The 56370-nt window shown below is 33.5% G+C and overlaps 3 protein-coding genes and 1 pseudogene across 3 annotated transcripts; 1 reads left to right on the top strand and 3 right to left on the bottom strand.

The window, feature by feature from the left end:
* Positions 1-832: 832 nt before the first annotated feature.
* LOC133179417 (microspherule protein 1-like) lies at positions 833-16324 on the bottom strand. Its single transcript, XM_061314179.1, has 13 exons — positions 16175-16324; positions 15672-16000; positions 14996-15043; positions 14205-14285; positions 12729-12838; positions 11510-11618; positions 11143-11281; positions 7006-7081; positions 6836-6864; positions 3479-3571; positions 2611-2693; positions 1854-2069; positions 833-1273 (listed from the first exon to the last, which is right to left on the bottom strand). The coding sequence occupies exons 1-13, from the start codon at positions 16254-16256 to the stop codon at positions 1187-1189; spliced, it is 1482 nt and encodes a 493-aa protein (XP_061170163.1). The 5' UTR covers positions 16257-16324; the 3' UTR covers positions 833-1186.
* A 799-nt stretch (positions 16325-17123) lies between these two features.
* LOC133179064 (V-type proton ATPase catalytic subunit A) lies at positions 17124-27787 on the top strand. Its single transcript, XM_061313774.1, has 15 exons — positions 17124-17186; positions 20477-20570; positions 21627-21755; positions 22239-22328; positions 22599-22723; positions 23135-23272; positions 23524-23675; positions 24224-24386; positions 24562-24670; positions 24809-25046; positions 25310-25517; positions 25880-25939; positions 26055-26149; positions 26380-26551; positions 26955-27787. The coding sequence occupies exons 1-15, from the start codon at positions 17184-17186 to the stop codon at positions 27045-27047; spliced, it is 1869 nt and encodes a 622-aa protein (XP_061169758.1). The 5' UTR covers positions 17124-17183; the 3' UTR covers positions 27048-27787.
* Positions 27788-30931: 3144 nt separating this feature from the next.
* On the bottom strand, positions 30932-36399 carry LOC133179065 (polyprenol reductase-like). Its single transcript, XM_061313775.1, has 5 exons — positions 36209-36399; positions 35842-35987; positions 33350-33550; positions 32445-32564; positions 30932-31954 (listed from the first exon to the last, which is right to left on the bottom strand). Exons 1-5 carry the CDS (start codon positions 36382-36384, stop codon positions 31653-31655), a joined length of 945 nt encoding a protein of 314 aa, XP_061169759.1. The 5' UTR covers positions 36385-36399; the 3' UTR covers positions 30932-31652.
* A 15486-nt stretch (positions 36400-51885) lies between these two features.
* LOC133179418 (polyprenol reductase-like) lies at positions 51886-54308 on the bottom strand (annotated as a pseudogene).
* Between the last annotated feature and the right edge of the window lie 2062 nt (positions 54309-56370).

The following is a 56370-nucleotide window of genomic DNA, read 5'->3' on the forward strand; positions in this document are numbered from 1 at the left end:
AATATTAACAAATCGTCATTTGATATTAGAGTTACTGCCCTTACTTTTTCACATAAAAGGCAGTTGCTTTAAAATTTTACCATACTTTTTTGAACTTTTTATGAAAATTTCATAGCAAGAAATAACATCGCGTTTTTAAAAAATCTAATCCAAAAAAGTGTGAAAATTCAATTAAAAAATAAATAGAAAAATAACATATATTTATAAACAATTTAATAATGCTTTAAATTTATTAATACATATTGTTCAACTCGATGGTTGGTCAGGACGGACGGAAAGACGGCGGGTAACACTTATTTTTGGACATGAATGTCCCCCGCACTTAAGGTAATTTTGTATCCCATTCTATGGGAATAAAATGCACAATGTAAAGGAGAGACGAGAGTGTTGGAAGTCATGAATGTGAAAATCCATGTGTCTACGCCTTTGCAATACTTCAAAATATATCGGTATATATATGGATGAACAATCCATTTGTTGAATCGGTATGCATTTAGTTTCTAAAATTTATCATCACACAGCATTGTGCAGTGTGATACCTAGTCTACCTAATAAAAAGAATATGTGACGTCAAAAACTGGAGCAAAAACAAAAGAAAGTCCAATGCTTTTTGGGCCTTTCTACATCCCATAAATTTATACAGAACTTACTGAAAATGCTTGGGTAGCCAAAATGAAGAAAGGAACCAAAAATGAGCCCTTCAGTAAATTTTGAAGTAATAAATGTGTGAAAATCAAGAAAAACAAATGGATCAATATTTGTGCCTTTCTGTCCTTTGTACAGAAGTGCTAAAACTTGCATTTATGGAACTACAAATAAAACTAATGGGACAGTTACTTTGACAATATTTATTTCCTTTATAAATTCACTATAATTTACACACATTTAACAGAGAAAACTACAACAAAACACACATATCCAATGTCAAGTTTACACATGCACACTTCTCCCTTTTTATAATCTCATAGAGATAATATACATGAACTAAACGCATCCTTACAAAGAGTCATTTTAATTCCTCGTGACTGTTCAAACTTTGGCATAAATGACACTCAGTCTCATAAAATATGCTATAAAGTATGGTCACCATTCTCACAATGCCAGTTTACTTAGCAAATTCACAGTCTATTTCCTACAAGAAAATTTCCACCAGATTTGCATTTCAAACACCCAGAAATTCCTGGCCTCAGGTTGGTACAAGCTTTTGAGATTCTGTCCGTATCACATTGATAAGGTCTTGGTTAATCAGGAAAATAAAGCGCAGGCAAGAGATCTGAAATATTACAGGGAACACTATATTAGATTCTTTCATTAAATCATAATTTTCCCATCTTTTTCAGAAAACATTGCTAAGTACTCTATTGTCATCTCACATTGGCTTAATTTGAGGAAAAGTTTGTACTGACTACTGAAATATGTTTTGACTGTATCCATCCGAATAAGCTGATGCCTTTTTAGTGCCAATCTTGTTAATTTTACCAACTACATGTACTGTGAATTTAACAGATCGGTAAATATTTACAGAAATAGAATTTCTGTTATCTTGTTGGAAGACTGTGAATCTAAGGATGTGTTGTTATTTAGAAAAAAATCCTTTAATTATACATCAGTGTGTTTTAATATAAACTGCTCTATCAGTTGCAGCTTAGTTACTTAAAATGCAGATTAAAATGTATTCCCATTTCCATTTTTTTTTTTAAAAAAAGATGCTGTGTGTGTTTATTTCTCTAATGTGGGGACTTTACTTAATCCTCTTTGCTATGTTCCACTGCATTTATATATATTTTTTTATACTTTATTTGTGAAACAGAGAGAAAATAAAACACAGAACTAAGAAATCAAGAAGCACGTACCTCTACAACTGAATTATTGTTTAACTTTTGTTTGTTACCAGCCAATATGGCTTTGCCATCAACATAAAAAGGACGTTTTCCCTCGTTTGCGATGAAGAAATCACCATTACTTCGGAGTTTGATGATTCCTTGTCGACGGGAAATTTTCCATGCTGGACCCTCCAAAGATAGATCTACATCTATCTGATTGTCTTTAGTGGCTCTTCCTAATGTAATCTAGAATTAAAACAATTCATCATTAAAAACCAGAAGAACTGGCAAACACCCTCACAGTAGAATGTAAAATCATATTTGTAAATTTTATATATGTAAATCTTCAACTATAATACAGTCTTTTCTCTATCAAAATTGACATGTATATTTCTGTATGTCCATTGCTGTAATAAATTTCAACACTTATTCTTTTAGACTAGAATTTTAGACTAGAAACTGAATAAAGGTGAGAGTTATTATTTATTTCAAATATCTACCTACATATTTACAATAAGAAGACATACATGTAGTACAAAAATTGGTAGCTATTTTTCCTTTATGTGCCCACTTAATAATTTATCTACTTTTCCCAACATACTCCTATTAAATCTCCTTGTCTAGATAAAAACTGACATGTTCTTTACATGGAAGTTACCTCCAAATTTATCTAATACATGTATCTCTAGCTGCAAGATTCATATTCTTCACAAATCTTATTATATCATCATGTGTCATATGTAAAATGTTTGTTTTGTATGTAGATCCTACAAAATGTCTTGCATACCTCCTTTGATCTCATTAAGTAGCGGACAAGTCTTCCCCTCAGTACAGCCAATGTCTGGTTGTCAAAGTCTTGTGGACTGATTCCTGCAGGTTACAAATTACAGTAAACAACAATGTAATGTCATAAACATGTAGTAATGTTACCATTACTGTTTAATTCCCATTAATATGTGCATATATATGTGGTGCCATGGTTAAAATGTAAACCCTGCTCAATATCCTCATTTCACTTTCTTTTGGTTCCTAACATTTTAATTTTCATTTTAAACAACTTTTTTAAAGGTTTTGACTACAAAATTCAACAAATATGAAACCTGAATACATACCATATTTATGAATTGGATTTACTAATTAAAAAACACAAACATATAACCAGTATATTTTTACAAAAGATATGGACAATAATGGTCCTAGGTATAGAATATATTGACAGTACATGAAATGAATTTTCCTATAATGATCATAGATATATTGAATATATTGACAGTACATGAAATGAATTTTCCTATAATGATCATAGATATTGAATATATTGACAGTACATGAAATGAATTTTCCTACAATGATCACAGATATTGAATATATTGACAGTACATGAAATGAATTTTCCTATAATGATCACAGATATTGAATATATTGACAGTACATGAAATGAATTTTCCTACAATGATCACAGATATTGAATATATTGACAGTACATGAAATGAATTTTCCTACAATGATCATAGATATTGAATATATTGACAGTACATGAAATGAATTTTCCTATAATGATCATAGATATTGAATATATTTACAGTACATGAAATGAATTTTCCTACAATGATCATAGATATTGAATATATTGACAGTACATGAAATGAGCTTACCTGTAACACTGTCCACCAATACCTGCCATTTTGGAAGTTCCTGTTCTAAGTGACGAATCTCATTCTTGTTCCTTCTGTCAGCCACAGACAATTCTACAAAAAAATCACACTATTATTATATTTGTACATTCCTAACATTTCAAAGTTGGTCATCAATTAAATTATTCAACAAATGATAAACAATGCATATCTATAAAAGTGGTGGTGGTTACATATAAATACCATTCAGTACTTTTCCAATGTCAATTATAAAATCCAAATCTGTGTTTACTACTCATGTGTACCAAATATTGCTACTTTTACTCATCTAATATAATGAACAATGATATCATGTCAATTTCACCAAACCTAAACTTTAACATCTCTAAGTCACAGACTACACTACATACTAGATGTTTTAGCACATAAAAATCTATTTTAAAGAAAGTTCACTTTGGGCCATTTTTTGGCCCTGTAAATTTCTGAAAAATCAAAACTGCTTAGTTTTAGCTGAAAATATGTTAGATTTCACTCGTACCCCTGGTGACTGCATATCTATTTAAAATGATGTAATTTTCTCAATATTCCATGTATTATGACATCATGATTTGCGTCATTATCCTAAAATCCTGAATATTTCTTCAAATTGGTAAAAAATTTAAGGTGTTTTTCATTATTATGCATAGACCCCAACCCCTGATCCAAAATGTTCAATTATTTTATGAAAGAACTACAGCTAAACTTCGAAATCTCGAACACGGATATCTCGAATACCCCGGATATGTCGAAGTAAGGCCGCGGTCCCGACGAAATTTGCTTAATAAATGATTAAAATAAACCCCTCTATGTCGAACACGGTAATGTCGAATACCCCGGTTATCTCGAAGTAAAATTGTGTACCCATTCATTAAAATCACATGCATTTTCTCGAAGTCAGGATAATTTTCTGCTTTGATGATCAAGTCCGTTAGGTAAACTGAATGCTCTATTGATAACACCCACCTGTCTGTCATGCTCGGGTTACCTGTGTTCCTGTGATCAACAGATAATAGCGCGATAATTATATGAAGGGTATGTATGGCTTACCTTGATTGTAATTATGCAAGCCAAAGGTTGTGTGTATTAGTCTAATGCATACCCGTGGATGACACGTTAATTGTTTTGTGGCTTGGGTACATATATCTTGATAATCGCTATTTAATGCTATGCGAAATATGCGGGCATACATAGTTTATGGATATGAAAGTGAAAATTATAAACATCGAAGTAAAACAAAATTCTCAAATTCAATGCAGTTAGAATTTATTTTCCCTATATGAGCGTGCAGAATTTACAATCGTCCGTACACACCATCATGTGAGCGTGTGTCGCAGTGAAAAACTTGTGCTGTAGTGCCCTGTGATTCAGTGTCGTTCTGTTGTTAGACAAAAGTGCGTGATTCTTCTTTTGCATTTGATTTTTATTATGGTAAAATGATTTTCTTTTAACTGATTTTACATGTGTGAACATGTTTTTCCAATAAAAGAAAATGTATATTTCGTTATTCTGACAGCGACCGGTTTTAAATTTACAATGCATAGACGATATCCGGTTATGTATACATGGGAAACGATGGGCGCACTTGTTTCAGACATCCGGGCGATGACCCGGTTCACTTTTATCACATGACATACTGACCCGGTTAGTGTCGCTGAAACGAGTGAAAATTCAGCCGAAAAATGGCTGCTACTGTTATGGGTGCTGTTTCTGCAATATATAATTTTCTCTGAACGGACGAGGACAACGATTTAGTGGATATATTTGCATTTTAGTATTTTCTAGATCAATCCAATGCACAATCTCTTAATTTGTAGTACAGGGCCTCGTTACAAACAAAACTGAAAAGTAACTTTAAAATTATAAAAAGGAAGTGTTGGTCGTGCAAATATAAACGAACATTTCGTAAAAGTTACTTATGACCTCAGTACTGTATGTTTATTAAAATTGAAACCACTGCAAATGATAAAAAACGAATATTTCATCATCAAAGAAATTTCTACCTCCGTTTTCCGCCATATTGCTTTTCATCTGGCCGCTCGAATTTTTTCGGGCGATCCGGGCTACTTTCTGACCGCCCGGCGGCTTAAAAATATTTGAAACAAGTTACTTGCCCGCTTCCGGAAGTATCTGCCGGCTTGACCCGGCTTATGAAACAAGTGCGCCCGATGCTAGCGGTTGACTTTGCCGTGTTGGTAGAAGGATTATACTTCTGTGCATATTATACAAGCCTTTTATTTTGTGAATTATAATGAGGGTGTAATTTTTTTTTTTTTTGATTGCTTAAAACATGTACAGGTATATTAAAGAAATTGTATACAAAATTTCGAACAAAAACGGAACCTGACATGTTTTTACTATTAAGTACAAGTTTATTTGAAGTTCATTTGAATTATAACCCTCGATATGTCGAACCCCCGGATATCTCGAAGTTCATCAACGGTCCCGTCAACTTCGAGATAACGAAGTTTAACTGTATTTCAGATTTTAATCCATGTTTAATTTTTTGGATCGAGGGTCATATTTTAATTTCTTGCTGAATGTACTCAAATACACCCATTTTCTTCAAAATTCAAGAACATTTCAACTTCACAAAGCATATTTTTCAATATCCTGGACTCTCAGAGGAACCTTTTTTTTAAAAATAGGAAATGAAAGCACTAATTTTCTACTTTACACTGATGTTTTGAAATGGGACATTGGGACTTGGTCAGTTAATTAGTATATGGATGAGGCCATTTTATGGATAAAGTGTACGTAGCTCTTTGAATACCTTCTTTATTTTCATCATATTTGAATTCAATACACAAATAAGAGACCAATGTGCCACAATGCTCACCTGAGTATTCTTCCTCAGCAGATTTTATTTCCCTCTATATTCCTATGGAAAAATTTGATCATCTATTGTGTCCCCACCCTACCCCCGAGACCATGATTTGAACAAATTTTAATCTACACTACATGAGGATGCTTCCATATAAACTAATCATGCCTTTGCTCCTATTGAGAAGAAGAGTTATATAAGATTTTTTCCTATATATTCCTACATAAAACATTGATTGCCCCTCCCTACCCCTGTGGTCATGATTTGAACAAAATCAAATCTACACTATATAAAGGAGCTTTCATATAAGTTTCAACTTTTCTGGCCCATTTCTTCTTGAGAAAAAAATGTTAAATTTTCACTATTTTTTTTTATTATTTACCCTTGAAATGGGATATGGTCCTTCATTTGAACAAAGTTTACAGAAGGATGACACCAAACAAAATTTGATCAGTAATGCTCAATTGAGCTTTCAGCTCAGGTGAGCTAAAAATTTATACATAATAAATATAATTTACCTTGCTCTAGGATGTCATCTTTTGGATCTCTGCAATATTAAGAAAAAAATTGCAAATATTGTATAAAATGTGAAGTTCTGCATACAAATGTTTATAGTGGATTTGCAGACTGTAATATAAAAGTTATATTGTAGTAAAATATAAATTTTTGTAAACTTAATACATCTTACTTGAGATCATCATCATTCATCATCTCCTCAGCATCAGAAAAATTAAGAACATGGTCCCCACGAGGAATTGGTTGAACTGTCAATAAAATTATAATTAGGGAATAAATACTAGTATCTTCTCATTTGTTATTTGCATCCCTTAATGCAGATTTAACAGTCGACATTTCCCATTGTAATTTAAAAAAAAAATAATCTTAAAACAATTTCTATGGCCAATTCCAGGATTCTGAATTCAATTACATGTAGGCTTGAAAATCATTTATACTGTATCAATCTGTTAAAATGAAAAAAAAAAAAAAACAACAAAAACAGAAATCAATAAAAATAATTATGTATCTTAGTGTAGTCTACTTATGTCCCAAGTTATACTGAAGTCAGACCAAAACTGTAGGAAAAGTAGCATTTTGAAAGTATTTCACAGAAATTTCTATTTTTAGAAACCAGGGCAACACTGCTAAAAAAAATCAACAAAGGCCCATGGACCACATCGCTCACCTGAGTAACTTTGGCCATACTGTTATTTACCAGATTTCTCCCTTGTAATACCTATTGTGGCCCAGCCCTACCCCCGGGGGTCATGATTTGAACATGATTTGAACAATTTTCAATTTACACTACCCCAGGATGCTTCCACATAAGTTTCAGCTTTTCTGGTCCAGTGGTTCTTGAGAAGAAGATTTTTAAAGATTTTTCCTATATATTTCAATGTAAAACTTGGATTCCCTATTGTGGCCCCGCCCTACCCCCGGGGGTCATGATTTGAACAATTTAGAATCTACACTACTTGAGGATGCTTCCACATAAGTTTTAGCTTTTCTGGTCCAGTGGTTCTTAAGAAGAAGATTTTTTAAAGATTTTTCCTATATATTTCAATGTAAAACTTGGATTCCCTATTACGGCCCCACCCTACCCCCGGGGTCCTGATTTGAACAATTTAAAATCTACATAACCCCAGGATGCTTCCACATAAGTTTTAGCTTTTATGGCCCAGTAGTTCTTGAGAAGAAGATTTTTAAAGATGTTTCTTATATATTTCAATGTAAAACTTGGATTCCCTATTGTGGCCCCGCCCTAACCCCGGGGGTCTATGATTTGAACAATTTAGAATCTTTACTACCCCAGGATGCTTCCACATAAGTTTAGCTTTTCTTGAGAAGAAGATTTTTTAATGACCCCACCCTATTTTTGTCTTTTCTTAATTATCTCCCCTTGTAAGGGGAAGGGGACTTGGCCCTTTATTTTAACAATTTAAATTCCCCTTCAGCCAAGAATACTTTGTACCAAGTTTGGTTAAAATTGGCCCAGTAATTCTTGAGAAGAAGTTGAAAATGTGAAAAGTTTACAGACGGATGGACGGACGGACAGATGGACAGACGACGGACAACAGGTGATCAGAAAAGCTCACTTGAGCTTTCAGCTCAGGTGAGCTAAAAACCTATGCACAGAATTATGTATCTTAGTGTAGTCTACTTGTATGCCAAGTTATATTGAAATAAGACAACAAGAGGCCCATGGGCCACATCGCTCACCTGAGCACATTGGCTAGGCAAAAGCACAAATCAGTTCAGTATTGAAAAGATTACCGGGGGGGGGGGGGGGGGGACTTGAATTTTAAACTACCTGATGATGCTTCCATGTCAATATAATAAATGGCTTTGTTGTACTTGAGAAGATTTTTAAAAAATTTTCCCATATATTCCTTTGTAAAAATTTGATCCCCCATTGTGGCTCCTCCCTATCCCAGGGGTCATCATTTGAACTTAAATCTACACTACCTGAGGATGCTTCCATATCAATATGACTAAACATAGCTTTCCTGTTCTTGAGAAGACATATTTTTTCTATATGTTCTTATGTAAAACTTTCGATTCCCCAATGGGCCCCACCCAACCCCTGGGGGTCATCATTTGAACAAAATTAAATTCACACTACCTGAGGATGCTTCCATATCAAAATGACTAATCATGGTTTGCAGTTCTTCAGAAGAAGATATTTTCCTATAAATTTCTATTTAAGACTTTGATCCTCCATTGTGGCCCCATCCTACCCACGGGGGTCATGATTTGAACAAAATAGAATCTACACTACCTGAGGATGCTTCCACATAAATATGATCAATCAGGGCTTTGCTGTTCCTGAGAAGAAGATTTTTAAAATTTTTCCTATACATTTCTATGTAAAACTTTGATCCTCCATTGTGGCCCCACCCTACCCCCAGGGGTCATGATTTGAATAAATTTAAATCTACACCACCTGTGGATGCTCCCATATAAATATGAACAATCTGGGCTTTGCTATTCCTGAGAAAAAGATTTTTCCTATATATTTCTATGTACAACTTTGACAGTCCATTGCAGCCCCGCCCTACCCCCCAGGGTCATGATTTGAACAAACTTGAATCTACACTACCTGAGGATGCTTCCATATAAATATGACTCATCATGGCTTTGCTGTTCTTGAGAAGAAGATTTTTAAAGATTTTTCCTATATATTTCTATGTAAAACTTTGATCCTCCATTGTGGCCCCGCCCTACCCCCGGGGGTCATGGTTTGAACAAACTTGAATCTACACTACCTGAAGATGCTTCCATATAAATATTACTCATCATGGCTTTGCTGTTCTTCAGAAGAAGATTTTTAAAGATTTTTCCTATAAATTTCTATGTAAAACTTTGATCCTCCACTGTGGCCCCGCCCTACCCCCAGGGGTAGTGATTTTAACAAACTTGAATCTACACTACCTGAAGATGCTCCCATATAAATATGACTCATCATGACTTTGCTGTTCTTGAGAAGAAGATTGTTAAAGATTTTTCCTATATATTTCTATGTAAAATTTTGATCCCCCATTGTGGCCCCACCTACCCCCAGGGGTCATGATTTGAACAAACTTGAATCTACATTACCTGAGGATGCTTCCAAGTGAGTTTCATCTTTCCTGGCCCTATGGTTCTTGAGAAGAAGATTTTTAAATGATGCCATTATTTTTTCACTAATTCCTAATTATCTCTCCTTGAAAGAGGGCGTGGCCCTTCATTTGAACAAACTTGAATCCCCTACACCCAAGGATACTTTGTGGCAAGTTTGGTTGAAATTGGCCCAGTGGTTCTTGAGAAGAAGTCGAAAATGTGAAAAGTTTACAGACAGACAGACAGACGGACAGACAGACGGACACCGGACAAAATGTGATCAGAAAAGCTCACTTGAGCTTTCAGCTCAGGTGAGCTAAAAACTGTAGAAGGATTAGCATTTGGAAAATATTTCACAAAAATTTCTTTTTTTTAGTAAATATGGCAACACTGTTCATCAAAATCAAAAGGCCAATGCACTAAATTATGTATCTTAGTGTAGTCTACTTGTGTTCCAAGTTATATTGAAATCAGACCAAAACTGTAGGAGGTGTAGCATTTTAAAGGAATTTCATAGAAATTTCTACTTTTAGTAACCATGGCAACACTGTTCATTAAAATCAAAAACCAATGCATAAAATTATGCATCTTAGTGTATTCTACTTGCGTACCAAGTTATATGGAAATCAAACCAAAACTGTAGGAGGAGTACCATTTTGAAAATTGTTTACAGACAGACATAAAGACAGACAGTCGGACGACAGACTCCTTACTATCGCATAAGCTCTTCCGGTCTCTGACCAGTAGAGCAAAAAATCGAGCAATGTAGAAAGACTTTCTGAACAACCTCCCATAATTATGATACTAAATAAGGTTCTATACTCTCATAACATGTACAATGTCTGACTCGTGTATGTTCCATTACAGATAGATTTGACACAGTCATACAACATGTACATGTATTTGAAAGATAAATTACACAATTATACCATGTGACAAATGTATGTGACACATTTTATTCACAAGACAGATGCAGTAAAATATGGAAACAGCAAACATGCTTATAATGCATTTAACCTTACAGCGAAAGTGGGTTTCATTCACCATAGATTTAAAAAAGTTTACAGACATAATGATTCATGTACATAAAGAATTGAAATTGTTTGTCCCTTGCACTTTACTATAAGCATATTTTGACACAATAATATTGTGTAAGATACATGAATGTATGTAGCACTTTGATATCATAAAATTAAGTTACATTGTGAAGCACAATTGCACACAGTACCTGACTGGTCTGGCAGGAGATGATACTGTTTTAGCAGCAGCCAGTGATTGTGTAAAGCCTTCGCTGTCCGCAGCGGATAAAATGTGTCCGGATTCTGCTCTAAGAGATCCTGGAAGGTTTCCAAACTTGGTTGACTTGACTGAAAAAAATAATTTGATAAAAATTTCATGTATGATTTCATATTCTCCTGCTCTTTTCAATGATATCAAAAACATTAAACTTTCATTAAATGGTTAATATTTTAGCAAACTATTCTCAGAACTTTTCAACTGTTCCTTCTATATTTCTTTTTGTCAGCACATGGAAGAAACATTTTCATTTTTTTAGATTGTTGATAACATATGTGTCTGACAGATACAACACATACAGATGCAATTGTTCCCAATAATGACTCCTCTTCTTTACTATAGAGAGCTTTGGACTGAACCTCTGCAATCACATCTGGGTGAATCTGATTCATGGCCTGCACTGCTAACCTGGTTAACACAGAAATTTTGTTACACTTCTGTTATAAGGACGGTCAGGACACATACACAAAAAAAAAATAATAATAAAAAATTTAAAAAAAAAACAACAACAAAGAAAAAAACAAGATGTGTTTGTGAAACACTGATGCCCCCCCCCCCCCCCCCCTGTATGCAACATTTAGCAAAGGATAAACTTTTTCAAATGCAAATCAAATATGTTGGTACCCAAAGTAAGTTCTTGTCCCCAGGAATATACCTTTGAAATATGAAAGCCCTAGTAGCAACCATTGAAAAGATATGAAAAAGGTTAAATATTTTCAAAGGTAAGTCACACATCAAGGTCAAATGGTCCAAAATTAATGGTGCCCAAGGAAAGGCCTTCTTACAAGAAATACACATGTGAAATATGAAAGCTCTAGCACCAACTGTTCAAAAGATATGGCCAAGTTCAAAGTTTATCAAAAGTAGGTCAAATTCCAAAGTCAAGGTTAAAAGGTCAAAATTGTTGATATCCAAAGTAAGGTCTTGTCAAAGGGATTACATATGTGAAGTATGAAAGCTGTAGCACCAACTGTTCAAAAGTTATCGCCAAGGTTAAATTTTTCCAAAAGTAGGTCAAACTCCAAGGTCAAGATCAAAAGGTCAAAGTTGTTGGTATCCAAACAAAGGTCTTGTCACAAGAATTACACATGTGAAGTATGAAAGCCCTCGCACCAACTGTTCAAAAGTTATGGCCAAGGTTAAAGTTGGGTAAAATTTTGTAAATCTGGGTCAAACTCCAAGGTCAAGGTCAAAAGGTCAAATATGATGGTACCCAAAGAAAGGTCTTTTCACAATGAATACACATGTGTGAAATATGAAAGTCATAGCTCCAACCAATCAAAAGTTATGGGTAAGGTTAAAGTTGACAACAGACAGACAGACAAACAGGACTAAAACAATATACCCTCGGGATCTTTCGATCCAGGGGCATAAAAACACCCCATTTTATCTAAATAAATGAAGCTTCAATGTATCATACATGTATTGTAAAAAGTACCTCGAATAGCAATACTCTCCTAAAATAAATTTGATATAAACTCTCCTATAAGATAGATCCTATATTTATCTTGTACTTACTTCGAGATTATAGGGTCATACAGCAAAGCATACCATCTTTCTTGAATTTCTTTAAGAGTAAATCGACAGGAAAACTTCACACCTAAGTGCACAGCTGTCAAATCATTTGTCTGCAGACAGAAAAATATTCTAATCATGTGAATAAGTTTTAAAATCTTAAATGTTTCAAGCCAGATTTACTGCCCTCAATGACAGCTATAATACTTTTAATAAATTGTTTTGAATTTTTGGTGAGATCTTTGTTAAAAAATTCTATTTTTTAAATTCCCACTTGGCAAGAGAAGGTTCCAAAGGTAGTGTAGATTCAAATTTTGATAATGTGAGACCATCACTGCTAGATTATTAAGTACTGAGGAATGTAGTGTATAAGGTGTATATATCGTAGTGTCACGTGTAAAGGCCGCAATCTTGTAATAGACGAACCCCCAAAAGAAGGGGGGAAAATCCTGAGAAAAATGCAGTTCCTTTAGATAAAATGCACCCCCAAAATGCAAATATGGATGTATCTCTTATTTTCACAGCACAACTAATTCAAAGAAAAAGTTTAAAAAGTTAAATATTCATATCATTTCAAAAACAAAAGTAGGATACAACTTTTAATTTTCTTGGCAAATTCAGTTTACATATAAGCTTTATTTACTTGTATTTAAGTTTAGTTTGTATTTAAATTGTTACTTGATTGGTATATATTAAAAGCTAAGTCCCTCATTTTTTTCTATAACTCCAAGCATGTTATGATATTGTGCTGACAATGCATTCCAAGCACGTCTGTGTCTATGTAAACAAATCATCCCAAGTGCAATTAGTGTCACACTATGTATATAAGTGATACCAGGTAATTAAAAAGGTGTGTAAAACATTTATTGTTAAAGAAACTTTACTGATTACGAGTGTATTGTTTAAAATGGCAGTTGTTTCGAAACCAACTGGCTGGAAATTGTTATATTAAATATATAAACAAATTTGACCTACATTAGGGTCAAGTGGAGTTAAATTTGGTGGTGATGATATACAAATTAGAAAAAGATAAATATGGGTTTTTTTTAATATACACATATATATTTAATTTTAAATAATATCATTTTAATGGATGTATCTATTTTTATTTCTGTTTGTTGATTTATTTACCGGCGATCTATGTCATACGTGACTATCACTTAAGAACTGGGGAATATGTAATAAAGTTATGATGTGATAACAGTGAAAATCACTCCTAAGAGTTAAGAAAAATGTCCAGAAAAAAGGGGCTGAATTTAGTTCCTATGTAATGCATGCACCCAACTTTTGAACAATTTTCTGACACAAAAAAGTGTGTCCAATACATGTCACTTTAAGGTATATATATGTCTTTAAAAATGAAGACATAAAAAAATGATGGATAAATGGGGATAATAGCAATATACCCAAAATATTTTTTGTAGAAAGAATGGGCACAATAGTATAGTACATCTTCTTATATTTTTGTTTAAAATTTACCTGCTGTACAGCTGTTATTAGTGCTAAATCATCTTGTGCCTTCCATCTTCCAAGATCTTTTGCTGAAGCAGGTGCAGGTGGCTAAAAAAATTGTGTATGTACATATAGCAAGGGTAGATGAACCATAATGTATAATGTGTCATGAATTATATATATATATATATATATATATATATATATATATATATATATATATATATATATACATATGGCCAAACAAACAAATTGTTTGTTTACTGTTACACGCTGAAATAAAATAGGGTCCGTAGGTATGAATTTTTTTTTTTTTTAATTCTATTTACTTTTTTAATACACAAATTCACATGAATTGGTTGAATACTATTGTATGGTGCTTTACTTTTGTTTGGGCTTGCCATATTGGCGATAGACAATATCTTTCTTGCCAACTGCCTTACATTACAGATACCACACAATGGTAAAACTGTTTTGTACTTCTTCTTTAATTCCATGTTTCACTTGACCGATTAAGATGCGTGTAAAAGTTAAACTGACCGGCGAGTGACTTTAGATTTTTATGACAAAAAAAAAAAATTTGGGTCGGCAATTAAATACAGGGTCGGTCGGGTAACTGTAAACAAACATATTTTTTTTATTACGCCTATATATATATATATATTCACTTATTAATTTATTTAAACTTGTGACCTGGGGCAAGTTGTGACATTATCTACTATCTACTCATCTTCAGGTTTTAGTCCATAAAGGACAAGTAGATGAGTACCATTATTTTTTTCACCAAGTTAAGATCATTATAAATAAAATGTTGATACCTTTTGTTTCTTTGACCTTTTTGTTGCTGAAGTGACTGACTTAGAAACCTGAAAGAAATAAACTTAATTATGCACATGTGCAGAATGGAATGTGTAACATGCTACAATACTAACAACACAAACGTAATGAGACAAAAGATTTCTTTTTTCTCATTCTCAATCAGGAAATAGCTTGTAAAAGAGGGAAATCTTTGTGCTGTAAATGATTAGTTAATAAGTAGTTTTTGTGGGGGAATTTTTTGTTTTCATTTCTATGAAAAATACTTAAAATCTACAGTAGAGGTTCAGTATCACATAAAAGAAAACAGACTATATAAAGGAACTCATTAATACAAAGAGATAGACAATTATGTCAGAGGAGCCATATTTTGAATGGAGATTTCTGTGAATGTTTTTATATTGGGATTTACATGCCTAAACAGTAAGCAATGTGAAAAAATAGTGACAGAGAGTTAATTAAACAACTAAATGACTTAACAGAAGCGAATGACATTGTTTCCTAGGAGAATAATTCTTGCTATAGTTGGCCGAAGTTGGGGTTGAATTTCCAGACGTGAATTATGAAGGACTGTCCCGAGATTCGGTGTAGGCGTCACACCAAATATCTAATCGAGCCAAATCTCCATTGAGATTGCAAATACATATGTACATGTTCTGATACATTTTTCATATTCACCTTTTTCTTTTCAGGTGGGGGAACAGGAGGTTGTTCTTTTTCAACAGGTTCTATTTTCTCTAGCACTTGTGTCACTGTAGGAAGTTTTGCTACCCTTCCTCGTTCTGTTTTAATTAAACTGCTCTCTACTAATTCATCATCAAACTTCTTGCGTTTGATAGATCTGGATGAAGTTCTTCTGGGTTCATGGCCTATAATTTGTGTTGGTATAATCTGGGTGATTCTTTGTTTTGGAGTTCCTTCAACAGATATAACTCCATGACTGTGAGCTGGTGGTGGTGATGATACAGGTACATGTACAGAAGTTGCTGGCAATTCGTCTTTGACTTCTTAGTGACAAAATGTGATTAAAAAAATCAAGATTATATCACATGAAATGATAAATATTATATTCTGTATTGTACGATGTAATAATAAAACCAACTTCCATCGGCTTATCACTACCTCCTCCCTCACAGAGCATGTAATAAAATTCATAGTAAAATGAGTTAGCCAAATTCTACCTTTCTTGACCACAGGAGAATTTTCCAAAATATTTTCACTTGTATGTGGAAGAATGGGTACTTCATTTGTTGTCTGTGACATCTTGGAACACTTTGTTACACGGTGTTCTCTATAAAATTGAGAAAATTAATCGGAAAAATATACACAGACACATTCTACCGCCATATTTGAGAGATCTAAGCATTAGAATAAATTTTTAGGAATTTATTTTCCCGGATTGGTTAGAAGGTGCACTTGATTTGTGAAATTGTGGATATCCAGAATTTATATTTCTGATATCTCGAGTGGAAACATTTTTATATTGCAAATTATAACGTAAAATGTTGTGAAAACTGTCTTTGTACTGGGCCGTGGGAACCCCCTCCCACTCCGAATCCGGGTGGTTTTGCCTGTTCGCGCTGAGTGGTTTCGCACCGTTTCCCTGTTCGCCTTGAGTGGATTCGCCCCGCGTGGTTTTCTTCAATCATACAGTGTACTTGAGGTTTAATTAAAAAATCACGAAACACAAAAAACAAAAAAAAAAAAAAAAAAAAAAAAAAAAAAAAAAAACAAACAACTTAATTCATCTGCGTTAAAATATAAACAAAGCTTATTTACGGTTGTGTCTCTTAAAGTATCCGATACCTTTTTTTTTTTGCTTGTCACTGATTCTTTTTTGTTCTGTTGTGCCCTGTCGAAACAATCATTTTAGTTTAGCGTTGCATTTATACTAACCAGGTAAACCTATATAATCTGATAATGTCATGGCCTCGGCACTTGAAGTCAATGTCATTGTTTAAAAAATCCTCCAGGGACGTATATGTTATATTTATTTATTGATTGATTTCAACATACAATCACGTAAAGCATAATAAATATATTCATTCAACAAATAAAATAAAATAAGAAAGAATATTTAAAAATAAATTGAGAGACAGAAGTTGAGAGCAAGTGGGGAGAAATTGAATGGAATCAAGTACAACCGGAAGTGTATAAAATCACATGATAATTTACTGACAAACTTCCACAATGGTAAGTGCCTATCTACACAATTATTTACCTGCTAAATACATTTTTCTAATGGCATTTATATTTCATTTCATTAAGAAAATTTTAAACTGATTCTTTTCAATGTCTTATTTCAAAAATATTTCTACTTTGGCATCGTCAAAATAAATTGAGAATCGATCGGTCTACTAAATGTCAAAAACTTCACTTAGAAGATAAAATGAGTCTAACATATGCAACAATTATATAACAATGTTAACTAAATAAAACGTTAGATGCAAAGAGTTTCCGTAAATTTTCTTTTTTTCTTTTTTAAACAAAACTTACTCTCACGTTTTTTAAAGAAGCACATGACTAGACTACTGTAAGTTATAAATAGCTCAACTAGTGGCCTGCAACAAATACATAACTACAGTCAAACCTCTTTTTCTCGAACTCAATGGGACCGTTTTTTAAGAAGCACATGACTAGACTACTGTAAGTTATAAATAGCTCAACTAGTGGCCTGCAACAAATACATAACTACAGTCAAACCTCTTTATCTCGAACTCAATGGGACGAAAAAACTTCAAGATATCTGAGGGTTTGAGATATCGAGGGAAAAATACTTATTAAGAAATATGTGGTTAGGACTTCCCAATCACTTTGACATATCCATGGTATTCGAGATATCTGTGTTTGAGATAACAAAGTTCAATTGTATAATTATACTGTAAAATAATTTATATATTTAAAAAAAATATCTTATAAGTGTAACAGATGTAACAGATGTTATTTAAGGAATTCAGCAATACGTTCTATTTCCAATAGTGAACTATTCAAAATTAGAGACGCTTTTGGTCGTTTGACTGGGACAGCATGGTGTTGCGGATAATTCAAAACATGCCAATCTCAATCCAATTTTAAATGTTAAATGTATTTGTCGTTCCATTTAAAGAATAGAAGAACTAAAAGACATATGTAAGAGAGCGAGAACCCTTAATTTATCATCCATAAATAAAAAATATGACATGTGTATTGTATTTAGATGTACCATACGATAAATAGATACATACGAGCAACAATAGATATAAATTGATATCGTTGTCATTCCTACTCTTGATGCATATAAAGTCCACAACAATAAAATATTTCATTTGCATTTTCTTAGGGTTTGTTCATCGACATCCAACATATTGTTTACATGTTTATGTTACATTTGTCCCAGAAATCCTGCGAGATTTGTACTTTTTCTGACTTTTTCACAGAAGAGCGCACTAAGAAGTATAACTCTTCCATAGTGGAAATAGAATGTATTGTCCAAAAGGTCAAATATTCACCTGAAGAGATTTGGGGCATTGCAAGGAGGTGGGGGTGGGGTGGGGGTACTTGTTACATGTATTGTAATGTAAGTGTAAAATAGTTAAAGAATATATGGGTTAATTGGAACTTCCAAATCACTTTGACATGTCCATGGTATTCAAGATATCAGTGTTCCAGATAACGAAATTCAACTGTATTGAGTGGGGGAATAAAAATATATAAAGAAACAGTGTTTGAAACTCACCGTAAAATTAGCCAGACATGCAGGGCTGACTGCTTGTAAAAGTTGTCAGCCCTGCAGAGGATCTACTAGCCCGAGAAAATAATTGTCTTTGATTGGTTTGTTTTTTAAAGATAATTGACTGAAACCAGGTCACCATAACTTTGATCCCAAATCTATAGACTGAGGAATTCTTCCTCTTGGCTTGTTACACTTTGCTACAGATACTTTTAGTTGAAATCAAATACATGGATTTTAATTATTGAACATTTTAACACATCCAGCAGGGGGTAGATACATGCATATTTGTTTGCCCATTATAAAATGTGTGCGTCTTCCAAACACTGAAAGAAAACATATATTTTAATTGATAAAATCTAATCTTGCAATTAGAAAACTTGACTAAAAGATAACAAAATCCCAAAGCATATTGACTACTTATTTTTTTGATGGTTTTAAATTAATGTACAAATGGTAAATTAATTTACATCAGATTTGGGAAAAAAATAGTTAGTTTATTTATTTTTGACATTTTAGCCTTGATCAGGACTTACAAAGAGCTGGATGCTTATGCTTTAAATTGCCAAATTAGTTTAAAGCAAAGAACTTTTCTTTTTATTTCACAGTTAACATATATACAAGTTTTTTTTTTATATTTCTGTAGGCTGCACCCCCACCCCCAGATAATGATAAAAAATAAATAATTAAAAAGAAAATACAAATACAAAATATTTTTAGAGATGCTTTCCTTATAAACATTTATTATACTGTTGCAAATGTTATTTTACTAAGCTTATGAAAACATGCAGGTACATTTTTTGGTAGTGCATTTGTGAACTAGACAATTACAAATAATTCATGTTTATGTAAGAATAAAAGCTGAATTGTATCTAAGAAAATCAAAGTAATGTTTGAAATCATTATTCTGATTGCAATTCTGATATGTGTAAATATTTCGAACACCCAAATATGATAAACTAATGTCCTCTAAAGTTTTCTCCTGACCTAGATATGTGTATATAAATATTTGATCTTTTGGTATTGCTCTATCATCAGTTCTTAACCACACAGGTATTTCAGACCTTTGTGGCAGTTGTCTTCTCTGACTTTGCAAAGTCACATTGATAAAGGGACACTTTGGTTCCAAAATGAACCAGCAGATTTGTTTGGGGAAATTCTAAAGTCTTTAGCTTCTAATGAATATATATTTTTAAAAATTGAATTTAGCAAATGAATATAGTTTTTGAAAATTCTTTAGTTTATAGCTTGTAATGAGTGTTTTGTTTTTTTTTTTTTCAAATTGGATTAAGCAATGTACTTGATCAAGGTTTTAATTTGACACAAAATGATATTTAACTTCTCGACAATTTGATATTTATAGACAACTGTAAGCATATTTGTGTTGGAGGATACCCCCCCCCCCCTCCTTATTTTAGTATCATTATTAGATAGTAACTTTCATGATAAATAAATTTAATAAATTTTACTTATAGTAAATACATTACAGGTTTAAATAAAGATTTTTAAAGAGAATCTTGAATTTTCTTTAACCAGTCGGTCTGGGTTGATTTTTAACCTATTTAATTTGATACTTGTCTGTGATGTCTTCAAGAGGGGGGTTGGGGTTTAAACATTCCTTCTAATCATGTGAACTTATTGCAAACATTAAAAAAAATGATATTTTTATACTGAAATTTGTTTGATTATCACTTGGTAAGATTTGGATTTTAGCAAGGTTTACTTGTCAATTTAATGTGGTATGTACTTCAGCATTTATTATTTTTATTCTCAGGCAGGAGGATTAGAAAGAGCACGGAAATTGCCAAAGATCCAGGACACTGAAAATGAGTCCAAATTTGGTTACGTGTTCGCAGTGTCTGGTCCTGGTAAGTACCTGACAGCTAGAGATTGGGTCAGTGTTACTCTGTGTCCAGTCCTGATGAATTCAGCTTAGAGGTTATGGTAAACCCATTACAGGCGGTGTGTACAGTGCAAGATTTTCAATTGTTAACATTTAGTAAATAGTTTTTTGTTTATTTTAATTTCTCGCTTTAGAAAAGTATATTTACATGTACTTCTTAAGTAAGGATTAGTTTTGGAAGTAGACAAGATCAATAGCCTTTAGTCTTTTTGTCAAATAAAATTTATAGTCTTTCAAGAAATGCAAAATCCAAATCCATGGTTTACTATTTGCAAGTTTTCAAATGTACTTTCATGCCCCAAGTTGAAGAAAAAAGGCATTTCTTTTTAATTGTTTTAGCCATAAGATTTACAATTATGATTAGCTTGTCATTTCTATAAAATAGAGCTTATTACTAAGATTCTGTCAAATTAAAATGTGCAGGGCATTGATTTCACATAAACATCTTTGAAGTGCACATTCAGTAGGCTAGGACATGCAAGGCATCTACATTGTTTGTTAGTAAGCATGATAGCTAGATTGTACTGATTTATCATGTTTATTGAAAAAGCAGAGTTAATGTCACACACTCAGGTAAAAAAGAGTTTCTCTCATTTTAAGGAAAAATCACAGCATACATACCTGCAGGTTAAGTTACAAGTTTTGTCCTTGAGAATGCAGTAAAAGTGAAATCTCTTATGAGTAGGAACTTTGTGCCTGCATAATACCTTCTCACTATTATAGCTGTTGTGGAATCAAAGATGCATTGATTTATCTCAGCCAATATTTTATCAGAAATGTCATTCAGCTGAAGAACTTATTACCAGTACTTAAAAGCAAAACATAATAAATATATATGCAAAAAGTACATCTATTAATTTAGGCAAGGGAAAAACACTGGGGAGAAAAGTTTTAATAATTAAAGTACAAGGAAATACATTATAAAATTTTTTAAAAGATTAATGCTTTACTAGATACATGTAGTATATTTCATTTAGTTAATAATTTTTGACATTTTTGTGACTTTTGATGTCTTTTTCAGTGGTTACAGCACAGCAGATGGCTGGAGCTGCTATGTACGAGTTAGTACGTGTAGGACATTCTGAGCTAGTAGGAGAGATCATTCGATTGGAGGGGGACATGGCTACCATTCAAGTATACGAGGATACATGTATCTTTTCATCAAAACAAAACATTCTGAGATCAGATTTAAAGTTATTGTCCTTACATAATAAAAATTTACCTATGATATTTATAAGATTTATGCATTATAAATATCTTCTGTGGTCTCAACATATATAGTCACAAAAAAATCGTATAATTGCTCAAGAGCTGTTTTGATATATGAGTCCACTTTATTTGACTTCATCACTTTCTTATAAAAACCCATTGTGATGTCACAAATGTTGATAAGAAAAACTGATAAGAAAACTGCATCATATGACAGCTATCAACTACAGTATATAAAGGAGTGAACATGTGATAAATATTTGTAGCAACATTAAACCATTTTTTTTTTTAAAGAAAAATTGCAATGATACTCAGTGGTTCTGCCTTTAACAAAATAAATTCTAGAATTATTATAATAATACATGCATGAACATAAAAAAATAGAGGTACAGGTATTTGATTGATTTTCTTTGACTGTACCCAGCTGGTGTTACGGTAGGTGACCCGGTACTAAGAACAGGCAAACCTCTGTCTGTAGAACTTGGTCCTGGTATTATGGGTTCCATCTTTGATGGTAAGTACCAGTTACTACTGAACCTAGTATCAGACAAAACATCAAGTTTATGAAGTCACTCATCAAAATAGGCAATTGAATTTCAAGAACATTGAAAAAAAATTACATTGATTTTAATTTATCATATACATGCACATATCTGAATAGTGAAAGGATGGTTATTTTTTGGCTAGTAATTTTTATTTGTAAATGTTGACAATGTATTAATTGATTAATCTTTTTCATTTAAGCTTGAATTATTTTGATTTAAGTGCCAAGTTGTAATTTCAGGTATTCAGCGTCCCCTAGAAGAGATCAACAAATTGACACAGAGTATCTACATTCCAAAAGGTATTAACACTCCAGCTCTTGACAGACAGAAAAAATGGGAGTTTGAACCATATGGCAGCATCAGGGTAAGACATGAAAATCTTAATTTAACATTAGAGGAAAATAAATCCCAGCAAAGCTGTATAGTCTGTTCATCAGAGATGTAGCTTTTGGAAGCAAAATATTTTTTCCCCATGTACCGGTACATAGACACTTTTCATAATTGCACATTTTCATTAGGAAGAGTTCCCCATTAGGGTAATTAATTGTGCAAGGACAGTTTGTATCATAGGAGTATATTGAAATGATTTATTCTGACATAAACACAAGTCCTAGCTACATGTAAATGTGTTGGTCCACAATGAATGCAGGATATGCACGATATTTATGAATAAACAGTACATATCAAATGACCCGTAAAGCATTGTAACATTACACTATACATTTGATACATTTTTAACAAGACAGAGAGTTTATAAATTGATGTATACTTACAGGTTGGGAGTCATGTGACAGGAGGCGATGTATATGGAATGGTGTATGAGAACATTCTGGTTAAACACAAAATCATGCTCCCCCCTAAAGCTAGAGGGACCGTTACCTGGATTGCAGACCCTGGTGAATATGATGTCAATGTGAGTATGCATGATTTTCCTTCACTGAATTTTTAAACTTGCAAAACAGATTTTTACATCACCATACCTTGCTGATAAATAAAAATGAAAGCTGAAAGCAATGTTGCACTATACATGGTAAGGGAGATAATACAGTTGTTGCATCATATATTGAAACTTGTTTATGGGCAGGTAGAATACATGTATTAACTATAAATCACTATTTTCATGTACTTTTCACTAATATTATATTTCTACTGATGTATATTTAGGATGTTGTGTTGGAGACAGAGTTTGATGGAGAGAAGTCCAAGTTTACCATGTTACAAGTGTGGCCTGTCCGTCAGTTACGACCAGTGACAGAGAAACTTGCTGGAAACCACCCCCTGCTGACAGGACAGAGGGTGCTTGATGCTCTGTTTCCGTAAGCTACCTTCATTTCTTTTCATCAACTATTTCTACCTAAGATATATTAACAGTTCTGATTTTGGACTTTTCTCCAGTAAGTAGCATTTTATTTGTAAGTGTATATTGATTGGAAGGCAACACCTGTGTAAGCCCCCTAGAGTACTGTAGATTCCAAAATATATACGAGTAATTAATTATCGCATAATTTCACAAGAAGCACTACTCGGGAAAAAAAATTACTTGCTTATATTTTTTAAGTGCTGAAATTCCTGTAAAATCTCTTATCAACAATCCACTTTCAAATTATTGTTCTCGCAATTTGACGTTCATGAGCTATTTCGCAATAATAAGTACTCGTGAAAAATAAGGAATCTACAGTACCTTTTAATATTTGCTATAAGGGAAATTAGAATGTTTAATTTTTTTTAACTATTAAGTAAAATGACTTCTGAAGTTGGATTTTTTTAAAATCAAGAATCATGATTTCAGAGAAAATCTACTTTCTGACATTGTTGTGAAGGATTGTAATTTTGAAAGTAATCATTTTTGCTTTCTCCTTTTTAGCTGTGTGCAGGGTGGAACCACCGCTATCCCTGGGGCTTTTGGGTGTGGTAAAACTGTGATCTCACAATCCTTGTCCAAGTTCTCCAACAGTGATGTCATTATTTATGTTGGTTGTGGTGAACGAGGAAATGAAATGTCTGAAGTATTGAGAGATTTCCCAGAGGTATGATTAAGGTCATGAAGCCTAAATTATTACAACCTAAAAGGATGTTTCATAACATAATTTATTACTTGCATTCATTCTATGAGAATCCAACTTCATTTCCATTTTCCCATAAAGATTTCATTCTTAGCATGTTTTATAGTATACATACATGTATGTGTATCTGTCCATTTAGCTGACTATGGAAGTGGATGGTAAACCTGAGAGTATCATGAAGAGGACATCATTAGTAGCCAACACCTCTAACATGCCTGTAGCTGCTAGAGAGGCCTCCATTTACACTGGTATATTATCAAAGATGGCATTTCGTGGATTATCAGTCCAAAATCTTATACTGTGCATGGCTAACAAAAACTGTAGATATTTTGGCCTCAGTTTGCTGTAGCATTAATTTACTTAAAGTTTGCTTATTTTTCACTAAGGTATTACACTGTCTGAGTATTTCCGTGATATGGGTTATAACGTGTCTATGATGGCTGACTCCACATCTCGATGGGCCGAGGCCTTGAGAGAAATCTCTGGTCGTCTGGCTGAAATGCCTGCTGATTCAGGTTACCCAGCCTACCTTGGAGCTCGCTTAGCTTCCTTCTACGAACGTGCTGGTCGTGTCAAATGTATTGGAAATCCTGAAAGAGAGGGCAGTGTCAGCATTGTGGGGGCGTGAGTAGTTTAAGAAATAAATTTAATAGAACATCTTTATTTCTCATTGAATAAAATTTGCTTGTGATTTATTTCTACATAAAAGTCTTTGCTTGGTGTGTCAGTGTTACTTCTTCATTATTCAGAATTATAGGCAATTTGGAGATTAAGATAACTATATATCTTCAAGATTAAAGGTACATGCACCATATATAGTGTGTCATGCAAAAAAAAATGTTTTGAGTGTGTACAAGTATTTATGGCACTCTTTGTATGTATTTCAGTGTATCTCCCCCTGGTGGTGACTTCTCTGACCCTGTGACTTCGGCAACCCTGGGTATTGTACAGGTGTTCTGGGGTCTGGAGAAGAAGTTGGCCCAGAGAAAACACTTCCCTGCCATTAACTGGCTCATCTCCTACAGCAAGTACACATGGGCTCTAGAAGAATTCTACGACAAAAACTTCCCCGACTTCACTCCCCTCAGAACAAAGGTTTGTACTTAGTCTAGTGAAAAAATCCCATCATCTAATATGCTTATAAGGTTAAGGAGGGTTCGTCTCCAATATGAATACAGCTAAACATTAAAATTGTTTTTTTGGTCCAGACTTCCATTTGAAATTTGAATTGAAATTCAGATAGAAAAGTTTTAATTTTGTTCGAATAAGTTGAAGTTGAAAGGTTGGTGTAGACTGAATATTCATTATAATTGTGCTTTTTTCTCAAGTTGAAAGTCTGATCAAGTTTTAATTTTGCTTTATGTTTTCTAGGTATATTCTGATCAAGTGTGAATATTGTTCTGTATATTTTCATACATGTAAACTTGAGCTTGTAATATGGACACCATCTTTTGTAGTGCAAAGAAATTCTGCAGGAAGAGGAAGATCTGTCTGAAATCGTACAGTTGGTCGGCAAGGTCCGTGTTCTATAGTTCATTTGAGTAATGATATTTTATAGAAATAGTATTCAAACTACAATGAAAAAAGAAATATACAAACGTTACATTAGTTCAGCCAGAAGCTTTTTTACAGGGTTCGCTTGCGGAGGCAGATAAGATAACACTGGAGGTGGCTAAATTAATCAAGGATGATTTCTTACAACAGAATGGATACACCCCTTATGATAGGTAATCAGTCTAGCACTTGCTGTTTGAAATTTTCCATGACACAGTATCCGTGAGCACAGATGTAAGCTTAAACTTCAAATTCACAGATATTCAATATTTGTACAATTTTATTACAGTTTTTTTTTTAGTATTATACCATATTTTTACCTAAATTCCAGTATCATCAAGGCTCCTGTATAGTATTTGGGTCTGAAACTTGTCACATGTATATGACTTAATGTTTGTTGCAGATTCTGCCCCTTCTATAAGACTGTGGGTATGTTGAAGAACATCATTGCATTCTACGACATGGCCAGGCATTCAGTGGAGAGTACAGCACAAAGTGAGAATAAAATTACCTGGGCCATTATCAGAGATCAAATGAACGACATCATCTATAAACTCAGCAGCATGAAATTCAAGGTACAGAGAGGGTGATTTTGTATCCATGTGCAAAATGCATGATAGCAATTGTTTTATACATTTTTATCTAGATGTGTCTATTTCATGAAGTTCAGTGGTAAGAATTTAACATGAGATTCGTTTGAATTTCAGTTTTAAAAATTAGCTTGAAGTTTGCATGAGTACACTTTATTTTGTAATTTTCACATTTAAAAAATCTTGCTACTTTCAACCATCATTTTAAAAATTTTACATCAAAAATATTTTGTGGAAAAGCTCCAATAGGCATATTTGATAGCTAGTGTATAGTGATAATACAACCTATGTCTACTTTCTGTAGTCAAAAAGTAACATTAAGAAAAGTGAAACTTTTCATATAAAATAAAACTTGCTCCTCTGATTTTGCAATTCATTTTTAATTTAGGATCCAGTTAAAGATGGCGAGAGGAAGATAAAGCAGGATTATGATGACTTGCATGAAGAAATGCAGACAGCATTCCGAAATCTGGAGGACTAATTAATGGTGTAGATTAAATTATTCCAATTACTAGAAAATAAAGACACTATTGTTTATGTGGAATTGTAGATAAAAAGTTGCAGGAATCGGTATTCTAGTCAAATTGAATTTGAATTTTTTTTTGCTTCCATGACAGCAGCCAATTTCATCAGGACCTGCACATGTACATGTAAATTATAAGTTATAGTCCCTGATCTGTATAACTTTTAAAAACAAGGGATCCATGAATCCAGATAGCATCAAATCCATTGTCTCAAAGTTTTTAATAGCAGCTTTCACTGTGTAAAGTACATCACATTGTACTACTGCTGGGTAAAGCCAAACTGTTGACACATAACTTAATGTTGGGCATTTGATTACCTTATGAAATCTACAGTGAAGCAAGTTATAAAATTTACAGTGTAACGAGTGTTGTTTAAGGACAATATTTTTGGTGATGAAAACATTTATTTTCTAGACAAATCATTCCATATGTAATACTTGTGTATATGAGATAGTGCTGTGTGAAGTTGTAGATTTTAATTCCTAGATTGGAGCTTTGACAATGAACAAACATTTCTTTAAATGCAGCTCAGTTGAAGCTTGTTTCATATTTTCGTTACATTTTTTGCATCAGCTGAACAAACTATTGATAATCAAGGTTGAGTCTTTATATTTGGTCAACAATTATTTAATACAGTCGTAATTTCTAAATTTGTATATAATTTTTGTGATGATATGGATATTTTGGATGAAATATGATTTTTAGCCGGGCTTTGCTGAAAGCAAAGTCCTGGCTGTAGGCATCGTGATCGACTGCCTTACTATAAATAGCACATGTTCAGAAAAGTAAACAAAAAGCCTAACAGCGTCAAAGCAGACGCTTCCGATAAACAAAATAGTCACATTGAAAGACGATACTTAAACAAATATTTTTTACATCTCAATCTACGGAATTGTTAATTGATCAATATTTTTGTTTGAGAATTAAATTGAAAGAGGAATTAGATAATTACTTTATTAGGGTAATCGTGATATAACAATTTGTGCACATACACTACTGAATGCATATTGTACGCGAACTATTTTCAATAAGCGCGGGCTTTTCGACAGGTTGCTATATATTTCATATCGTTTTCGTCGATGTTATGTGAGTGGTTATATTCTCTGTTTTGTCTTTCAGCAAATAAATAGATAAGTAAATTGGAGTTTAAAGAATTAATTAATGTGCGTTATGCCTGAATTAGGTCGCCTGACAATTGTACATGGTGTATCTGGTGTATCTAGTCGGCGATAAAAGTACTGTTTGTTTGAAACTTAAAGAATATCTCTAAAAATATGTGCATTTCTTTAACTATGAATTACATAAATTATTAAACCAATATGAATATAATTTTAAAAAAAATTAAATTCTAATTCAAATATATCTAAAGAAAAATCAGCAAACCATATGGTTCAACATTCTTATTGAAAAAAGTTTGGCAATTGACAGACAAACATTTTTTGTAAAAAAAAATAATTGTTTTCTTAAAAGTTAAAATAAGTGACCTTAAATGTTTAAATTAGTGACATTAAATAAAACAAATGACTTATATATTCTCCTCACTAGCCATATGTTATTGGTAGAATTAAAAAAAAAAAAAATGTGTAGTAGGTCAGTCGGGTATAACCGGAAACAAACAAATTTTTTTTAGCCTAATGATGTATGTATGTAAATATTCATGAAGATTAATCTTACAGTTGTAATACTGGTAATGCTGTAATGTTTTCAATATATTACTACTCAAATAAAAAAGTTAAAATTTGAATGCGTTTAAAGAAAAGGGTTTGAAAATACGGTATTACTTCGATAACCCTGAATGCAATTAAAATAACTTTCTCCTTTCTAATAAATAATTTCGAACAAAAATCCTTATGATGGTTAAGATCTTGTGTTTGTTTGTTTGTATGTTGTTTGACGTCCCTCTCGAGAATTTTTTCACTCATATCGAGACACTACCATTTGCCGGTGGAGAGCTCCAAATTTTGTCCTATACTCGGCACTTACGGCCATTGAGCAGTGAGGGATCTTTTTCGTGCAAGCACCTATTGCGACACGGGACCTCGGTTTATACGGTCTCAACGGAAGGACCGGTCTCCACGTCCCACAGTGGGATTCGAACCCGCGACGTAAGGATTAACTCCTTACTTCGCGACTCTAGAGCAGACGCTCTTACCACTGCGCCACGCGAGCGACTAAGATCTTGTGTAAAGGTGATGTAAATGAAGTTCAAAACTATTTGTTTTCTTTCATAATATGAAATAAACAATGCGATTCCATTTGGTTAATATTTTAATTTAATAGTATTAATTTAAATGACTGGGATAAAGATTTATATTCTGTGAAGCATGGAATATAAATAAATAAAAATGTAAACTTTAAGATAGAAATTTCATTTGAATATGTTTATGAATAATATATAAATTATTTATACCCATTTAACAATCAATTTAGCGTCGAAAATTTTTATGCTTACAAATTCAGATCAAATTTTTGGTGAAAAGTCAATGGTATGTTTTGAATGTAAAAATTTTGTTCGAGACTTCTCACCTTGGATTCATCTCGAATGTGCTCCCAAAGTGCTTTACAGTATATTGAGCGTGCGCGCGCATTCCAAAAAAAAAAGGTCTTAAAACACACGCAAGCTCTCAAGGGTGCTGGGAAATAAAAATCGTTTATGTTAATATATAATTAAAAGAAAACAACATATAAAAATGTTCATAAGTCTTTATCTAAGTACAACACATTATAATTTTTCAGAAAAAGTTGGTTAGTCTTTGCTTCAAAACTTCCTGTTCAGAATGAAGAGCCATCTATGTACGAGCCATACAGACCTGAATACATCATGATTTTCTCAGGCAATGACCATTATGGCCGAACCTGGAACTAGAACTAGACTCATAGTCATGTCATAAAGATTAGATAATTATAATTTTCGTGCAGCTGGTTTCCTAGAGGACCAAAAATAAAGAATATTTCTTTTCTGATTAATACAGGCATGTAGTATCATTATCAGAAAAAAGGAGAATTGTCCAAACCTGAAAATCCTATTCCGTTGGAGAAGGAATAGGGGTGGACTACAACTTACTTTCACATTTCGAATTTCATTAATTCATTACCAAATTACCGTACTTTTAATATGCTACAAGAAAATGATGGGTACAATCTAATTAAAATTAGACTATCCATTTTGCTTTTAGTAAATCTGTTCGTCGCTCGTGATAAATACCTGGTTTATATTACGAAGAAGGAGATGAAAGTTCCAATTTAAATTTGATTGTGAAGAGTCAATCAACCTTTCAATGTACATTGTCCATTGTAAAAGTTTATGTTTGAAAAATGGTGACACCCCTAGCTCCTCCGATACTACATATGTGCCTGTATGAATCAGCAAAACCACTCAAAGTGCACTGTTACCATGCATAACCATTGTGAGCTTAATGTTTAGAAAGGTATAAATGTATTTTCATTAAAAATATCACCAAGTCCTATCCTGGGGTCTTAATGTTGGGTTCTGGACCGTAAATTTTAATTATTATTAGATGGGTTATTGTTAATCATAATCATACAAACTCTACCTGTTAAATATCAATGGTCAGAAATAAAGATTTTCAAATATGTACTAATTTAGGATTAGACAATACACTCGAACATATTAAAGCCCGGCTTTCAGTAATTTCAGTACTTTGATTGAGGGTACTATATGAATCTTGTTTTTAGCATATATACAACTGATGTGATAGCCCTGTATAAATTGAAACTTGTTCTGTAGCTCCAGTTATTGTATACATTGTTCACAATACATTATTAATCTTTATTTAAACATCTCTACATGTTAATCAAGAAAATAAAATAAATATGCAGATCGATTCTTCACTTTTTATTTCTTATATACATAAATACATATAGACAATTATTGCAGTAGACCCAAAGTTGTGGATTTATCATTCGTAGGTGATGCTTTCCATTAGAAGAATAACTAACACCCCGGCAAACACAATCTTTACACCATGGCATCATTTGACCTACACTGAAGTCCAAGAAACAGGAAGTAGATCTTCCTTGCATTTATGAGTCATTTTTGTGTTTGTCAAAATTGCCATTCTCCTTTATACATGTATAATTAAAGGGATTTCTGTAAAACTTCTATGAAACTGGATCATTTTTTATCAAATGTATTATGCATCAAAGTACAAATGAGGACTGTGAATTGAATGATGGAACTTGATGAAATGAGTGGAGAGGGGGATGAACAAGCTCTGTTGGGAGAAAATTTTAGAAGTCGGAATTTTACAGTCTGTAATCCTTAAACTTTCACCCCATCAGTGAAAAGCAGAGGACACATTTTCCAGAGTGCTTGTTGTAACAAGGGCATTGAAAAGAAAAGTATCCCCTCGCAAAAGAGCACATCAATCCCAAAAAGAATTATTACTGTGTAATTTTTTTTTCCTTATCTACATGTACATGTAAATCATGCAAAGAACTTGAGCAATAAAGTATCTGAAAAAAATTCTTGCATTTTCAAGGCACACTGTAAATATTTCATCTCTAGTATAAAAAAAAAAAAATGAAAATACTGTATATGATTATGAGAGTTTCTTTTGAGGTGGAGAGCTGATCCATCTATCAAAATAAAGAAATGGAATAACAGGGGCTCTCTCCTTTGGATAGTCAGGGAATGTCTGTTGATACCACCGATGAGAAAAGTAAGCAGATAAAGTTTGATTCACAAAAACAAAAAGCCATATAGCATTGCATACAGAGTGTCTCCACCAGAACATGGCCGTGTATACACTGTAGATAAGGATCTCCATCAGGAAATGAGGACAAGAAAGGTGTTTGAATAAATCCCCCTCTGGTAGCAGGTGCTTGTCTGTTACTACTTTACCTAAAATTGAGGGGAATCTGATATTTAAATACATGTACATTGAATAAAAAAAAGTGATGCTTTGAACTAGAGCTGGGAGGAAATGTATCGTAATATAAGGTTCTCACACTTTATATTGATATATAAAAGTTTGGTAAGTTCCCATTACTGAACTTAACTTGTTATAATTTATGTAAAATTTTGATGTATTCAAATAGAACGGATCTATGAAGATTTTACTTTTCACTATTAAAATCCAAAGTTAACTTACCCAGCCCTCAATATTATTTCAAATGAAATGAATAACAATGCTTGTGTTTATTTTATATTTGTTGAAATTACTCTAAAAATGTTATAAATTCAATATGGCAAGTAAAAATCTTAAATATCAGTACTTAAAACCTATCACAATATCTTAACCATATCATACATTATACATTTTTAATATGTATAATAAAGCATTGTCCCAGTTTTTCTTTGACTTCATTAGCTTTAATGTTAATAAACTAACCTTTTTGATTGCATCTTAGGTTAGCTAAAATGTTGTTCAGGACATGCTGTTTGTAACTGCTGAAGATGAACACAACTACTAAGAGATAATGATACCAGTGAAGATCCATCCATAGCTCACCTGTAAAAATGAACAAGATGTGGTCATATGTAAGGATATATCCAGGGATATATAATGTATTCAGCTAGGATGACTTCGTAATTATACATGGTATATACACAAAATATCTTTGTATATAAATACAACTAGAAAATGAATGGTCAGCAAAGGCCCTGTCTGAGGGATACTTAAAACATAAGAATCAGGCTGCATGGGGCCGGGAATTTGAATGGTTTAACCAAATAAAATTGATCAATTCAGCAGTGTCAGACCGAATGCACAGGTGTTTGAGAAACTTTTTTGGTCTGAACATGTCTTAATATACTAACTACTTAAAAAAAAAACCCAAATTCAAACAATAGAAGATTGTAAGAAGGACATTATTAGGAAAATAAGTCAAGATGGACAGACGGTGGAATGATTACTCTAGGGCATTCACAAATTTTTGTAGACCTTAACTTTCAATTTTTTTAATGCTTAAAATTTTAAAATCAAATGAAGAAATAAGGTTTTAAGGGTATAGAGATTCACAGACTTATGACATATATGTACTACCTCTTTTTGGGTATGGCGTATGTATTAACAAAAGTGTTTTCATCCATTGCCAAACTTGAACTGCAATCTGTTGCCTATTTACTTGACATGTAATTTCAAACTCATGCAATATAATTATTCTTTAAACCCTAAGGCTTGTAACTTGGCTCAGTCTGAGAGACAGTCGCTGCTCTTAACATACTTAATTCTGAATACTTTATGAGATGTATGGTAGGTGAATACACAATGTAGATATTAATAGATATACTAACTGAATGTGAGTGATTTCTCCTGCATGACTGACACAATATTGAGTCCTTGAAGACAGTAGAAGGAGATTCCAGTAAGGTAGATGATAACACTCATTGTTCCAGGAGAATAACTGTTGATGTAGACACATTCCAATAGTCTTCTAAACATCTGTACCTCTCCCATCAACAAGACAACAATTATTGGAGCAGGGGGAAGTAACTCTGCAAAAATTGTGGATATAATGAAAATATATATATATATATTTTATTTATATTTACAAGTTTTTGTCTTAGATCAGGGCTCTAAATAAATAAGGTTGAACTTGGGTATCTCGAACACTGATATTGAATATCATGGATATGTCTAGGTGATCTGAAAGTTCCAATCACTTTTTCCTTAAGTATTTTACCCTGGATATGTATCTTGAATCCTGTGAAATCTACCCGGTATCTGTTTTTCAGGTCCCATCGAGTTCGAGATAACCAGGTTTGATTGTATTTTTTCACTTGTCACTTTGGACTATTTAACTTTAATTTTTACTGGTCAACTGATAACTTTTACTTTCCCACTAGGCTAGTAAATATGAAAAAGACTGGCCTTTAAATCAATGCCTTAAAAATCACACTAGATCTCTAGATATACTTTGTTAAATATTATGATCAAGACAATTTATTTGCTCTTAGAAAATTACAGTGATATTGAATTTACATTGGGTTATTATTTAGTACAATCTAATAAAACAAGGAATAGTTTGTATCCAATAGACTGATTCATGATAATGCAGTACAGCTCTTTTTCAGGGAAAATTAATATAGTTTAGTGAAATATGATGCATCAATTGTTTTTAAAATAAACATCATCTAGTTATCTGCAGTGTTTGAATTAACCGTGCGCCCGATGGCCCGAGACGCACAAATTTTGCAGCGGGCGAACAAATTTGCATGTATTGTTGCCCGGCTGGACCTGTTAAAATTTTCAATAATTAAAATCATATATTTGATAAATCTCTTTCATATCAACTTATAGAATTGATAGCAAAGTGTAACAAGCCAAGAGGAAGAATTCATCAGTCTATATAGATTCTGGTGTGAAGTTGTGGTGACCTGGTTCCAGTCACATAATCGTTAAAAACAAATTTATAAAAGACAATTATTTTCTCGGGCGAGTAGATCTTTGGCAGGGCTGACAACTTTTACTTGCAGTCAGCCCTGCATGTCTGGCTAATTTTGCAGTAAGTTTCAAAAACTGTTATCTGCCAACAAAACTTTGCCAAACTTGATTAATTTGCCCTGCAAAAGAGCAGTACCACAGTTATCATGATTATGAAAGGGCTAATTAGAACTTGTCTAGTTAACCAGCACTAGCCCAGATCCAAAATTTACTGACTGTAGACTAGTGGGCTATCAATTATTTCGAGCCCTGCAGATTTTTCTTGGATTTCATTAGCGATTTTTTTTTTACTAGTTTTCAAAATTCATCAATGCATCTATACAGGATATAGAGAAAATGGCATGCAACAGGAAAGGAGAAATGTATGGCTGGACCGGGAATCAAACCCTGGACCCCTGCATCACTAGTCAGGTGCTCCACCGACTGAGCTACCCAGGTCGATATCCATGGCCCAAACCATTACATTCCTCCCTCCTTAAATTGTCTTCGCCCTCAAAGACACAACCCAAGTTCTTATTAGCCCCTGGCAGGACTTTCACCTGCAAGTCCAGTGGTGGTCAACGGCACCAATTCTGTAACAGGAAAGGAGAAATGTATGGCTGGAACAGGAATTGAACCCGGGACCCCTGCATCAATAGACAGGTGCTCTACCAACTGAGCTACCCAGGCCGATATCCACGACCCAAACCATTACAGACACAAGCCCCACCAGGATTCACCCCTTCCCCTCCATTATATATAGACACAGGTAATATTTCAGCTGAGCAAGCTCTCTGGTTTCTAAATGTATCTGCCTTCATGATAGATTCCTTCCTCTTAAACTGCCTTGACCCTGAATTTTCCAGGATATGGTTAAGGCACCAAATGTTACAAGAATGAAGAAAATGTCACAGATTGTATGTATTTCAAAGCTATATCCCTTGAAATCTAGGCAGGTGCTCCACCAACAGTGCTTACTCATGGTTAATGTTGTAAAAATCATTGCAGTTTCTATTTTTTCTAAGTTTAATACTATGTAATTTTACAAACTGGAATGCTTTAATATTATACAAAAATACTGTAAACATAAAACAACTGAGATTATAAACCCATAGATAGAATGTTCTATCGTTAAAATGATATTGTCCTATGGACCCGGTTTAACATATACCATCTCAGAAAGGTTTGTTATGATTAATTTTGTAGTTATTTTCAGTGCAACTCCTTTTGTATTAATCAAAATCATTTCGGAGTGGATCCACTCCGATTTGCTACATTGCAAGTATATGGGACGTATTCTAACTGTGGTGAGGGCTTGTCCCGAGACACAGTTAGATTATTCTAACTAATAAACCCATTATACCTTCTTGTAATGCTGGACTCCTAATGTAACTCAGAATTAAAGATAACGGTTTGGGAAACTCCTTTGCCAAACAGACCGAGTACACCATGACAGCAATAAAAGGTGTGTGAACAATGAGCCCCAAAAGATAAAAGTGGTAGAACCATCTGCAAAATAAAAATGAATTTAAATCCCACATAAAATCTATTTTGTTTTTTAATATATAATGTTATACAAGATTAACCTGTGACCTGTTGAACTGACAATTATAATAAATGTATAATAAACAATTACATATACAGGCATAAAAAAATGAGTGTTATGATTTTTTTTTGTGTCATTTTACTTTTACTACTTTCACTTTCCATTACTTTTGCCATGCCTGTACCTTTTAGGGACTTGTAGAAAATTTGATGTTAGGTTGTACTCCTTTGTGTATCGAAACTTTCCAAAAATGAACAAATTGTTAATAAACTTTGTTTGTAATCTCTTCTCTGTTGTGACTATGAATCCTAAGACAGTTGCAAACGCCAAAATTATCCAAATGTAACAAAGATACACCATCCTATTATTCTACAACATTCTCAATACGCCCTCCTACGAAAACAGTCCCAGTCAAAGCGCCCCATAACAAAGGTTCAAGCTTTCCTAGATCTAGGTTAAGGTCAGACGATACGTTCCTCCAATATCTGTTTTGTATATCTTCGTATTGTATGGAAAATATTTTCAAAATTTTAATTACCTTTTGATTTCTAAACTGATTTCTAATTGTCTTTAAAAAAAAAAAATGAAACACTAAAAAATGTGATATTGGTAAAATTAAGTTTTTTCCAAAAGGATTTTATAGGAAACAACATCCTCTGGTACCTTGCACAAATGCCTGGTAAGGTACCTCAATTTTTTTTCGAGTAAACATGTTAAAGTAGCAATACTTCAATGACGAAATCTTAGAAGAAAAAAATATATATTATTGAGGAACGTATATCGTCTGTCCTGAATGCCTCCCTTCAATTTTTCAATTTAGTGGGAGAAGCCCAAAATTAATCTGAGTTACATTTTGCGTTGAGAGAAGTGGACAGGCTTTCGCCTACATCCACTTCTCTAAAGAGAATAAATTTTGGTATACGTTCTAGGCCTATATACCTGTTGAGACTATGCTTTGCTTAAATATGGAGCGCCAAATTGACATACATTCAAATAATTAAAGACATCTTTAATTATTTGAAGACGAACATTGATCAGGCTCGAAATAACTCCATTTAAACAATACAATTAGTGAGCAGAGCTAGCAAGAACCTCTGAAAACAGACGTGGGATCAGGTGCCATGGAGGAGTAAGCATCCCCTGTCGACCGGTGTCGCATAATATTTGGTCCGCCTCGTTTAAAGGTCCGCCCTCGGTTTTATATGCAGATTTTTCTCCTTTAAAAATTAATTTGCTTAATTTATATTTTTAAATTATTTAACGTATAGTTGTTATAATAGTGTCCCTCCTAGCAAAATGGAGTTCCAGGGACGTAAATGTACATTGTGTGTATATATATATATATATATATATATATATATATATATATATATATATATATATATATATATATATATATATATATATATATATATATATATATACTAACAGGATCAAGTCTTGCGATATCTCGCTTGTTGCTGATTTCGTTAGTCAATTTTAATTAATTATATTTCTAATGCTATCAAATATTTCAGTACATAACCTCAAATTATCTATCAAAAAATTATTCAAAATTTGATGTAAGGATTAACTGTTAGCTCCTTATCTTAGTGCATGTACATACCTCCCAGGTAGTGCACAAATCAAAAAAATATAAAAATGCAAAAGATCTGTTGATCGAGTTACCTTATGGGAAAATCATGTACGACTTGTATCTTTTATAGTTTAAGTGATATCAATATTATCATTGCAAAATGAAAAAAATACATATATATAATACGTTTACCTTCACTGGCACATTGTTAAGTATACAGTGTTCGTAAGTCCAACAATGATCATTTCATTACAGTCTCTTTCCTAACAACGTTCGACTTCCACTTCCCAAAACGAATTTTCATATCTTTCAAAAGATATTTCGTTATATTATTAATAAGAATTATGCATAATTCTTACGAATCATATTGTAGCTAACTATAAAATAATTGGAGGGTCACTGTGACAGGGACTTGTGTTACGGTGTACTAGCCTATACCCCGTTGTTGTTAAAACAACATGTCAGTGCATTGAGGGTAGGCCTATTTTCTCACTTGACGAAACTTGAAGTTGCATATCCCCCGTGTTTTATAACCATCGTTTCTTATCCAATTAAAAAACTAACGATTATATCATTCTATTTGATATTACCCCGGGGTTAATACTGGTTAAGGAAGATGTGCATTAATTGGCAAAATCAAACCGAAGTCAATCGAATTGAACATTTCAAACAATAAAACACCAACCATCCCCCCCCCCCCCCCCAAAAAAAAAAGAAAAGATTTTAACTGGTCTTGTTGTATTTTTGGTGGGTGGGGTATAGCAAAATTATGTCGATACATGTCAAATAGTTTTAAAAATACCGGTGTTGTACACTTTCCTCCTGCATTAATATTTTTTTCCGGAAAAACGAGCTTGGGTTTAAAGACCCCTCCCCCTTTTGGAAAATGAGCCTAGCATAGGATTTTATTTCCGGAATTTTTTTAAATATTGTTCATTACATTTCCTATATTTTGTAGTTTTCTTTTCTGACATTTTAAAGTTTTCATCTCTGACATTTCTCATAAAGTACTTTTCCGGCAATGAAAACAGAATTGAAATTTCCCTTATAAAAAAAATTAAAGAATAAATCAAGAATAATTAATTGATTTCCACATACATGTAATAAGTTCTGCTTATATTTAAAAGAATCTTATGATGATTTTGTCCTCGGACACATGTAAGTGTTTTTAATTTTTGTTCATCTTTTCATATCAAGATAATCAGATTGAATTTGAGATCAGAAAGGTTACTTCAAGATAGAATTTATGACATACAGAAACTATGTTTGAGGGAATAAAGTAATCATAGTTGAGGGGATTCTGTTTTTCGGTGCTTTCAAACACATATAATTCAATGGGCATTAAAATGTGGTGATCAAAAATTGCATGTTTTATTATTGAAATTATTTATTGCATTTTATTACTAGACTTTGTATTTTTACTAGACTTAGTGTTGCATGTATTGTAATGTTTTTAATCGGAAAAATGGGATTTGACATAAATGTTATATTAAATATTAATATCCTGTTAAAATTCCAATTCCACCTGCTTGGTTAACATAAATTGTCAGAAAGGGGCCTTAAAAATTCCGGAAACGTAAAAAAAAATGAATGTCAGAAATGAAAATTAAAAAAATGTTAAAAATGAAAACAAAAAATGTCGGAAATGCAATGCAAAATTCCGGAAATGACATGCAGCGAGCTTGGAAGAAACAACCCCGGCTTAATTATGCACCATAGGAAATACGCTTCAGTACAGAATTTTCTCCTTTTCCATCTCTTACTAGGGAGAATCTTATCCACCCATACTATTTACAGGGGGGTTTTACAGAGCAACTTGACATGTAAATTAAAAAGGAAAGTGTCTCTTGAAATCGTGACTAATATAAAAATTCATAAAACACCACCAAGTCGTGTTCTTTTATTAATATTTTTTTTTATATTTATTTTGATCTTGAGTTTGGTTTAAATTAGATTTTCTACGACTTTTAGCGGCTATTTCTTTTTTTATTTATGTGTAATAGTAATAATAGTAAGATGTCTGAAAAAAGGAGGGCGGACCTTTTATTATCCTGCGTTTTAAGGTCCGCCCTGCCTCTTTCTCTAGTTTTTATGCTACGAAAATTAACTTTCGCCCTGTAATAGTAAGATATATGAAATACAGAGGGCGGATCTTTTATTATACTGCGTTTTAAAGTCCGACCTGCCCCTTTCTCTAGTTTCTATGCTACGAAAATAAACCCTGTTCAAAATTTTCGCCTTGTAATAGTGTGATATCTGAAATACAAAAGGCGGACCTTTTATTATACTGCGTTTAAAGGTCCGCCCTGCCATTTTGACTCTAATTTTTATGATACAGAAATAAATCCTGTCCAAAATGTTTGCTTTCTAACAGTAAGACATCTGAAATATAGAGGGTGGACTTTTTATTATGCTGCGTTTTAAGGTCCGCCCTGCCATTTTGACTTGTTTTTATGATACAGAAATAAATCCTGTCCAAAAATTTTGCTTTCTTATAGTACGATATCTGAAATATAGAGGGCGGACCTTTGATTATACTGCGTTTTAAGGTCCGCCCTGCCTCTTTCTCTAGTTTTTATTCTACGAAAATAAACCCTGTTCAAAATTTTCGCCTTGTAATAGTATGATATCTGAAATACAAAAGGCGGACATTTTATTATACTGCTTTTTAAGGTCCGCCCTGCCTCTTTCTCCAGTTTTTATGCTAAAAAATTAACCCTGTTCAAAGTTTTCGCCTTGTAAAAGTATAAGATATCTGAAATACGGAGGGCGGACCTTTTATTATAGTGCGTTTTAAGGTCCGCCCTTCCTCTTTCTCTAGTTTTTTTGCTACGAAAATAAACCCTGTTCAAAATGTTCGCCTTGTAATAGTATGATATCTGAAATACAAAAGGCGGACCTTTTATTATACTGTGTTTTAAAGTCCGCCCTGCCTCTTTCTCTAGTTTTAATGCTACGAAAATAAACCCTGTTCAAAATTTTCGCCTTGTAATAGTATGATATCTGAAATACAAAAGGCGGACCTTTTATTATACTTCGTTTTAAGGTCCGCCCTGCAACTTTCTCTAGTTTTTATGCTACAAAAACAAACCCTGTTCAAAGTTTTCGCCTTGTAAAAGTAAGATATCTGAAATACGGAGGGCGGACCTTTTATTATAGTGCGTTTTAAGGTCCGCCCTGCCTCTTTCTCCAGTTTTTATGCTAAAAAATTAACCCTGTTCAAAATGTTCGCCTTGTAATAGTATGATATCTGAAATACAAAAGGCGGACCTTTTATTATACTGTGTTTTAAAGTCCGCCCTGCCTCTTTCTCTAGTTTTAATGCTACGAAAATAAACCCTGTTCAAAATTTTCGCCTTGTAATAGTATGATATCTGAAATACAAAAGGCGGACCTTTTATTATGCTTCGTTTTAAGGTCCGCCCTGCAACTTTCTCTAGTTTTTATGCTACAAAAACAAACCCTGTTCAAAGTTTTCGCCTTGTAAAAGTAAGATATCTGAAATACGGAGGGCGGACCTTTTATTATAGTGCGTTTTAAGGTCCGCCCTTCCTCTTTCTCCAGTTTTTATGCTAAAAAATTAACCCTGTTCAAAGTTTTCGCCTTGTAAAAGTAAGATATCTGAAATACGGAGGGCGGACCTTTTATTATACTGCGTTTTAAGGTCCGCCCTGCCTCTTTCTCTAGTTTTTATTCTAAGAAAATTAACTTTCGCCCTGTAATAGTAAGATATCTGAAATACAGAGGGCGGATCTTTTATTATACTGCGTTTTAAGGTCCGTCCTGCCTCTTTCTCTATTTTCTATGCGACGAAAATAAACCCTGTTCAAAATTTTCGCCTTGTAATAGTAAGATATCTGAAATATAGAGGGAGGACCTTTTATTATGCTGTGTTTTAAGGTCCGCCCTGCCTCTTTCTCTAAGTTTTTTGCTACGAAAATAAACCCTGTTCAAAATTTTCGCCTTGTAATAGTATGATATCTGAAATACAAAAGGCGGACCTTTTATTATACTGTGTTTTAAAGTCCGCCCTGCCTCTTTCTCTAGTTTTAATGCTACGAAAATAAACCCTGTTCAAAATTTTCGCCTTATAATAGTATATCTGAAATACAAAAGGCGGACCTTTTATTATACTTCGTTTTAAGGTCCGCCCTGCAACTTTCTCTAGTTTTTATGCTACAAAAATAAACCCTGTTCAAAGTTTTCGCCTTGTTAAAGTAAGATATCTGAAATACGGAGGGCGGACCTTTTATTATAGTGCGTTTTAAGGTCCGCCCTGCCTCTTTCTCTGTTTTTTATGCTACGGAAATTATCTTTCGCCCTGTAATAGTAAGATATCTGAAATACAGAGGGAGGACCTTTTATTATACTGCGTTTTAAGGTCCGCCCTGCCTCTTTCTCTAGTTTATTATATTACGGAAATAAATCCTGTCCAAAAATTTTGCTTTCTAATAGTACGATATCTGAAATATAGAGAGCGGACTTTTTATTATACTGCGTTTTAAGGTCCGCCCTGCCTCTTTCTCTAGTTTTTATGCTACGAAAATTAACCCTGTTCAAAATTTTCGCCTTGTAATAGTATGATATCTAAAATACAAAAGGCGGACCTTTTATTATACTGCATTTTAAGGTCCGTCCTGCCCCTTTCTCTAGTTTTTATGCTACAGAAAAGAACCCTGTCTATAATTTTCGCTTTGTAATAGATAGATCAAAACGGATCAAAACGGCGGATTAAGGTTTTACATAAAAAATATTAAGGAAAAAGTCTTCAAAAATCTTCTTCTTAAGAACAGCAATGTCATGATTAGTCATATTAATATGGAAGCATCATCAGGTAGTGTAGATGTACGTTTGTTTAAATCATGACCTCCAGGGTAGGGTGGGGTCACAATGGGGGATCAAAGTTTTACATAGGATATATATATCGAAAAATCTTAATCTTCTTCACAAGAACAGCAAAGCCATATTTCTTCAGATTGATATGGAAACATCCTCAGGTATTGTAGATTCAAAATTGTTCAAATCATGATAACCGGTCATATAACATTAATTTTCCGCCGAAATATTGCCGACTCGGCGTTAAACCCTAATCAATCAATCAATCAATCAAACCATGACCCCCTAGGGGTAGGATGGGCCACAAGAGTTTAGCATGTGAATGTACAGGAAAAAATTCTAAAAACCTTTTTTTTCCAGGAACAACAAAGCCATGTTTAGTCACATTGATATAGAAGTATCTTGAGGTAGTGTAAATTCAAGTTTGTTTAAATCATGACCCCGAGGGGTAGAGTGGAGCTAGCGCTACATCTATAAAAATCATGACACCTGGGGTCGGGTGGGGTCACAATAGGGATTAATGTTTTACATAGGAAGATATGTTAGAATAAATCTGCTGATGAAAAACAGCAGGGCCATATTGACTCAGGTGAGCGTTGTGGCCCATGGGTCTCTTATTTTATATCAAGGTCTTGGAAAATCGTAGGACGATTCTTTTATAAAAGGCAGTGACGAATCTGAATGTATAATGGTAGTACGATGTATGTTTATCTAGAATATATTCGCCACATACAATCAAAAGATATGAGGTCAGATTTATTATCCATTTATATCACAAAAATGTTATGTGAGAATGATCATTAGTTGTACTGTATCCGTATCTATAGAATTTTTTTCATATAGCATGGAAAAAGGAGGTATTTGTTTTTGTATTCACACAATGTATTGGGAAAATAATCTTAAAAATAAGAAAGGGGGTCATCAACACTACGTACATAATGTATGAGGTAAATGCATTGAGTGACAAGTAAAAAGAAATCTGTAATACACCAGATTAGATTAATTGAAGTTGGTGTTTGTTTTCTATGTACTTGATACACAAGGAGCAGATGGAAATATAAATAAGGTGTTATTGCGACTCCTCCCCCTCTTCCTCACCTGAGATGCATTGTATTACCGGAAATTTCTCAAGCAAATACCGAAAATATTCATATAACAAGCGCGGATCGAGGGGGGGGGGGGGGGGTCGGGGTCCCCTCCCTGGAATTTGCAGATTTATTAAAAGTATATACAGAAGTAAATAAACAATGACTTTAAACCCCCTTAGAAAACGTGAACCCCACCATCATCACCACGAAATAGGTGTTTTTCACGTTTTGGAAATGAAGTTTACGTTTTTTTTGCTTTCTTTCTCCACGGGAGACCAGTCTCAATCAAGCTCCAGACAGCTCAGTATTACTCCATAACATTATTCGTAGGGAAAGTAGCCCCGGAGAGTATGGAATATGACTCTCCGTCATACTCCATACAGTGTCAATTCTCCGGGACTACGAGTACTTGGTATGGAGTGGTATGGAGCGTAACGTAATACTGAGCTGTCTGGAGCTTGGACTAGCTCTCATGATCAGTCAGTTTTATAATTAGAAAACTCCATGAATTACCTTTTTTCTCCCGATAACCGTGAGTTGCCACTTTCCATAAATGAATAAAATAAATAATCAGCGCTTTTTAAAAGAAATATATTTTTGATTTAAAATTAGACTGAAATGCTTCTATTCGACAAAACGAAAATGTACATATCATGTAGCTTGAAATGGGAAATTTGACGCACGCTTGACAACGTCCCCAGAAACATTCAGTCAGTATATTTCTGGGTGCAGTTGGGGGGGGGGGGGTCATTGCACAAATTAATGTAGAAAATAGAAATTCCTTGATACGCAAAAAAGGAAGAGGATCAAGTGTTGTTCCCTCCCCCTCCCCCGTTCATACAGACGTGAGATACATAAATGACTTGTATATAGAATTGGACATTCAACTTTGCTCAAAGTGCTTCATGTCGGTAATAAAAGAAACTAAAATATTTTACAATAATGATTTCAAAACTTAATCGGTCATGCAATACAACCTGCTAGATTATCCCACAGTCTGGCTATAGTCACAGTAAAATATGTTATTTCTTTTTCTTTTTTTTTTCTTTTGGCAAAAACAAAAAACAAAAAACAAAAAAAAAAAATACAAACTTTATTTCATATGTAGTTCATTATGACAAGGAAGAGAGATATTTTTATAAGAAAGGATTAAATCCAAACCATGATTATACTTAAAATCTGATGTATATGTTTTCAACATTGAGTTACCTGTTTAAGCTTTAACATTACATGTATTTTTGTTTCTGCATGCAGTAAATATAGATCGAATACAACTTTAGGCTATATATTACCCTATCCACAAATAAAGGGACAAAGTATGATTATAAACTGAACAAGTTAATTGTTAAAACTAAAGGGAAGCGTATACATACTTTTATTTTTTATCGGTCTTAGTATTAACTCTACACTTGGAATAAGAAATGCCTTTAAATATTGTAATAAAAATAGACTATATATAAATATTTAAATCAAAATTTTGATGTCTACGCATGAATATCATAATAGTATTATAATTTGTTCTTTAGCATAATTTATTAGAATAGAGAATTCGTATCTATTGATTTAAAGCAAACACATGACCATTACATTGCCATTGCTATCTGCCGCGGGCTCTACCTGTGGGTACCTGTCAGGTATACGAATACTTCACACCCCCATAGTTTTATTGCCTATACACACCGACAGATTTCACACTTTAATCGTCCTAATTTACACAAAACAAATGCTGGAGAAAAACAAACACAAGCCCAATAAAAGGGACATTAAAAAAAAAAAAAAAGCATTGCCCTAAACGGCATTGCTTAAAGCACACTAAACAGGGAGTACCAATTCCTGCCCTAGAGATATATATTGTACAAAAAAAAAAAAAAAAAAAGCTAGGGTAAATTCTTTCTTCATATGATGTAAACAAAATCTCTTTAATTTTATGTGTTTAAGTCAAGATTAAAACATTTTCCACCACCCGGACCTTTAAACTTGGGCGGACCTTTTCTTAAACGGGCCGGACCTTTTCTTATATATAAAAGGCGGACCTTATATGTTTTCGTATTAGGTCCCCCCGGACCTTTAAACGAGGCGGACCAAATATTTTGCGACACTGGTCACGCCTGTCAGCGCCATTTGTCATGATTGGATAAATAGAAAAACCCTTAGACAATTCAGTGTGAAAATATTTGTCTGAGTATTTGTATGAAGAACCAGTCAACATTCGACTTAAAGACAGATTGTATTTTGCAAAGAAGGTCATTGTATCGACCATATATTATAGAATTTGCGAAATGTTAACTTTAAATGAGATTGTCGATATCCTTGCATCATCAAATTATATTTTTCAGTTGCCTGCCTTTAGAAATTGTTCGTATGTAGAACATACTCTTGCGTATATATATATATCGAACAAGCAAATTCAAAGAATTGTGGTACCCCGCTTTCGGTGTCTTAGTGGATGGGATGACATTATTTATGGGATATTGTAACTGTCTTGTTTGTGTGTCCTGTCTTGTTTGTGCATCATACAAAAAAAGACACAAATTATTGAATTAATAACAGTTATGGCAAAGATTATAGCTTCTCAAAACTACATCAAACTTCAAGATCAAGGTCATGAGGTCAAATATAAAAAAAAATCCTAAAGGTCTTGTCACAATTAATGCACTTGTGAAAAAAAAAAAATCAAAAACCGGAGTAAACAATCAGAAAGGCCTTGAAACAGTTCATGCATATGTCAAATGTAAATGTCATATCTTCTCTCAATCAAAAGTTATTAGCAGCGTTAACTTTTGAAAAGTAGGTCAAATTTCAAGCTCAAGGTCATGGGATTAAAAATCATAGTACATTTGGAAATGCTTGTCACAGGTAATGGAAGTGTCAAATATGAATGCCCTATCTTCGCTCCTTCAAAAGTTAGCAAAACTGAAAAAAATGTTTGAAAAATAGGTCACACTTGAAGGTCAAGGTCACGGTGTCAAATATCATAGAAAATTTGGAAACATTTTGACAAAGGTAATGCACTTGTCAAATATGAAAGCCCTATCATATGTTATTCAAAATAAATCACCAAAGTTAAATTTTTTGAAAATTAGGTCAAACATGAAGTTCAAGGGGTCAAAAACCAGAAAGCTCAGAAATACCTTCTCACTGGTAATGCACATTTCAAATATGAAAGCCCTATCTATTCTCAATCAAAAGTTATAAGCAAAGATATAAATTTCGAAAAGTAGGTCTAACTTCAAGGTCATGGGTCAAGTGAGGTCAATAACCATAGTATGTTTGGAAAGGTATTGTCACATGTAATGCACATCTTAAATATGAAAGCCCTATCTCTTCTCAATCAAAAGTTATGAGTAAAGATAAAATTTTTGAAAAGTAGGTCAAATGTCAAGGCCACGGGGTCAAAAATCATAGTATATTTGGAAAGGTCTTGTCACAGGTAATGTACATGTGAAATATGAAAGTCCTGTCTTCTCTCATTTAAAAGTTATGACCAATTTTAAAGTTTTTGTGACAGACAGACTGACAGACAGACGAATGAGATTTAATGTCTCATCGCTTTTGCAGAAACGGGGGACTAAAAACTTGGAGACAAACTCTATATGCAGATGATAATATATTTTGCTACATATATAAGGGAATTTGACGATAGAAAACCAGCTATATATCTTTGTTTGAAGTTTAGAAATCTAGTATAAGTATGGTAGTTCGAGTTCAGCTTGGTTGATGGGAATATTAAAATATGTAAATCTGACATACGAATTTGATTTACACTTTCACATAAAGAAAAGTTATGTACTAGTATTCCTTGTGATAATTGAGACCCTTCCTTTGGTACCAATAGTTTTGACCTCATGATCTTGACCTTGAAAAAATTTTGACCTCCTCCATATTTTTTGAATGGTTGCTGCTAGGGCTTATGTATTCCCTGTGAAAAGACCTTTCTTTGGGTACCAGTAGTTTTGAACTCTTGACCTTGGAGTTTGACCTTCATTTGAAAAAACTTTAACCTTTGCCTTGAGCTGTCAGTGTTTCACAAACACATCTTGTTCACTTCTGAATTATTGAAAACAGAAGGATAGTTGGATTTCATAAGTGTATTGCCCCTTAATTGTTTAACACGAGATTTCAACATCCATCTTATACTTTTAAGTTTTAACGATAGTTACTTCCATTTATATGTCGACCCGATATAATCCAGTGAAATTGAAATAAAAGACATTCTACCATACCTGTTTAATATTTGGATGTTTTACTAAATATAGACTAACTAAAGACGAAAAGGACCATCTAACAACTAAAGTGTACGACAAAGAGATGCCTTCAATTTTTCCATCGTCTACTTTTCTTTTTTTATATGTTAATATTCCGCTATCACCTGCATATGGTGTTTGTATCTCCAACTTATATTCGATACTCGATAGCATTCTCTATAAGTACGATAAATTTTTTAAACCGAGACAGGCTCTGACAGATAAGTTGATGTTAGAGATTTAGGGTCAGTATTTCGTAAATTTTATGATCGTTATATTGACCTAGTTAGCAAATACAACTAGGTCATTAGGCCGTATTTGACAGACATATTTTATACCAACTGTTAAGCCTTTGTTTCTATACTATATTTGACTACAGAATATTCCACCCACTTTATCAATACATAGACCGATGTTGCCGGTCGACAGGAGATGCTTACTCCTCCTAGGCACCTGATTCCACCTTTGAAATTTCCAGGGGTCCGTGTTTTATGCCCTGTTCACAGATTTATATTGTTGGTAGGTTTTTTTTGTAGATTGATCACTGATTGATCACTGATCATTATCTTCGCCTATTTCATTTATCTTGGATGGTTTTTGTTACTTTATTTTTATTAAGGTTTTCTGGATATTATTCTTGGAAGGTATTATAGGGCTTTGAAAAATGAACGAAAATTTCTGAACTGAGACATGTTTAATATTTTGGTTCCTTCTATTTTCTTCATCAGCAAATTAAATCTGTAAAAAATTGTAAAAATATATTTTTATTTTGGAAGAAATATGATTTTTAAGGTACAATATATCTACAGCTGAAGCTGATGTGCAGTCGATTTCACTGTGAATTCAGATCTTTCTTTTCATTCCCATTTGACCATTTTTCACGTTCCATACAATGTAAATCTTGCACCCTTGCTTTATATTCTGACGCAAAATCAAGTAAACACCTTACACAAAAATGCATATTTACCTGTATATTCTTTGGACCCAATCTTTACAAGCACAACTGTACAGTACTTTACCATTGAGATTTGTTGTAAACTCTCCCAAGGTCACCTCAGAAACTTCCGACCAGAAAGCACCCTTTAAAGCGAGGAAAACGGAAAAGTTGCAAGGAATTTTCAGGAGAGTAAGGTGCAGGTTTAAGCATCCTCACTTTTAACTCGGAAACCCTCTCCCTTAACATAAGGTATAGCATTGTCATGTCATATATGTATTTGCTCCTTTAACGGTGCCTGTTCATTTTCTTTTTAATTCTTATAAATTTTTCGTGAAATTATATTCTAATAAGTATTTCCATTCACAGGTGTGTTTAGGATTTTTTCTATTACGCTATCAGCCAATGGGATGGCTATCGTACACAAATCTTTTTTAAGTTCTTACGTTTCTTTTAAAAATGTATGAACATTTCCTTTTTATAAGTTGTCTAATTCCCAAACTTGTACCTTCTAGCTTCATTCATTAATTTTTTTTCACAGCATGCGCAGCCATGTAGTTTTCGGTTACTGATATTTTTGGACGTCTTTTACAGTGGTAATCCTTGATGCTAGAAAAACCTACATTTAAACTTTTTAATCCACATCCAATCTGTCATTTATCTTTAAATCGACCTTCATAGATTATTTTTAAGTTCTTGTAAATTTCTTTTTGAGTGATATTTAGAGTGATACGCTCTTTGATGTAGGAAAGGATAGCTAGTTTCTGCTCTTTCTTCTTTGTTCACTGTCAAAAACACTGTCAGCGTTTTTCAGTACTCTTGATTCCATTGTGAATAGCCTTATACATCTACCTTCATTTTCCACATTGAAATAACGCTACTAAGACTTTTCCAAAACTTAGATATCAAGGATTACGAATGTTATCTATAGTAAAATGAAGTCTTTCTCCAGATAAATGTTTTGGTAGTACGCATCCTTATATAGATGCATCATTTATGCAAAGTTTGGTCACCATAATGCATATAGTTACATCACTTGGGAATGGACCTGCTCCAAAAGCTTTAATCTGTTCATTCATCTGGAAAATGTAGTCTAATGAGATCCGACACAGATTTCGAATTGATTGACAAGGTCAAGAATATTGAAGAATTTGAATGTTCACTGCAGGAGAAGTTAAGATCTACTATAATAGGAATCTGTACGTAAACCGCCACATAGACACAGGGCTGAGATCTAACATCATAAGCATGTCTGGTAGTGTATTCTTATGTTCATTTTCCTTGCAAGTTTGATAATCATAGAGTTTATAGTTACTTGGGAATGGACCTACTCCATTAAAGAAACCTCGTCAATAAGACATCCGGAAATATGGATCACATCCAGCATTAAAAGAAAGTTTAGTAGTTTACATCAGCAGATGCATCCATACAAGTTTGGTTACCATAGGGCTTATACTTACTTCGGAATGGACCTGATCCAAAACTATAACCTGGCCATTCATCCGGACAATGTTGGTCAGATCTAGCATCCGAATCATGTCTGGTAGTGTGCATCCCTAGGTGCATCATCCATTCAAGTTAAGTTACCATAGACAATTTAGTTACTTCGAAATTGATCTGCCCCAAGAACTTTAACATTATTATTCATCCGAAAAACGTAGGTCAGATCCAGCATGCGAGCATCTGGTCCAGGTCAGATCCAGCATCCGAAGCAAGTCTGGTAGTATGCATCCATAGATGCATGAACCATGCAAGTTTAGTCACCATAGGACTGATATTTACTTGGGAATGACTTATCATGGGGGGGGGGGTCGCCGACGCCGGGGGTAATACATGTAGCATATTAAGCTTATCTCGACTTCGTCGAGATGAGCTGAAAATCCAAACTTTTGAGGTTAAAAAAAAGGATCAGCTATGAAAATTCGTTAGTAACAGGTTTTTGAATGCCCCTTGTATAAATGATGTGCAGCCTTGTTTACACTGAAAGTAGTTATGTAGAATTCTCCATTCATTATACACACTTTTCACAATGCATTTTATTATTAGCTTTTATTTAAACATCTCCACATGTTAACAATGAAAATTAAATAGATATACATATTACCGGTATTTAGATTTTATACACAAATATGAAAATTATTATCAGAAGCCATTTGATTCAAAGTAAATGGATTTGTGGGTTCTGTCCTTATGAGGGATAACTAACATTGGGTAAACACAAATCGACCTCTACACTAGAGGGTTATCTGACTTTTACGGTGAGGTTAAAAAAAACATTTTCCCTGCTTTTATGTGTCATTGTTGTGCATGTCAAACTTGCCACACTCCCTTTACTGTTGAATGAATTTCAGTTTAACTGTATACAGGTGGATCATTATGCATAAATATTATGAAATATATGATGGGACTTGATATTGGTGGAGTAAGTGGGAAAAAAAATAAACACGCTCTGATGGAAGAAGATTCTGAAGTCGGAATTGTACCCTTAACTGTCATCTCATCGGTTAAAAATTCTCCAAGAGCTTGTTGTAAAAAGGAGATGGGCGAACATAGCGTGCAGAAAGCCTACATGTTCAATTTGTGAATTTAGTTTTTAGAGTAAAGTTCTCATTATTGAAATTTATGAAATTATGATAAACAAAACTTTTCTGAGGAAAATTTTCTCGGCAAAATTTATTCTTTTTAAAAAAAAAAATTTGGTATTCGTGGGGTTCGAACACAAAGCAATAAAAATCCGGTGTATCATTTTCTTTCGAGACTAGCACGCTAACCACTAGACTACATAAGTCCTGATAAAAGGTGGCATTTAAATCATGTTTGTGATATGACCCTTGACTTAATGGACTTAAGTATTTCTCGAAAAGATGCGAATGTTGTGTCAAAAAAGTATATTTTTATGGTATAGTGGGTCTTTGCTCCATATTTTTGGTAACCAAAAAATGTATATTTTCATGCAAACTTTGAGGATTAATTTTCAAAAAAATGGAGCGAAGACCCACTCATATCGAAAAATAGTGTTATAGTATGAGAAAATAACTCTTTGCCCTCTTTAGTGTGTGTATAATATTTCATATGCAAATAATTTCAATCTTTGAGGGATTTTTGCAAATTATAGAGATTCTACATAAAGTATATTTTAATGCTAAGTGAAATATCAAGGAAAATTTTAATATAATAGAGATTTAATTTTTCACCTTCATGTTTGTCACACCATAGGCTTTTCGCTCGTCATGTTCATCCATCTTGTTACCTCATAACATGGTTCAACAATCTTTCAAGAAAATCCAGGCTGCCCCTGTGTAAAAACCCTTTTGTTTCGAAACGCTCCTGTCACGGTTAAATCATGCTAAACAAACCATATGTAACAATTACATCTTTAAACCAAATATAAATATTTCATCTTAAGCACAAAAAATATAATACTAGTACTATTTTAGATTTTTCTTTCACTGTTCCTTTTGAGGCGGTGAGCTGATCCATCTATCAAAATGAAGAAATGGAATAATGGGGGCTCTCTCCTTTGGATAATCAGGAAATGTCTGTTGATACCACCGATGAGAAAGTTTGATTCACAAAAACAAAAAGCCATATTGCATTACACACAGAATGTCTCCACCAGAACATTTCCGTGTATACACTGTAGATAAGGATCTCCATTAGGTAGTAAGGGCATGTAGAGTGTTCGAATAGGTCCCCCTCTGGTAGCAGGTGTTTGTCTGTTACTACTTTACCTAAGATTGAATTTATATGATGATTTAAATATTCTGAATTGGAAAAAAATGCTATAAACAGTTGACTTTAATTAGATTATATGTTAATAAATTTGCCTTTCTGATTGCATCTTAAGTTAGCTAAAATGTTGTTGAGGACATGCTGTTTGTAACTGCTGAAGATGAACACAACTATCAGGAGATAATGATACCAGTGAAGATCCCTCCATAGTTCACCTGTGAAAATCAATGATCGCAAGTAAAGAAATAAGCCGGAGTTTCAAATGTTGTCATAGGGGATGACATTAATACATCAAGAACACAATGTAGGTATGAGAAAATATACTAACTGAATGTGAGCGATTTCTCCTGCATGACTGACACAATATTGAGTCCTTGAAGACTATAGAAGAAGATTCCAGTGAGGTACATGATTACGCTCATTGTTCCAGGAGAATAACTGTTAATGAAGACACATTCCAATAGTAATCTAAACATCTGTACCTCTCCCATCAACAAGACAACAATTATTGGAGCAGGGGGAAGTAACTCTGCAAAAATTGTGGAAATTGATGCTTTCGATGCTCCTATCTAGACCGTATTACAATTCAAATTTATTGGCATATTTTTTTTCTCTTTGGATATTAAAAAGTTTTTGTTTCGATATTTATTTTGGGGATTTCCTAAGATAGCAGTTTTCTATGTTTCAAAATTTATCAAATTAGGCATCCATGCAGGGGAGCTCGAAAATGACTCCACCAGGATTCAAATCCAGACCCCAGAATTCTAGACAGGTGATTTACCAGGCAGGCTCTCTGGTCACCAAATATACCCGCCTTTATTCCAATCTGAGATTCCTTCCTTTTAAAATGTCTTCATACTTTTGACAAATGTTATCCGACTTTTCCAGGATAGATTTAAGATAGATTTAAGATAATAAATGTAACAAGAATGAAGAAAATGTCACAGATGAGAGAGGATTCAAGCACATACCCCCTGAAATCTATACAAGTTCTCTACCAACAGAATTGCCACGGTTGAACAAACCTGCCTGTCCACCACGCATGAAAGCTAGATCGATACATAAAACCATTAATACGGTATTTTCAAACTTTACTAAGTTTACTATAACAATCAGGAATGATTTAACATCATGCAGAAATACTGCATGTATAAAACGTGTTCATTGAGTAATGATTTAACTCGTTACCTTCTTGTAATCCTGGACCTCTGATGTAACTCAGAACCAGGGATACTGGTTTGGGAAAAGCTTTTGCCACCCAGATCGAGTTCACCGTCACAGCAATAAAAGGTGTGTGAACAATGAGCCCAAAAAGATAAAAGTGGTAGAACCATCTGCAAAATGGAAATCAAATTTCCACATACATTGTAGGCTACTTGTACAGGATAAAAGTTATCAGAATTAGAGACCCGTGACAATTACGTATACATACATGATTTACAATCACGTATAGATATAAAATTGCGTGTTTTTGAAATTTCAATCTCTTATGTTGTGATGTTTCATTCAAACCTTGGAGCATAACTCCTCCTATTGAATCATTCAATGATATTTGTGAGATTGCAACTTCGATGACTTAAATTGTTATTTCTGATTTCTCTCCATGTGTCAGTGATTGTGTAAAGTACCAGATAAAATAATGAAAGCAATAATAAGAGAACATAGAAAACTTAACTGCCATCATGGTCATGCATGTACCTTTTAGGGACTTGGAGAAAATTTGATGTTAAGTTGTACTCCTTTGTGTTGCGAAACTTTCCAAAGACGAACAAATTATTAACAAACTTTGTTTGTAGTCTTTTATCTGTTGTGACAATGAACCCTAAAACAGTTGCAAATGCCATACTTATCCATAAATAACAAAGAAACAACATCCTGATTTGTAATCCAAAAATGGCGAAATTTAAGTGGAAAAGGAAAATGGGTCAGCGGTCGGGGACTACACGGAAGAAAATCCAGGCGAATTCGCCCACGATTACCTAATCGCCCTAGGTGATTTAAGTGATATCATCCTCAGTAACTAAGAACGCCCCGATTCTGCACTGTGTTAGCATATTAATCACATGCTTACTAATTTAATATTCAGAGCGGTAAATTTATAAAATGATGAGGATAATAATTAGCATTTTACTCTTTATCATTTTATAAATTCGTTACTATATTTCATTCCATAAGTCAGTTTTGAATATTTTTAATATTCCCAACAACCAAAATCCATATCTATATTGGATTTCGAAACTTCATAAAAATCCTTACAAAGATGCAGGTACATAACGGGTTCCAGTAAATGCTCTACTAAGCCTCTTTCTTTACCCCTCAGTAGTGAAGGAGAAACTTTAAGAGTACTGTGCAACAATATATTCGAGAAGTGGTGTAAATCAGATGCGGATACTTAAAAATTCCAAGGAACTTTTGGAAAATTTGAATTCAACTTTTCATACAACCATTCCCCACGATAAAATAAAGTCCAGGCTTTTTGATATCATTGACAGCTGCTTTTTCAATAAAAATGAAACTCGTAAATATACTTACCTTGTCTTTACAAAATTATTTTGTAAAAAAAACAATCTAATTGTACACAGAAGTACTCTAAATTTGATATTAAAAAGATGCTTGAGTTTCTGATTGACAATATCCATGTGGTTTTTGGAGATCAGGTCTTCCAACAATCTATTGGAATTCCCATGGGTACCAATTGCGCCCTGTTATTAGCAAACCTATTTTTGTATTCATATGAAGCAGAATTTATTCAAAATCTTATACGCAAAAAGAGGAAAACACTTGCGGTGGCCTTCAACTCGATATTTAAATATATCGACGACGTATTGTCAATTAAAAATGGTTATTTCCATTCTAATGTCGATACGATATATCCTGGTGAGCTTGAAATAAAAGATACCACAGAGTGTGACATATCTGTTTCATATTTGGATGTTTTACTAGAAAAAGACCTTAATGGTAACTTTACAACAAATGTTCTACGTATGAACAATTTCTAAAACGAGGCAAGTTATTGACAAGTTGATGAAACAAGAGTATCAGCAATCTCGTTCAAAATCATCATTTCGTAAGTTTTATGGTCGATACAATGACCTTGTCAGTGAAATGTATGGGGATAACGAACAGTATTCAAGCTCAAAAGTCCATTAAACAATACAAATTTTGGAGCAGAGCATGTCATGATCGGGAAATAACGGAAAAATCCGTCGACAATTCAGTGTGTAAATAATGGCCTAACAATAAGTATGAAAAACGTCAGTCAGCATTTGACTTTATGATAAATTAAATACAAGGTCATTGTATCTATTGGGCCACACCGCTCACCTGCCTGAGTAATTTTGTTCCGATTTTTATTCCCACGACGAGTATGAAACCAAACCCACTCCCAAAGGGTCATTATTCAATCTTGAATTTAACATAACATTGGAATGTTTTATACATATCATATCTTTGATTGCCGTAAGCAGGTCTATTAGCGAGTTATTATGACACTTAATTGCCATTACCGCCTAACATCTTTACTGCATTGGATGTAACATGACAGGTATCTATATTTTTCAAATGAATGACCAGTTCAAAAGTGTACCAATTCCATCGCCGATTGAATTCAGGTTATCTTACTAGCCCAAAAATTACATACAAGTCTTCGCCTTGATATAGAAAATAAGCAGCCTTTTGTGACGAGTGTAAGAATATTTATTTTTTCTTCTTTACAAGTTCTGCATTCCTCCTAAAATATAGTTTGCAAGGGATGTAAAAAAACCCAAAGAGATCAGAGTAACATCACATAAATAATACACAAACTTCATTTAATACCCTCAAAAGTAAAAACTTAAGTGTAATATATAAACTGATAATTTTTTTTCTAATTCACTGAAGACATCGATACACTTGTATTGGATTCTGTCAAATATTAGAAGGGTATTTGGTACATGT

This window comes from Saccostrea echinata, unplaced genomic scaffold (genome assembly GCF_033153115.1).
Source record: "Saccostrea echinata isolate AGI-Se365-2 ecotype Australia unplaced genomic scaffold, CSIRO_AGI_Sech_v1 ptg000004l, whole genome shotgun sequence".
Taxonomy (NCBI): domain Eukaryota; kingdom Metazoa; phylum Mollusca; class Bivalvia; order Ostreida; family Ostreidae; genus Saccostrea; species Saccostrea echinata.

Bases quoted from the DNA above. Each gene is read 5' to 3' on its own strand.
- LOC133179065 (XM_061313775.1), bottom strand. From the start codon at position 36,384: ATGGTGTATCTTTGTTACATTTGGATAATTTTGGCGTTTGCAACTGTC. The intron at 33,551-35,841 runs GTATAATGGGTT...CAATTTTTGCAG, and splicing joins GAGTCCAGCATTACAAGAAG to AGTTACTTCCCCCTGCTCCA. The intron at 31,955-32,444 runs GTTAGTTTATTA...CCTCAATTTTAG, and splicing joins CCTAAGATGCAATCAAAAAG to GTAAAGTAGTAACAGACAAG.
- LOC133179064 (XM_061313774.1), top strand. The intron at 21,756-22,238 runs GTATCTTTTCAT...GACTGTACCCAG, and splicing joins TCAAGTATACGAGGATACAT to CTGGTGTTACGGTAGGTGAC. The intron at 24,671-24,808 runs GTATATTATCAA...TTTTTCACTAAG, and splicing joins AGAGGCCTCCATTTACACTG to GTATTACACTGTCTGAGTAT.
- LOC133179417 (XM_061314179.1), bottom strand. From the start codon at position 16,256: ATGTCACAGACAACAAATGAAGTACCCATTCTTCCACATACAAGTGAA. The intron at 15,044-15,671 runs GTGAATATGAAA...TATTTCTTTCAG, and splicing joins CCCCACCTGAAAAGAAAAAG to GTTTCTAAGTCAGTCACTTC. The intron at 11,619-12,728 runs GTAAGTACAAGA...TGTGTTAACCAG, and splicing joins TATGACCCTATAATCTCGAA to GTTAGCAGTGCAGGCCATGA.